The sequence below is a fragment of the Triturus cristatus genome, chromosome 10 (assembly GCF_964204655.1).
Source record: "Triturus cristatus chromosome 10, aTriCri1.1, whole genome shotgun sequence".
Classification (NCBI taxonomy): domain Eukaryota; kingdom Metazoa; phylum Chordata; class Amphibia; order Caudata; family Salamandridae; genus Triturus; species Triturus cristatus.
Genome location: NC_140593.1, coordinates 274138284 through 274210372, shown reverse-complemented (window position 1 = coordinate 274210372; position 72089 = coordinate 274138284). Strand labels below are relative to the sequence as shown.

The following is a 72089-nucleotide window of genomic DNA, read 5'->3' as shown; positions in this document are numbered from 1 at the left end:
CTGTCGCCCTTTTGCTGCCAGCGCTGCCGCCAGCAGGTCCTGCACTCCCCCCCCCCCTACTAGCTAATGGGGCCGGCCTGGGTGCGCATGCTCGGGCAAGTTGCTGCCCGAAGCATACATGCGGGGATAAACGTTTTTTTAAACAAAGACACCAGCCAGCCCGGCCCGCCCCCCCCCCCCCTGCACACTCCCGATAAAGTCGGGTGCTGCCCGGCGCTGTGGAATAAGTAATTAAGGTAATTATTTCGAGTTTCTGTTTAACATTTATTTTAATTCTTTAACGCGGGTCCAGGGCTGGTGGGGCTACGCCCCTACGCCCCAATGGACGCACCGCGGCTACAGGACCCTGGTAGGTCTTGGACTCTGCCCCACAGTGGCAGGGCTCTCTATTTTGGGAAAACTAAACAATGCAGGGGGTCACCATTAATCTCACTGTACAAGCATCTGGCCGCCCCCGCAGGACAGCACGATTGAGCCTCCGTCGGGCGTAGTGTCCTCGCACCTCTTATTCTCCCACAGGTGCGCCTTCGTGTCTGCAGGAGTGCCGGGCCCCAGCAGGAGGGGGAGGCTGCGCCCCGGTTCCCGAACGGGACCAGCAGACGACTCGCTCCCCGAGTTCGGCTCTATCGGCCAGGTTTCTCTTTCCCCCGTATACGGGCCACAGCTCTCCCAATAGGCCCAGCCAGAGGGATCGGCAGGATGTGGGTCATGACGCGGCTCCATCTACGTACGGTGCCGCAGCGGCGCTGCTTTAGGTAGGGAGCAGTCCATCCCCGGGCCCAGCAAGGGGCTCACCAGCGAGGTCCTTCTTGCGCGTGTTGAACTTCGCCGCTCCCCAGCCCCGCTACTCACAGAGGCTGCCGCTGCAGGAAGGCCGCCACTCGGCACTAGGCCTCAAGGTAGGCCACGTTGTTCATTCACTGGGCACCGGGTCCCACCGTCTTGCCGAGGCAGCACCCGTCGCTTCCCCACACACTCCCGGAGCTCCACCATCCAGGGCGGGGAAGGTTTGCCGACGTCGGGAGCTTCACCGCGTCCCCCAGCAGGGGCGCCCAGTCCATTGCGCTCTCCGCAGCTCGCCTGCCCGGTACAGGCCACACCTTCGCCTTGCTGGTCCTGCGCTTATCGGTGCACCACCGCGGTACAGAGCTCGGCAATTTGCACAGCAGGGGTCACTCCATGGGATGCCTGGGTATGTGCCCTTGGATCAGCAGCCAGATAGAGGATATTTGTTGGATGATGCACTCAGCCGGCAGAGCCACTCCACTAAGCGGCCATCTTGCTGCTCGGCTCGGCCATGCCCCCCCACAATTCCTCTAAATCTTGTTTTGATTTACAACAGGAACTATAAAATATAAAAAAAATAGGTATGGCATCTGCAAATGCTGCATTTTACTCACATCAGACTGCAGTCAGAAATCTTTACTAAAAAGGTTTTAAAAATTGTATGCTCACTTGCCTCCCCAAATTATGCAGCCTCGACCATTGTCATCTCTCAGGACCTTGCTGACGAGCTGTGCACTACTTTTAAGAGAAAATAAATCAGATTTGTGACTCGCTGCAACCTATGACCCATGAGATAGAGCCTAACTTTAACTGTTGGTCCAAACCCCCTAATTCCTCCATGAACCCTTTCAATCCTGAGCTAAATGACCCTGGCCATATTGTCACTCTGCCTGAATTTAACTCTGCACTTTGGGTAGGTCATTTTGAGAATTTGAGTACAGAGCAATTCACAGCTATTGCAGTCTTTATCTGCTCTCTTCTCCCTTTTATCCGATTTTGGAATATGAACAAGACTGCACTCTTGCAAACTCTGCTTGAGGTGTGCAACTGCTCCCTCACTAAAGCATGGGTCCCATTAGAGTGGAAACAGGCTTTAATGATCCCTTTGTTAAAGCAACTTAAGGCAGATCAGAATATTTTCTCAAACGTCTGCCCCATCTCTCTTCTTCCTTTTGCTGTTACAATTTTGAAGGGACATGCCAATCCCTACTTTCAGCCTTCCTGCAAAAACATCATATTCTTGAGCCAGAACACTCTGGATTTCGACCAGGGCACAGTATGGAAACAGCTCCCCTGTCAGTTTTAGATGATCTGAGATTGTCAGCAGACATGGCTCAAACTGTCACTTTGCTTCTTCTAGATATGTCTGCTGCCTTCAGTACTGTTTCCCACTTCATCTTTCTATCTAGACTAGCTGAGGCCGGAATTAGGGGAACAGATCATCCATAGTGTAAATCCTACTTGGAAAGTAGGCATCAAGCAGTCTATCTCCCTCCTTTTAAGACAGCTTTTAAGGCTTGGGGCCAGGGGGTGCCACAGGAGTCTTTATTTAGTCCTAACATGCTCAATATCTACATCCATCACCTGGCTACCTTAATCAGGTCTTTTGAGGCACCTGCATGAATTATACTGACAACTCCCAACTGATTATTGCTATGGACCGATCAGGATTGGCTCCTCTTGAGTAATTTCACAACTGCATGACTGCGGTCTCCTCTTGGCTGATACTCAATAACCTGAAATTTAATTCAGGTAAGACCGAGGTCCTGTGGATGTCTATCACCATACCGGCCAGACCTTTCCCATTGATGCTCTGACACCCTCCTGGTCTGTGTTTCTCAGCCCAGCTAAATCAGTAAAGAACCTTAGCTTCTTTCTGGATGAGAACTTGACTGTAGAAGAGAAGCTAACCGTTTTACATTCTCCTGTTTTCTCTGGCTGTGGACGGTAAGAAAGATTGCTCCTCTAGGGCCACCTTCAGTTCATGAGAGTATGGTCCAGGCTACTATTCTTAGTCACCTGGACTATTGTACCTCTTTTTCTAGGTGCACCGCTGGACGTGGTAAAGAAACCTAACTGTATCTAAAATGCTGCAGCCAAATTATCCCTTTGCTTTTAGGTCCCCTCATGTCTCTGGAGGTCTTGGAAATCTAAAAATTTTCTAAGTCCCAACTGTTCAAGGTGTCTGAAGCAAGTCCTCTGGGTCACTTCTAAGGTTCCTCTGACCTCAGGGAAAGCACTTAGGAGACAATGTACTCCAGGCCACCAGCAAGGTCCAGTCAAGGTCCAGTTGATACTAGTCAATTGGTCACTTCAGGAAAAAAGGTTCTTGCTGTGTTGGTGTAGCCACAGAGGATGTCAACCAACAGACCCTTGGAGTTCACTCTTTGTCTTGGGTACAAAAGGGAAGGAACAATCCTTCACGGCTTCCTTAATGTTACAGTAAGCAGCATCTTCTGATATTCCACAGGTCCAGAAAGTGTTCTGAGGAAGTTGCTTTGGGTGCTAAATTTATGGTTGGCAACAGCTAGTGGGCAGAGGTGATGCAATGAGATAAAAGTTGTCAGGGGCAATCCTACCCACTTCTTTAGCAGTTCCTGTTTGTCCTACTGCAAAACAATCTCAAACAGCACCTTACTTCACTATGGAGAAACATTTCCTCCCTTGTGCAGAGCCTATGTGCCCACCCAGATGTGTGACCAGTGAAATGAGCTGTCCCCGCCTCTGAGGTCACTCAAAACCAGTTCTGAGGGTAGTTCCCTCCCACTGGGTTTGGTGCCTACCTATCAATAACTCATCCACTGGCAGTTTGGGGTGGACTGTTCTCATGAGGAGCTGGGTCAAGACTGATTTGCATATGACTAGGTCCAAACTGGAGCGGTGTGGTGAGCCAAAAAAAGATGGATTAAACCCAATTTTTTTTTACTGGGGGTGAATGTTTGCATTGTTCAGCATTCCATCCATCATTTTTTCTTTTTGCCTTTGTCACCCTAAGTGAGAATGGTATGCCCAAACGTGGGTCCCATGCTCGCTGACCCACTGGATTCAAGCTAGCCTGGCTGATGAGGGGTGGTATCCTGAAACCGGTTCCAGGATGCTTGTTTCCAGTCCAGGGAGGACCTGGCTTGGCAGTTCAGGCTGGACTGTTACCACGAAGAGCAGGGTCATGACAGATTTGCATATGACTGGGTCTAAATAGAGGTGGTGTGGTGAGCAAAAAAAAAGATGGATTAAATCAGATCTTTGTGACTGGGGGTGAATGTATGTATTGTTCGGCATTCCGTCCATCATTTGTTCTTTTTGCTTTTGTCGCCCTAAGTGGGAAGGGTATGCTCAAACGCGGGTCTCATGCTTACTGCTCCACTGGATTTAAGCTAGTCTGGCTGATGAGGGGCGATACCCCAAAACTGGTCCAAGGATGCTTGTTTCCAGCCCAGAGAAGACCTGGCTTGGCAGTTTGGACTGGACTGTTCCTATGATGAGCCCAGCCAAGACTGATTTGCATACTGGTGGGTCCAAACTGGGATGGCATGGTGAGCAAAACAGCAATGGATTAAACCCAGATCTTTGTGACTGGGGGTGAATGTTTGCATTGTTCGGCATTCCGTCCATCATTGGATCTTTTTGCTAAAGGTGGAGTACAGGCACTTTCCTCCTCTTTAGATGGGATAACAGTGCACAGAGTCCAGCAAATAGGGTCCAGCACAAAGGCAAATAATTTGGGGTGACCATGCAGAAAAGATAGATTTCCTACAATTTGTCGTACTATCTATTACTTAATCAGAAAAACCTTGGATTGAACACATTTTGTAATGAACCATGGAATGGGCCACAAGAACCTAATTCACATGCTCCACACTTTCTCCATCGAGCCGTGCTACGCAAACTCAATATATATAAGCTTATATCAGACACAATGAATCCAGCACTTTAAATCAGGTTAATAACAATCCTCATCTGCCTTTACAGAAAGCCCTTATACTGCTCTAAGACTGACTTCAGTTTTAGGTTTCGGCCTACCAGATAGCAGAGCTGTCTGGCCATGCGAAAGACATCTTGGGGACTTTCAGAAAGTTGACCTGGAAAAGCATTCCCCCCTTGGCTTTGTGGTTAATAACTCACGTTTTCAGCCTTTCCATTTGCTGGCTTTATTTGATTTAGGCTGTGCAGCTTGAGTTTGTACCTCGGCATGCTAAAGCCATGTTTACAGCATTCTTCCACAAACTAATTTTCTGTAATAAACAGGCCATTAAATCTTATTCCTATCTCCTCACATTTGCTGGTCATTCAAAGACTGAGGTCAAATGTTGAGCTGTTTTTTGTGGGAGCCCGTGTTTATTTTGCTTTTGGCCGACTTAAAAGTGAGAAGGTTTATAGGAAAGAGGATTGCAGCGTACTTTCTCCATGGAGCCTGCTTGTGCCCTTTTTTAAAAAGTTTTATTTTAGACATAGCCATCTCAAAAGGTATCTTATACTTCAGCTTCACAAAACATTTTCACAAATTTCTCTTTTTGGTGAGTCTATTTAATTTGTGAAACTGTCTTTTTAGGAACAAAGTACAAAACCGCATTTCACTTCACTTTGATAGCTTTATTTCGGCCGATGACCATAAAAGCACAGATAAAATATATACATATTCATAAAATACATAAATAATTCAGCATTTAAGATAAAAAGTTATTAAACAGCAGTTATCAAAGTAGCAGCAATAAACAATTAAATTCCATTAATATTAAAAGTAATTAGTTGATTAGTTTATCAAGGCAGACCTTCTTCTCCACATGCCATATAAAAAACGGGAAACAGAGAACACAATTGGGAGGGAAGTGTCATAGCGTAAAATCCTGCAGGCTTGTGCACAATGCTTTAGTCCCAAATTTCTGCACAATGGCACAAGCCAGGCTCTGCGTATTTCATTATAGGCGGTGCAGAAAAATAAAACATGAGCAAGGTCTTCTTTGGTTTTATTACAGACAGGGCAAACCCCCGCACCTCTTCCCGTCCACTTGCAAGTCAATTCCCCAATTGGGAGACAACCATACCTTAGTTGGATATATAATTTCTTTGCTCTGGGAGGCTGAATCAGGTCTAGGAACTCCTCCCTGCTAGGGGTCAATTTTACTTGCAGGAATTCCGTGGTCAGCCTACCCATGGATGATAGGCGGTATAGTTGGTCCAGATTATACTGTCTAACTAGAGCTAGCAGCTCCGTTCTTTTTACTGCCATACAGCCTTCCTCTGGAGTCTCCCATAATTGAGGAAGACCAATCTGATATAATGTGGCCTTTATATGGGATAGCCAAGGTATGTTTCTACTCTTCAGCTGATCCCAGATTGCTAGGAACTCAGCTCTATAATCATCGAGCTCTGGTGCTGTCCACAACCTTCTCCAATACAGGAGAGGTCTGCTCGCCAGGAGTTCAGAAATAGGCTCTAGATCTAGATCTAATCTCAGGGGTATCAGCGGGGTGCTCTGGGGGAGCCCTATCAATTTTCTAATAAATGTGTGTTCGACCTTAGAAAGGGCCAATACACGGGTATAGCCCCAGAGTTCTGCACCGTACATTGCAGCGGGTCTAGCTTGAGCTTTATATATTTCAAGACCAGGGGAGACTGGTTTAAATAGCGTTTTCCTTTGAAATTTATTTATACCCCCCGCTATCTGTGCGAGCCTCAGGGCAGATTTAACCACCTGTGGGCCCCAGCCAAAATCTTCAGTCAGGGTAACACCCAGGTAGACAAAAGTACCAATACCTTTCTAATGAGATGCCATTTAGGACTGGGCAGGGGCGAGTGCGTTTCGGGGGGCCAAAGATCATAAACTTTGTCTTTTCTAAATTGATCTCAAGCCCCGCGATGCGCAGAATATTACAAAGCCATCCAATACCCTCTGGATGCCTGTAGAGGTTCGAGACAGCAGTAAGGTGTCATCTGCGAACATCAAAGCAGGCACCCGACCAGATGCCAACCGAGGAACATCGCTATTCTTAACCTTATCTAACTCACCCACCAAACCGTTAATGTAGAGGCTAAAGAGGGTGGGGGCCAGGGCGCAGCCCTGGCGTACTCCTCTAGTAACGGGAAAACGCTCTGAAAGCTCTCCATTTTTCCCACAGCGTACCTGGGCATAGTTCTCTTTGTGGAAATGCTTCAAAACTTCTAGTAGGTAGGGCGGGAGGTTTAGATCTTCCAGGACCTTCCATAGACTTTCTCTAGGCACGAGGTCAAAAGCAGCCCGTAAGTCTACGAAGACCAGGTAAAGGCTACCCCCTCCCAGAATTACGGTCTTCCAAAACAAGACCTGTAATCTAAAGAGCTGGTCCAAGGTCGAGATCCCTGCTCTAAACCCTGCCTGGTAGGTACTTAATATCTTGTTCTCCTCTGCCCACCCAAGTATTCTATCTAGTATAATCCGGCCCATAAGTTTCTGTGTAGTATCCAGGAGACTTATAGGCCTGTAATTCGAGGGAACTAAAGGGCAACCTTTTTTGTAAATAGGAACAATTTCAGCCCCTGCCCAGGTGTCTGGTAGATTAGCTCCTGCCAAAACTGCATTGAATAATACAGCTAAATAAGGTCCCCAGATTTTAGGTTGCGAACGAAAGAGATCGCCTGGCACTTTATCGAGCCCTGGAGCTTTATTGGGGGGCTGTCTGGCAATAGCGGATTCTACTTCTTTGATTGAGATATTCTCAATACTTTCAGAAGTCATCCGCTTCCTAGTTCTTAGGTGGCCAGGATGGTTTCCACAGTCTGACAACTCCTGCAGACGATGCTCATGTGTAGGATCTAAATCCGATGAAACACAGAGTTGATCATCTGGTTGCATTGTTAGAGCCCTATTCGGTGGCTCCAAGGTAACCGAGGGGGAAGAATACAGTGTGGCAAAGTGCGTTTCCCATACTGAGGGAGCAATGTTTGGCAGAAAAGATTCCCCACTGCCTCCTATAGAAGAATTCACTAGCGCCCAACAAAGTTTAGCGTCCTTTGTCACTAAGGCATCCCTCAGCGCTTCCCACCTCTCTTCTTCCCATTCCAACCTACTCCTAGACAGTTCCTTCTTATAAGCTTGTCTAGCATCTCGAATATTGGGTTTGTTTTTTAATTTGATTGCTGTAAGAAGGTTCTTTTTTAGTTCCCTACACCTAGTGTTAAACCAAGGAAAAGCTTTGGGCACATACCTCTTTGCTCTAGCTATTGGATAGAAGACATCCCCCAATTCCATCACTAGCTGTTTGTGTATTTCCACTGCCTGCATAAGCCCTGTTTCGGCAGCCATCCGGGTTATCAAGGGTATCGCAGTTTGATAAATTTTCGCGAGTTGTGAAGGTGACGTTGCCAGACGAGGCCACTTCACCCTTCTGCGATTGTTAGATAATACAAGGGGAGGAATTGCCACATTTAATGTAGTCTCAGGGTTTTTTAGCCCGAAGGACCCTGGCTTCAAAGTTAAAATCAGAGCGTTATGGTCACTATCCTGCCTTTTTTCAACTTTGAAGTCCTTTAACTTACTCCAGTTTTTAGCTTCTATCATTACATAGTCAATGATAGAGACCCTATCTGTCCGGTTGAACGTCCCTATTGCTGGGCGGTCAGAGTCCATTCTCCCATTGCACGCCCGCAGAGACGTTGTAAGGGAGAAGGATTTTACTTGTAGTACCAAAGGTGTCCAAGCTCTGACTGGGGAAATGTCAGGCTCTGGAATGTGCCATAGCGCATCTACCTCATCCTGCTCACCCTGGTCCACCCCACCCAGTGGTTCAAACTGGCAGTTGAAGTCCCCACCAAGGACTATAGAAATACAAGGATCTAGCCCTGAGATAAATGATGTCAGCTCATTCAGTGTGGTTGATTCTTTACCGTTTCTAGTTGGTCTCGAATAAACATTAATTAATGCTACTGGGGGGTTATCTGGCGGTTTTAATAAAACACATTGGAAATCCAGCGATTTTGTTGGTATTTGTACAGCCTGGGTTCCCAAATGTGTGGCTACCCATATCGATAATCCCCCAGAGGGGCGGCCTTTACCTAATGATGTTGCAAAAATATTGTAGGTAGCAAAAGTCGGGCTACTGCTATCCTCCAATGCCCAAGTCTCCTGCATTAGGCAGATATCGAATTTAGTCATAAATGCAGTCCAATCTGGGGTACCCAACTTGTTTTTTAGGCCAGCTATATTCCATGAAACCAATTTTATACAACCTTGGGTCAGATCATCAGAACTCTCAGCGGCCAAGCTATTTATATTGGTTTCCCTGCTCACGCTCATCTGATCAATTTGTGAGCTGTTTGTACAATCTACTAACGGTACTTCTTCCTCTGTGACCCTTGCCCGGCTAAGAGTTTTACTGGTGGCTTGCTGATCTAATTTTCCGCCTAAGCTAAGTCAATCTACCTCTTCCAGTACACTGAATCTATTCCAATGTGGTTGGATCGGGAAGAGGGGAGTACGGGTAGGCCAGCCTTCTCTATATGTTCCTCTACTTTCCGAATTACAGGGTAGGAGGTAATGCCCCCTGTTGAGGAGCCTGGCTCTAGAGCAGTGTGGTTCCCAGCTAGGGGTAGGATAAAAATAAGAGAGATGTAAAGCAGATATTTGGGTGTTTTGTCTATAGGTGTCACTACTACATATATATTGTACAGCAGTGGCATCCCTGAAATTTAGGATTATTACATCCCCTGCTACAGTCTTTGGATTCCTCCCGATCCAACCCACTCTTCTAGCCAACAAAATTTCTCCTGAAATATCTCTTGGTAGGGGTCTGTTTACTGTAAGCCACTGAATACACTTATTTTTTAGCTCACCCTCATTTTCTCTTTTACCCTCACTTAAGGGTGGGACACCCACCAGTGCAACGACATAAGTTTAGGCTTCGGGGGGTAAATTTATTGTTGGTAAGTGCTGGGCATTAGTTTCTAGTATCATATTAACTTTCATGGGGATGCTAGTATTATTACTCAGCTGGCCTGGCTTTGATTTAATCGGGACTTTATCAGGTTTACTTGCCAGAGTTTTTGTAGATTGGCTATTCCTTTGCTGAGAACCAACACTAAGAGTGTCTCGGGGTGAAGAGGATATAGGTTTTTGGGTGTCCAAAGTCACTCCCGTATTTACAATCTGCGCCGATTGACTAGTGGTTCCAGGTACTGGAATACAGGAAGCTTTATGTTGTTGGGCTTCCGTAACAAGAGGGACAAGAGATCTTTGGGGGTTAGTTGCCTCGGTTTTCCCCCCGCCTCTGGCATTCAACATGGAAATCAATTTATCAAGTTTTGATACCAATGGCTTAAGCTGGGTGAGAATTGTGCGTTCCAAGGAAGTTTGTAAGTCCGAGACCATATTAGCAACCCAACACGGAATTCCTGGCGTTAAATCGCGTAGATTTTCAGATGGAGTCACCAGGTCATGATTAGTATGGATATTTTTGTTTCGTTTAGTTGGGGCAATATTATTTTTATTCCTCGGACACGGCTTACATGTATCCACCCTTTTCTTTACAACAAGGGGAGAAGTCAGTATAATAGATCTGTCTCGAAGATCTTTAGAATTTTCTGTTGGCACCTGGCTGGAAGGTAGATCTATATAAGATGATGTCATATAGGAACTAGCCTCCAGCGCTTCAGTCATAGTGACTGAAGTGTCTCTTTCCTGACTTGGAATGTACAATGATGGTGTGATGGAAAGCCGTCTCTCAGTATTCTCGATAGCGTTAGCCACAACCCCAATGGTCTGCTGCAACATCTTATCAATAGCAGTCAGCGTTGGTAGTGGCTGGGAACCTGCAGCTAAAGACTTAGTATGTGACCGTGTTGCAGGGGTTTTGGCATTAGTTTTCCTTCCCCGTTTCATCATTTCCTTATTTTATCAGATAGAGCAAATAAATACAATATAGGGATAATTCTGCCACTAGTAAACAGTAAATGAGATTAACAATCCGAACTGTTGGTAGTCTCTAGTCCGTAAATGGAGGGTCTTGTACATCAATGGGTAATTAGCTTATCCATATGCCTGTGTCATAAACTATTCAACTAAGAATCAATACCATAAAACACCGTAGTGACTCACAGTCTCAGGCCGAAGGGGTTATGGCCCAGCCCGGCCTCTTCCGGCCCCTGACGGCCACAGACGGTCCCGCCCTTGTCCCGGGCTTCTCCCGGCGCTGCCCGCGCGCGTCCCGCGAGGCGGGAGACCAGTTTCAAATTTAAGCGCCACTGAGCGCGAGCTGGCGGTGTACGGCGTCCGGCCGCTAAGGCTCCTGGGTAGTGTAGTCTCCCCACACAGCGGCCGCGCCCTCAGGTGGAACGGGGCTGCAGGCGGCGGGGGAGACCGGCGATGTACCCAGGGATTCAGCAGGGACTCGGCCAGGGAACACAAGGACCAACAAGCAGATAATTTCCCCTCGCTTCGTACAGGACAGCCTCAGCGTCAGCCTAAAATATGGTGATCTTTGGCAATATACACGGTTTATGGCCCATTCACTGTCAAACACAGGATAAGATCTTTTCATATGAAAGAGGCTGCCACATTGTGAAACAATTTCAGAGTGCTTGGTTTTCACATTGATGTATAAAGCATATGCTTTATTTATGACATCTGTTGCAACTCGTTTTGGAGAATAGGATAAGTTTAAAGGCACTTTTTATGGAAGCTTTTGTGTTTCTGTTTCGCTACACCATAATGATGTATTCCGCCTGCAACTGTGTCTTTTTCGGCACACATGTATTACTATTACCTTGTGGCACTAGGTTCATGATTTGAATGGTGCAGCAGGAGCAGTAAAAACAAAGAAATCCCTCCTCAACTAGAATGATTGTAACCGTGATGGATATACGAGTAAATATTATAACCTTCTTCAGATGCGGATCATGTGGTATAGGTATTTAACATACATATAAGCAAGCAATAAAATGTATGGTTAATGCAAGGAATTGAGGGAAAATAATCAGTGTTGAGGTAGTTGAGATCCTATAACAGTGATTCCAAACAAACAATTCCTTAAAGGACAATAAAAAATAATGTGCTTCAATTCCAATTATTTTATTAAAAACACTATTGGTTGTGAACCAGACATTTAAAAACCCAATGATTAAAAACATTTATCACAGTGATTTCATTACCAATTACATATCTTAACCTTTATCTGTAATATTGTATCTAAAGGTAAATTGCAAATACAGAAAGATTTTTAGAAAACAACACAAAATCAAACATTATATAAACAGAAAAACTGTTGACGCAGCGTTTCGGCGAGATTTTAGTAGTTCCTCGCCTTCTTCAGGACAAACACATTTTATTTCAGTTTCTCAAATAAAGTTATATTGAGACCCTTCAACAAGTCGTCTCTTGGCTCAAAGTCCAACTGGAAGGCTCCTATTTCCCTCCGGTGGTATACTGCTGATAAAATTCTACGTGGTCATCCGTGAACTTTACATGACCCGCACTTCAACGTCTTTAAAACACTAATCCCAAATTCCAATTGGGTATTGTCATTCACAATATCTTTGGTAGAGCGTTTGAACAGGCTTTTTGTCTATGGTTGTAATGCCTGTCAGAGGACGACTGTGTAATCTTTCGACCTTGGTCTACCCTGGCAATCCACTCGGCATTGCCAAACTGCCACTATGCTTTTTCAATATTGCTGTGTGGCTTTGTTGCAGGTAACCAAATACACCGGTCATTAACTTCTTATCGTGTCCACGCTCTGTCAGTTGTGCGTTATGTGCCGGACAAAATGTGGGGTGTGGGGAAATACTGCAACAGAAACCCAGTTTCCTACAGCTGACCACTCAGAGAACTAGACTCTATTCCAGCACTGCAGGTTCCAATTAGCTATATTCTATGCATGCTGCTTTACATTCACAATTTCACTCAGATATAAAATGCTAGTAACAAAGTCCATCCGAGCAGATATTCCCGACCACTTCTCTCACCAAACATGCCTGCTCAGGACCATTAACTGTAAACAGAATATCAGACTAGACAACCCAATGCAGTAACCATAATCAAATTATGATAAAATGATATACCACAAAAAGACATGCCCAGTTGTTCAAAGCTACACGCATACCAAAAAGCTATGTAGTGCACAATTGTCTCAACCCAATAGAAATGTATTTTGAGTTGTACTTGTGTTGGTTGTCTATTTACTTATGTAATATTGCGTGACCTCCTGTGATCGGTCTGTAAAACTTACCTTTTGCCCTGAATTTTTGTCCTGAATTTTGACCTTCTGTCCTGAATTTTTGTACTGAATTTTGAATCTTTGTCCTGAAATTTTACACTCACCGTCCTGAATTTGCACCCATGCCAGTTGATCACCCTAAGTCACAAATGCAATCACATTGCAGGCACTAGGGACATGATGTGAATGGTGCATCAGATGCAGTGGCACAGGGGTCAAAAGCTCCTGGAAACCTACTGAATACTGATTATTGCTATATTTTACTACTAAACAAGCAATTACAAGTGCAGTTACCTTGCAGACACTAGCGTCATGATTTGAATGGTGCAGCAGGTGCAGTGGCACGGGGGCCAAAAGCTCTAGGAAACCCACTGAACATTGGTTTTTGCTATATTTTAATACTAAATAAGCAGTCACAAGTGTAGTTACCTTGCAGACACTCAGGCCAGGATTTGACTGGTGCAGCACAGCAGGTGCAGTGGCACAGGGGATAAAAGCTCTTGGAAACCCAATGAACACCGATTATTGCTATATTTTATCCCACTGAACACCGATTATTGCTATATTTTACTGCTAAATAAGCAGTCAGCAATGCTGTTTTGGTTCTTTTGTAACCAAAGCACCCAAAGTAACAAATAGCCTAAAGCATCACTGTAATAAAGGCTGTAACTTATTGGACTTTTCTGTCTACCTACATCTTATGTTACATTCAGCGCATTTTATGTGGCACATTTTAACAGTTTTTGCATGGTCCTAAAATGCTTCTGAATCTGGACACACTAACAAGGTCATTCTCCATTCTATACCATTAGCACTTTAGCCATTGTAAACTCTATATAAATATTCATAACTTACCATATGGCATTCCATACCAAACATTGGCAAAGCCAATAGGTCTCACCTGTGCAAGATCTATCGGCTTTGCCAATATTTTGTTTGCCATTTAATACAGCAGCACTAGCTTCAGTGCAGCATAACTGGAAAAAAAACCCTATAACACGTACAACGCTGGCTGTGTCATACAGCTTTTTTACGTTACTTTTAGCCATTTGCAACATAGTTAAAAACATTAGCAAGGCCAATAAACCTCACATAGGCAAGACCTATTGGCTTTGCCAATGCTTGGTATATGTTGCATTACTGAAGTTTAACATTTACAGTAGCAATCTGATTAGTCCTAATTTGTTAAATTCCAGCTTACCCTCAACAGTGTCTTTAATGTTCTTGTCTCTCAATCTTAAATCAGATTCTAAGTCATACTAATCTATAAAACTGGAACTGTTCCATTACTCATTAAAACTCCAAAGTTCATATTCTTACAAGCAGTATTAATAGTGCCACTCATTTCCTTTTTCTAAAATGCCACAGCTAGTACTGGCTGGCTTGTAACATACCTCTCAGCTCGATAGCTTCACAGGCCTGGAAATATTTAGCATGAGCAAGCTTCCTGGCAACTATAATTTAACCATGACGAATCACTATGCTGATAAGAGCTGAAACATAACAAGGTAGCCATCCATTAGCTGTGGTACCTATCAAATTAACTATTATGAACCTTGTAGCATAGATATTGACATTCATTATAGTTAATGGGCATACCGGCTCAGGCCTCTCATTTGCCTAGTTTCAGAAAGCAAAAATGCAGTTGTGGCTCATTCAGAGTCAAGATGCTTGCCCCCAAGCCCCCAAGACAGTAAAAAGAAAAGAAAACTAATGAAAACTCTTTCAGGCACATGCATCAAGCAAAATACCGGTCGCAAACGGGCAGATTCTCAGAATCTGACCCTTTGCTCCCGGTATTTTTGCATTTGGGATGCATCATCCCAAATGCAAAAATCGCTATTTAAGGAATCTCAAAATTGGGATTCCTTAAATAGCGATTGCATTTAAGGAATCCCTAATTGAGATTCCTTAAATGCAATGCATTACAGTTTAAAAAATAGCGATTTCGCTATTAGCGTGAGCAAATTACCATGAGGCTGGACCTCATGGTAATTTGCGAAAACTTAGAAAAATGCACTTATTTGCATTTTTCTAAGTTTCATGTTGCCCACACACATGCCCTTAGAGCATGTGTGTATGCAACATTTGTGCAGAGTGAACATACATGGGTGCAATAGGGTGTCATTTTGACACCCTTGCACCATCGAAATTGCGGGAGCAATTTGCGAGTACCTACTGGTACTCGCAAATTGCTCCCGCAATCTCTAATTCATTCCTATGGGCCTGGAGGCCCATAGGAATGAATGGGAAGACATTCCTTAATTGCGACTCGCAATGTGCTAGTCGCAATTAAGGAATTTGTGGGAATCGCTATTTCTTTAGCGATTCCTACATGCATAGGGTTTTGCTATTCCTTAATTGCGATTCCTTAATAATCGCTATTAAGGAATCGCAAAACCCTATGATGATGCATGTGCCTGATGGTAACCAGTTCTCTAATCTACGCAACACATCCTCTGTGTGAATGCTTGCTGATATGACAAAACATCAAAATTATAAAATTCAAGAGAGACCCAATATGTCACCCATAATTCATTTCCCCAAGATATTATTTAATTTAAACTATTAATCTGAGTACAAATTAAAAAAAATATTCTTTGTCACTATTTTTTTTGTTTACAGCTCCTCTTAAATTGATCCATATTTTCTTCAAAATGGCCAAACTCAGTTCCTTGTCTGTATGACAAATTTCCAAACAATGCATCACAAGTGGAGTTGTCATGTTTGTTCTTAATTGAGGTTTTATTTTCAGCAAATCTCGTCCTCATTTCTTTACCTGTTTCACTACTATATCCCTTCTTACAAAGACAAAATCAAATAGACAATATATTAAGTTCTATAATTTGTCATCTGTCTCAACAATGTTTTTTCTTCACATTCCATCACATCACATTCCAAAGCTGCTTCACAAGCATGGCAGACAACACAGCAATGATTTCCCATGACCTTAGGCAGTCCTCATGAAGTTGTCTGATTTAGACATTGTATGTACACATCTATCCCTAATGTTTTTATTTCTCCAGAAAGCAAATGTCTGCACATTCAACTTCTTAGTAGCATCTTTATTTAAGATATGCCGATTTTGTTCTTTACTCAATTTGTTTTGTTGCAAAAAATGGTTACACACTTAATCATATCTTGATTACTCTCCCATCTATCAAATCCAAACATTAACTCTCTTTTATCATAGTTTGCCTTCTTTAAGGAATGTATTGCAAGGGATTCCAAACAACTTTGAGCCAACAGTTTGCCTTTCAGAACTTCAGTATGTTTTAGCTTGTCTCCCACTGTTGAGAGGTTTGGAGATGAAGGAACTGTTTGGAAGGGAGAGTTTCATGCTAGGTCCTTGCATGGAAACTCAAGAAATGCAATACTGTATTGTGCACTGTCAGCTTCGTAAATCATTCCACTTTCAAACTATTCTCATCATTAAAGATCCATGCATACATACATTCTATCCTTGATTTACTATTTTTGGGTAAATCTAGGGTTTGTATAACAAAGATTGAGCCATTGAGGAAATTCAAAATACGGCCCATCTTTGCTTGTAACACCATTACGCTGTTGCCCTCACTCAGGCCCATTCAACCTTCATAGCGTTTCTTTCACGTTCTATACTGTTGCACATATTACACGACCTTTCCTGTTTCCCCGAGCTAAGTCCATTCTGAGACCCGTCTCGAAGCAACTAATCCCCCAGATAACCATCTATTGACCCTTGGTGACCGTTCTCGGCCTCTCCAGTTGTTTTACGAATCACGATCTTCAACACGCAAACACGTCCTGTCGTAAATTAATTTAAGCAAGGAATGGCTATGCCACCTGACCTATAGGGTCGGGTAGAGAACACGACCTTAGGGAAGGAATTTCTATTACCCATTATCCTGTATCTTGTACAAAGAATGTTTTCTTGTGGATGATTTGTATTTTTATTGCACATTGTGGGGGTTGTTGCTTTAGGGGATTCAAGCGCTACAAAAGACTGTGAGCCACGGATTTAAGTGGCAGTCTCCTGAGAACCTACCACTGATGTACTTCTAGGACAACTGTACCTAGCTGCAGCTAATAAATTGAAGTTCCTATGCCAGACAGAGTGTTCCGTGTCTCTGTAATTTGGAAGGCGAACTCAGAAGATTTCAGGCGTACCCTGCGCCGCCAGGCTTAATGAGCCCGGTTCTTCAATTGGTGCCCTCTGTGAGGCCGCTTCAGAGGTCGTGGGTCCAGCCCGAGGATCGTGAGGAGCCCCGCAAGGAAATTCCGGAGGACGCGCACCACGTGATCGACCCCTGCATGTCGTAAGTGGACCGAAGGTTTTTTACCGTGTGGCTTCTCCCTTCCAACGGCTGCAAAGACCCGCTGCCCTGACTGCGGCCACGCTTTGGCTCCCTTGGTAATTTGTATCGCGAGACATCAGACGGACCTCTGTTGGCGTACGGAAACATCTGGTTAAGTTAAGTATAGTGGCCACCCCTTTGTCTTTGTTTTGTCTTTGTTCGACTTTTGCAAAAGCTGAAACCGAGGGGTGAGTGTAGTTTTTGTACTATAAAGTGACTAATTAACCCCTTGAAGTTTGTAAAGAAACTATTGTGGTAGCGATGCCTGGTTTCAGTAAGTTTGGAAGATGGTTTTGTTGTAATCGCGATAGGGCTTCCCGACTGGAGGACTCTTGTCCAATTCCTCCGGCCGGAACTCCCACTTATGAAGTATATTCTAAACATGGTATTGGCCCCATAGCTTTTAATGAGGCATGGGTTCGCTATACTAGGAAAGATGGTGTTTTACGATGGCCACAGAACGGCAGTTTTGAGCTCAATATTTTAGATAATTTGGAGAACACTTTGTTTAAGCTAAAAGCCCGGCCGGCTATGTTTGACTCTTTTCGCTTATGGCGTAAGGAGGCCAAACAGAAAGAAATAAAACAAGCTAAAAGAGATAGGAGGGATATGTCTATCTTACAAGCTGCGCAACAGTTTAAAAATAATGAAACCGATTATGCGATTGAGGTCTCAGATCGGCAACATCGTATGGCGGTAGATAAATGTTATCCAGTATTGCCAACTTCCCTACGGAGAAAAATGTGGACCCTGAGAAGGATCCTTTAATGTCCCACCTGTTGAGATTACCCGCGCCCTATGCGCAGGGAGCTACTGTACCTTTTGGATTACCGCCTGCCCCCGGAGCGAATGCACCTTTACTATTAGCACCTGACCCGCCTGTTCCGCCTGTTGTCCCGCCTGTCGCTCCTCAATCGGTTCCTGCACCCCCACCACAGCTTTCTTCGGTATTACCGAGCTCTCCCTTACCTTCGGCTCCCTTCGTAAATGTTACTCCCTCTTCTGTCCCGCCTAATATTCTGTCTCCTGTCCTAATGACGAATTCTCCCTCCGCTCGGAGGCAAATGATTGATACAGTTTCTGGCCTTTTGTCCCCTCTGTTTGGGACATATCAAATGACCCCTGTTCCTCCTCGTAGACAAACTCGTAGTCAGCTGCCAAGTCCGGAGGAACGGGAAGTGCTAGACCTTCAAGCCCGAAGGTGGATCACGAATGGCCCCCAGTATAGTGTGCAAGATATTATGGTCACCTTTCAGCAGTGGGAGGCGCCAACGCAGAGATATGTTTTTGATACTATGTATAACATTTTAAGTCAAGAGTGGGAGGATATGGGATTGGGACGAGCCCCTCAGGGCCTGCTCGATGTACAGGCCGAGTTTGATAAAGGGCTGATTGTGGGCGCAGAGGTTGAGGACGCGGTAGGAACGCTTGTCACTTTTAGAATGATGCTTGTCTGCCGGTCCTTGCCAAAACGCGATTCGTCCGTCAGGCGAAAATTAAAACACTATCCCATGAGAGAGGTTCCCCCAGTGTCGAGAGAGGAGGTTGCAGCTCAGGGTGCTAATCCTATTATACCTGCTCACTTTCAACGTGTGTGGGTACATGTTCCTTGGAAACGATCTGAGGTATTGGCCCTTAAGCAGTCCTTACCGGACCCCCGTAAAAATCCTGCTGGGTACTACAAAGAGTTGTCCCAAACTGTCTATGCATGTATTATGAATTTGGCCGATATAGACATGCTAATGGGTAATGTGGTCCCACAACCGTTATGGGCTAGGATTCGGAAGGAGGACCATGTGGGGGAACTGGGGGGTGATTGGGCTGCCATACTCGCCGTGGACAGACTCCAAGTGGGTGGTGCCAAACCTGAGGCTCTAATTACAGAACTCCCAGCTAGGATCATTACCTTACTGAAAACTATGATGCCACCTCTGCGAGTTAATTGGGATAAGTTAGCAGCTTGTAAGCAGAAAGCGGATGAAAACGTCTCTGATTTCTTCACTCGTTTCGAGGAGACGTTCATCGATCATAGTGGTCAGGATATGAGCACGGAAGGTGGCCAATGGTTGTTTGTAGACAAATTTGTGTCAAATTTGGTTCCGGAAATATCTAATAAATTGAAGAATTCTGAAAGTGCATGGGCGGTTTCCTCTTCGGCCCAGATATTGGCTACTGCCCAGTACTATGAAAATAGGGATAAAGAGGAAAGAGAGAAACTTGATAAAAAGACCAAAGAGTTGAAAACAAAAGTTCTTTTGCAACAAGCTTATCCTCCTCGCCCTGCCCAACGTGAATATCAGCCGTCTCCACAATTCCAGAGAAAGTTGCAGAGGTCTGGGCCTTTCGTTCCCCGACCCCCACTGGGCCAAAATCAATGTGCTTATTGTAAAGAAGAAGGCCATTTAAAGTATAATTGCCCGGTTTTGTTACAGCGCACGAGCGGTATTCCCGCGTCACGAGGCCAGGGTGGTTATCAGTCAGCACCAAGAGGTAGAGGACGAGGTACGCCACCTAATAACCAACGTTCCATGCCCCCTGGAAACTCCACAAATTATTTTGATCAGCAAAATGTTCAGTCTACCAACTATTACAACAGTGATTACTATACTGAGGATGAGAGTCAGAATTCCCAACCTAGCTAGGACAGCCATGGACAAAGTAAGGGAGTAGCATCAGTTCCAGTGGACCAAAGCGGGCCTTATGTTGATGTGGAAGCATTAGGTGTTACAGAGCCATTCCTATTAGACACTGGTGCAACAAAGAGCGCTATGATTCACTCTAAACTCCCCGGGGCACCTTTGTCTGGCTGTACAAATGTTTCTGTAGGTTTTTCTGGCGCCCCAGTTCAAAACCCAGTTTCATGCCCTTTGCCCATTTCAATAGGTCCTTACAAATTGGAGGCCCCGCTCCTTTTAACAACTGGTTGTGGTGAAAATTTGTTGGGCTTGGATTTATTGAAGAGATTGTTTGTGACATTACATTGTTCCCCTTCTGGTGTACGTCTTACCTTAGGTAAGAAATTTACCTCACCGATGTACTTGTCTAAAGATCAGCTTCCCCCTGAATTACAATCTCTTCCAGCAACCCTCTGGGCCACCGGCCAAAATGATGTGGGCCTCCTGCGGATTCCTCCCTATATTGTAACCCTCAAGCCAAATACTAAATTTCCTCGCATTACACAATATAAAATTTCCAGCGACGGCGAAAAAGCTCTTTTGACTATAGTTCATGATTTGGTACAAAACGATGTGGTCGACGAGACTAGGGGAAATGTATGCAATAGCCCTGTTCTGCCTGTTTTTAAACGAACCAACCCTTCTCAGCCACCTGTCTATCGTTTTGTGATTGATCTCAGAGAAGTCAACAAGATTGTGGTACCTCAATTCCCTGTTGTCCCGGATATTAATGCCCTGCTGACAATGATACCAGCCTCAGCTTCCTGGTTTTCCGTCATTGACCTCAAAAATGCTTTCTTCAGCATTCCCATTGCTGAGGAAAGTAGGGATATTTTTGGCTTCTCCTTAGCAAGCCGAAGCTTCCGGTTCAAGCAAGCTCCTCAAGGCTATTGCGAGAGCCCCTCCATTTATAGTCAAGCATTGAAATCACAGCTCGATACTTTGTGTTTACCACCAGGGGCCACTCTCATTCAATATGTGGATGACCTGTTGGTTGCAGCAGATTCTGAAGACACTTGTAAAAAGGCTACCATTTCACTGTTACGCCACTTATCTGACCACAACCACAAGGTTTCACCATCAAAATTGCAATATTGCTGCCAAGAGGTTACCTACCTAGGTCATCTCTTGTCAAAGGAGGGACGGCGATTGACCCCAGAACGTATCCAAGCAATTGCCCAAATGCCTATTCCATGTACGCAAAAAGAGGTGCGTGCCTTTTTAGGTATTACCTCTTATTGTAGACAATGGATCCCCAATTTGTCCCTTCTGGCAAAACCCTTGTTGGCACTCACTCTTAAAGATACACCAAACCCGCTTCCATGGACTGCGGAATGTCAGAAAAGTTTCACTGATTTACGCACCGCCTTGTGCTCTGCCCCTGTGTTAGGTACTCCTGATTACAGTAAGCCTTTCACACTCTATGTTCATGAGAAAGAAGGTTGCGCGTTATCAGTTTTAACGCAACGATTTGGGGGCAAGCAACGCCCCTGTGCCTATTTTTCGGCCACGTTAGATCCAGTGGCCAAGGCATTACCTAGCTGATTGAGGGCTACAGCAGCAGCGGCAGTTTCCATTCGCCAGTCTGCTGGATTGGTATTAGATAATACCTTTATGGTCATGGTACCGCATGCTGTAGACACCCTCCTAAATAGAACAAAGACCCAACACCTCACGAGTGCACGCCTTTCGGGGTACGAATTGACGCTCTTGGCTAGCCACATACACATTAAGCGATGTAATACCTTGAACCCGGCAACATTGCTGCCAATTCCAGTAGAAAATGACACTCAGGAGCAACACGACTGCTTCCTCCGCACGGAGGAAGAGACAAAAGGCAGAGTTGATTTAAAGGATACTCCACTCCCGGACCCGGAGGGGACCTTATGGGTGGACGGTTCTTGTTTTAAGCTTCCCAATGGTGAAACAACCTCAGCCAATGCAGTCACTACCTTATACACTGTTGTAGAAACAGCGCGTATTATACATAACTCAACCCAGGCAGCTGAATTGATAGGACCCGTAGGTACCCCAAACGGTTTATTAGTGAGTCCTTCGGGTCTGGTTAAAATCTAACGGGGAGTGGTGCCTAAATGGCACTCTAAAAAGTAGGGGAAAGGTAGATTGTTCTGCTACTCTCGACCCGTGTGTGATAAATTAGAGTGAGAGTAAGAACGTGAGGTGGGTGGTCAACATGTTTCGCGCTTCCCTGCGGTCCCTAACGGATCCGTAGCGCTTCGTCAGGACCAAAAGTAAAAGAGTAAAAAAATGAGATATAGGCGAGAGTGTATCCTATATGCCCATATTAGAGGGAACACGTTTTGTTCGTGTCCCAGAGAGCGAACCTAAAAGGAGAGGGGGGAGAAAAAAGGGAACAAGGAGACAAAAAGAGGCAAAATAAAGTGGTCAGCAACGTATCCAGAGTGCGTAATACATGTCCCCGGTGTACAGACGAACCGGGGCGGAGATATACTTGCATAATAGTTGTGCCACATGCCAGGGGAAGGGGGGAGAGGATGCGTCAAAAAAGTCCGCAATAGGGCAGGTGCAAGAGAGACTTGTGACTCTATCAACTCTGTGGATATCTTGGTCATGCAAGACTGATTAGTGCGAAACACATGCATGGTTGACAGCTCCACAGTGCTAAGGGCATGCAGGGTTTCTAAGGGAGTAATGACCACAGCTGTTGAGCTGGTGTCTGAAAGCCGACTAATGTCGAGTAAAACTGAGTGTTATCGACTTGCCTGAAGGTCTACCGTAGTAAAAAGTGAGTAAGGACGAGTGAGCCAGTAAAATTACTCAACAGTATCCCGTGCTCAAGACTGTACTACATTATAGTGATGGAGAAATATGATGCTTGTGGAAAACTGGTAAACCTACCCAATATTAAATGGGTCCAGGCTATACCGGATAGAGATCAGCTGGGGCGGGGGCGCCAGCTAAAAAAGAGACAGCCAGCGTTTGTATAAACCTCAAACTACGAGGGGAGGAAAATACACAACAGTAGGTCTGCCGTGAGCAGAGTTAAGATAATTCATACAGTACTAAGTACGAAGACGTAGACATGTACTTACTTAAGCCCCGGGTATTCTATTCTGAACACCTACGTGCCTCCAGGATCGCCGGTAGTTGAATCGGTGTGGAGGTACAATATATGTCAGGAGTTGATTGGGACTTCCATATGGGTCCTTACTATACGTACCACCCCCACTACACCCCTCCATGTGTCTCCCCAAACCCGTGACACGGAGACACCCACACCACAATACCCTTTATTAAGTTACGGACCACTCCAACATGGCCGCCATCTACAGTACCTTGGAAATTCAGTCCCGCCTTTATTTCCACTACACACACAGCTGCCCCATATCCGGGATGAACATCCAATCAACTCCTGACATATATTGTACCTCCACACCGATTCAACTACCGGCGATCCTGGAGGCACGTAGGTGTTCAGAATAGAATACCCGGGGCTTAAGTAAGTACATGTCTACGTCTTCGTACTTAGTACTGTATGAATTATCTTAACTCTGCTCACGGCAGACCTACTGTTGTGTATTTTCCTCCCCTCGTAGTTTGAGGTTTATACAAACGCTGGCTGTCTCTTTTTTAGCTGGCGCCCCCGCCCCAGCTGATCTTTATCCGGTATAGCCTGGACCCATTTAATATTGGGTAGGTTTACCAGTTTTCCACAAGCATCATATTTCTCCATCACTATAATGTAGTACAGTCTTGAGCACGGGATACTGTTGAGTAATTTTACTGGCTCACTCGTCCTTACTCACTTTTTACTACGGTAGACCTTCAGGCATGTCGATAACACTCAGTTTTACTCGACATTAGTCGGCTTTCAGACACCAGCTCAACAGCTGTGGTCATTACTCCCTTAGAAACCCTGCATGCCCTTAGCACTGTGGAGCTGTCAACCATGCATGTGTTTCGCACTAATCAGTCTTGCATGACCAAGATATCCACAGAGTTGATAGAGTCACAAGTCTCTCTTGCACCTGCCCTATTGCGGACTTTTTTGATGCATCCTCTCCCCCCTTCCCCTGGCATGTGGCACAACTATTATGCGAGTATATCTCCGCCCCGGTTCGTCTGTACACCGGGGACATGTATTACGCACTCTGGATACGTTGCTGACCACTTTATTTTGCCTCTTTTTGTCTCCTTGTTCCCTTTTTTCTCCCCCCTCTCCTTTTAGGTTCGCTCTCTGGGACACGAACAAAACGCGTTCCCTCTAATATGGGCATATAGGATACACTCTCGCCTATATCTCATTTTTTTACTCTTTTACTTTTGGTCCTGACGAAGCACTACGGATCCGTTAGGGACCGCAGGGAAGCGCGAAACATGTTGACCACCCACCTCACGTTCTTACTCTCACTCTAATTTATCACACACGGGTCGAGAGTAGCAGAACAATCTACCTTTCCCCCACTTTTTAGAGTGCCATTTAGGCACCAGTCCCCGTTAGATTTTAACCAGACCCGAAGGACTCACTAATAAACCGTTTGGGGTACCTACGGGTCTTTTTAGTCTCACCACATCACCCACTATCCCCACACACCCGCACGCACAACTACGGCTACTCCAACAAAAAGATCTCCGACAGAGAGCCCTCTTGAAGGGCCCGTGAGGGACTGCAGCGCCACCCCCACGAGGAGCAACGCCCGATGATGATGCTTTGCACCCGCAAGGGTGTGTGAGGGCACTTGGAAAACCACCCAGGAGTATCTAGCCTACATCTCAGTCATCTCCACGAACCTCTCCAACCACATTGTCTTTCCCAACCCCTCAGGCAGTACACCTTACTGGGACTGCTCACTATAGGAACTGGTACCTTGTTGTTTGAATAGCTAATCTTAGGAGCGCTGGTACAGGACCTTCTCTTTAACTCTTGCTCCTGGTCCCCCTCTCAGTGTGTTTAAGCTGAATTGATAGCACTGACTAGAGCTTGTGTGTTGGCCGAAGGAAAAAGGGTGAATGTGTACACTGATAGTCAGTATGCGTTTGGAGTGGCCCATAGTTTTGGCCGCCTGTGGAAGGAAAGAGGGTTTCTCACATCCCATGGCACTAAGATACAGCATGGCCAATTGGTAAATGACCTCCTTGAATCACTCACCTTGCCCACTCAGATAGCGATTGTGAAGTGTAGTGCACATAAGAAGATCACTGATGATGTAGGTCAAGGAAATGCTTTCGCAGACCACATAGCGAAAGAAACAGCTAGAGACACTACAGGCCGCATGTATGTTGCGGGCTCTGCTAGATGGTTTGCACAAGGAGGGATGTGTGAGAATACTGTGGACAGTGTGAAAATGATCCAGGCAGAGGCCACAGAGAAAGAATTGAGTACGTGGAAAGAAAGTATAGGAAGATTGGATGTGACAGGGTGCCGGGGCAGACTTGTCAGAACATCAACGCTGGTTGTTACCAGATGCTTATGTACTCCCAGTAGTTACCATGGCACATGGTCCAGCCCATATTAGCGCTAAAGGTATATGCAAGCTTCTGGCTCCGGTATGGAAGAATGTGGGGATCCCTAAATGTGCAGACAATCTGGTTAAGCATTGTATTGTATGCTTGATGCATAACCCGGGGAAGGGAACACCAACACCAGCAGGACACTTTGCTCCCCCAACTTACCCTTTTTGAGGTTTTACAAATAGATTACATCCACATGGAACGATGTAACAATCTGAAGTACGTTCTTGTTGTGGTATGTGCCTTCTCCCGATGGGTAGAGGCCTATCCCCTGAAAGATAATACTGCTCTATCCACGGCAAGAGTCCTTCTGAAGGAGTTTCTGCCAAGATTTGGGTTACTGAGAATTATTTGGAGTGACAACGGAAGTAAATTTGTGGGTCAGATCATGCAGAAAGTATGTACGGGCCTTGGCATTCAGCAAAAATTCCACGCAGCAAACCATCCTCAGTCAGCAGGTTTGGTGGAATGCTATAATGCACCCTTAAGCTTAAACTGGCGAAAATACAAGCCAGCACGGGTCTTGCCTGGCCTGATGCCTTGCCCTTGGCTCTCTTATCCACCAGAACAACCACCCATTCCTGTATGGGACTTAGTCCTTATGAGGTTGTCTTTGTATGCCCTGCAAACGTTTGGGGAGTCCCAAGGCCAAAGAAATACTCAGAGATAGAGCATCCATTGTTGATTGACTATTTACATGATCTAACCACTAAGTTATGTGTCCTTCACCAACAGGTACAAGATACTTTGCCCCAGGCTTCAACGGATCCTGGTCACACCATACGGCCGGGAGACTGGGTCTGCGTCAAAAACTTCCAGAGGTCGAAGAACTTGGAACCTCGCTGGAGAGAACCTCATCAGGTACTACTGACGACTCGTACTGCAGTAAAGGTGGTCGGCAAAAAGAACTGGGTACATGGGGTACATTGCAAGAAAGTGCCCCTACCATTGCCTTATGATCAATGGGTTCATAAACGAATTAGTGACTCTGAAACTGGAAGAGTACCAAGATTTGGACTATTCAGCGATGCGCGTCTAGACTTTGCCGGAGCAGGACAAGACAACAACGAGGTCCTCCAGACAGCTATACCACCGGCAGTGAAATTGGACACTACTAAACCACATCTCCTTTTCCAAGAACAAACTGTACCTGGTTCCCAGAGGTACGATTTGAGGCCCAGACTGAACAAAATACCTCAATAGTGCTTCATTGACTTTGTCTTTATCCCGATTTCCACATGATTGCAGGGCCGTAATCGTAAGTCTCAGAATTGTGACCCAAATGTGGCTCTAGGCCTGTGGGACTTGTAGGAAAGTATAAAGAACTACAGACAATCACAGCTGAGTGAAGCAACCTCAGGTCACGGGCAATATTTAGAGCTGGAAATGACTGTTAACAAGGGAATGGACAAAATACAAACAATGAGCACAAAGCATTGTAAATTACTGCATAATCGTTTTATAGTGGTTTTAATAATATTGATTTTGATATGTATTATATTGTCTTGTATAGGATGGGGACTACACGTAGTTTTTACACAGCCTACTCCCAAAGTTACGGTTGAAATGCATACACATGGCACTCTACCACCTCATGTTGAGTCAAGAAGGAGTGAATTCCGCAACAACACATTTGTTTCCATGCTACACCAACATCAATTGGCCACTAATGCGACGAACTGTTGGGTTTGCGGTCTTCTGCCAAGTTCGGGGAATACTGGAATGCCATACATTATCCTTCCTTTTTCATTTAATGGCTCTTGTAGTGCATGGTGGGAATTGAGCGCCAGTTGGGTATTTTCTGGAGATGGGGATACTCGAGAAGTAAGGAGCTTGGGAGTACATCTATACCATTTATGTTGGCGGGACAGAAAAAGGATATATGGGACGGATAGTGAGAAGTCAGTATATGCTGATCACCAAACCAAATCTACGGATTTGTATTTTCTGCCCTCTAATAGAACCTCTCGAAAAAAGGACAAACTTTTCTAGTGGTACCTGGACAAGCACCATTCTGTATTAGGAAAGGAGGGTTAGAATATAAAGGTACAAGCAATTGCCAACATATTGTGACATTGAATGGGACAGATTGGCCTTGCATGGTTCCCTCACGTAATACATACTTTGTGTGTGGAAATAAGGCTTACACTTCTCTACCTGGTAATTGGAGAGGCACTTGTTATATCGCTTGGTTGTTGCCCCCTACATATATAGCAGATGCCAAGCATCATTTACAGAAAAGAGGGGTGGCGTCTGGCCAGGATACGTCAGGACAAGAAGTCGGGGATGTCTTGAAAGGACTCCTTCCATTCTGGGGCTCAATAGCCAACAGTAGAGACATAAGACAACTAATTCGAGTTGTAGAAGCCACTGTCAATGAAACAGCTGGAGCTTTGAGTAACATCACTGCAGAACTCGCTGCTGACCGCCTCGTCACGCTTCAGAACAGGATGGTATTAGATATCATCCTTGCTGACCGTGGGGGCGTATGCAGATTGATCGGATCTAGCTGTTGCATTTTTATTCCAGACAACGCCCCTACAGTATACCAAGCCATCTCTAAGCTACATAAGATCGCTGAGTCCGTTCACCAGGATGAAGGGAATTGGTCTCTGATGGGATGGTTTGGGGGACTACTGTCTACATGGGGATGGAAGATTCTCACCTTTTTCGGAGCGACTTTGGCCATTCTCTTCTCATGTTGCCTTTGCCTACAATGTGGTCCAGCTATATGCGGGCTCTGCGCCACCCTGTGTGTTCCAAATCCGGTATCACAGAAAGCAGCAAACACAAAGATAATGCTGCAACAACAGCTTGTAGAGTTCATGGCTATTGAAGTCGATTCAGATTAACACCAGCCTCTGGATTCTTTGCCTGAGTAATGGCAAAAGGAGGGTCTGAGGAAATTCAAAGTACGGCCCATCTTTGCTTGTAACACCATTACGCTGTTGCCCTCACTCAGGCCCCTTCAACCTTCATAGCGTTTCTTTCACGTTCTATACTGTTGCACATATTACACGACCTTTCCTGTTTCCCCGAGCTAAGTCCATTTTGAGACCCGGCTCGAAGCAACTAATCCCCCAGATAACCATCTATTGACCCTTGGTGACCGTTCTCGGCCTCTCCAGTTGTTTTACGAATCACGATCTTCAACACGCAAACACGTCCTGTCGTAAATGAATTTAACCAAGGAATGGCTATGCCACCTGACCTATAGGGTCGGGTAGAGAACACGACCTTAGGGAAGGAATTTCTATTACCCATTATCCTGTATCTTGTACAAAGAATGTTTTCTTGTGGATGATTTGTATTTTTATTGCACATTGTGGGGGTTGTTGCTTTAGGGGATTCAAGCGCTACAAAAGACTGTGAGCCACGGATTGAAGTGTCAGTCTCCTGAGAACCTACCACTGATGTACTTCTAGGACAACTGTACCTAGCTGCAGCTAATAAATTGAAGTTCCTATGCCAGACAGAGTGTTCCGTGTCTCTGTAATTTGGAAGGTGAACTCAGAAGATTTCAGGCGTACCCTGCGCCGCCAGGCTTAATGAGCCCGGTTCTTCAATATGATAGTAGGTCTTCCAGCAGTTCTTCTTTTTTCCATTTAAACAAAATGCTATCTATATATCCAGACCAAACATTAACATTTTCAGGGAAAGCAGGGAGATGAATCTCCTTCCCAGTAAAGAAGATCCATGAGCCACTCTGATCAGCAAAAGGTAGTGTTTATTCCTTGGCAGAAAGAGTAAGCCTTTCGACCACAGCAGTGGTCTGGATCACATGACCCTAGCATAGGGACATGGAGTTCTTAAAGGCACAAGTAACAGCGTCAGGCACGACGCGATAAACAAACAACATAAACAAAATATGCATACAAAGAAGGTGATAAAATAACTTCTCGTACTCAATAAATTAGTCATTTAACATCATATATCAAATCATACCATACAGTACATATTTCATCCAGAATAATATACGTTTAAAAAAATAATCAGATGTACTGTTTTCAATAAAGTTTTGTTCAAAAGGAGACAAAATAATAATAACACATTTTCTGAATAAACACACAAATGATGGTAAGAACGGTGTTATTTAAACAGGATTTCATTGTTGCCTACTGAACTACAGAATGATCTCTCAGTGTATGAATGCATACAATTATGTCAATACATTCATTGTATTACATTGTAACATATCGGTGATAAGAGTATCCAAATTGTGCATAACTCCACAATTAAGGTATAGTACCTGAGTGCAATTACTGTCAGCATGTGTCAATATGTTAAAAGAGATTACGGTATAGTACCAGAAGTCAAAAGTAAACCTCATTGTCTGTGAACAAATAACCATAAAGAATAATGTTTCATGCAAATAAACTAAAAATAAAGTTCTCAGATCTATCGATCTGAACACATATTCGTATACCCATGATTGGGGCGACGGAGGCTACAGCTAGTAGATTCAGGATTACTAGGGGTGGTGGTTGTTCGCTGGAACATCTGTCCACTCAGGAGCACGTTAGTTCTATTGGGGTGAATAAATAGCAGATCCTTAATCTCATCTACCTAGATTCCTACAAAACAATAATGAGAGACAAATTAGTTCAGCGGTGAAAGTATACGACATCACCATCCTGTATTTATAGTAAGTATTAATTCTCCATCTTGTAACTTCTCACAAAAAACAACTAAACATCCCGGGGGTAAAAAAAAGATGGAAAGAAAAACTTGTAAATGAGAAGAAAAGAGTTAAAGCTAAAAAAGTACATCAAAAAGTGAAGATGGAAGTGGTATTTAGAAAATAAATAGATTAAAGTTGGGGGGAGGAAAAGGTCTGCCCAAGCTCAGTTAAGAATTCATTGATAGAAATTATAAAGGTGAGTAAAGCTCTTCGTCATAGATCATGCCATCAGGAAACTTGGTACCAGCTTGCAAGATAAATCGGGATTCTAGCTTACGCAGAGAGGCTACTCGGTTACCGCCTCTTAGGTGAACGGGGATGGTGTCCAAACCAAAAAACTTAGCTTGGTTCCAATCTCCTGCATGCTTGTCATTGAAGTGTGTTGCTGTGATGTAACTGAAGTCCCTATGTGTTATGGCTCTCCAATGTTCCTGTATCCATTTTTTTACTGGAAAGGTTGTTGAGCCAAAATACTACATGCTGCAAAGACATATTATGGCGTAGACCACATGATCTGTACCACATGTAATGAATCTTGGCATCTTCCACCTAGTGTGTGTCCTTTCAAGTGTGACTTCGGTAATGCTACCGCTATATCTGCAGACTTTACAGTTGCCACACTCATGGAAACCCTTGGCTTGTGTTACTGGTCAGATGGCTTTGGACTAGTAGGTCTCTTAGTGAGAGGTTCTTTTGGTATGTCAAAGAGGGTCCAGTGCCCACTTTATTCCTTAAAATTGGATCATGTCTTAGTATGCCCCACCTAGATTTAAGTATTCTTCGTAGCTGTCCCACTTGGCTGCTAAATCTAGTGATGAACTTTATGGGTTCCTGTGTCTTCACTTTGGAGATGCTGGGATCAGGTGACTTCCACTCTGGTATCTGCTTGTTTAAGAGCTTTGAGGGGGTAACCTATTGCCTTAAGCCTTTGTGTCAACTCTTGCCTGGTGCAGTGGTAGCTTTCTGTAGAACTGCAGTTATTTATAGCCCTGAGAAACTCACTGTATGGAATACCCCATCTAAAACTCGGTGGATGGCAACTCGTAGCATGCAAAATCGAGTTGCCGGCTGTCCCTTTTCTATAGAGTTCAGTGTTGATTGTACCTTTTGTAAACCACAAGTTTCAAATCTAGGAAATCAACACATTCTTGGCTATGGTGTATGGTGAATTTGAGATTCATAGCATTGTGGTTTAATGCCTTAACAAATAATATGAGGTCGGGTTCCCTGCCCTCTCACACAAAGAAAAGAAAATGTCGTCTATGTATTTAAGCCACATATTCACATTGTTAATACAATGTTCAGTGTTATCACTCCAAAGCACCTGCTTCTCCCACCAGCCCACCACCAAATTAGCATAGCTGGGAGCGAAGCAGATGCCCATCGAGGTCCCTTGTAGCTGTTTGAAATACTCATTTTTAAACATGAAGACATTTTCCTTGAGGCACATCTCAATCATGGCTAAAATCATGTGTGTATGCTAGAGTAGATGTATACTTTGAGACTTCAAGAAGTATTGACATGCTTTCAATCCATCAGAATGTCTAGTGGATGTATAAAGGCTCTCGACTCCAAGACAAACAAACCAATGGTTATCATATAAAGACATATTCTGTATTTTTTGTAAAAAATCTTTGGTGTCTCTTATGTATGAGTTTAGGTCCTTAACAAAAGGGAACAGAAAATTATCAACAAAAATAGAAGTATTCTCTAGTAGACTATTCTTGAACGAGACTATGGGTCTCCTGGGATGGTTCTAGGGCATTTTTGTGTAGCTTAGGCAATAGGTACAGTGTGGGTGTGGTGGGGGTACTATTCAGAAGAAATTGTCTCTCATCCCAGTTAAGAAGCTGCCTGTAATACCATCCTTTTATCAATGTGGAGTGTCTTTCATGTAAATCCACCAAATAGGCTTTGTCAACCTTACAATAGCATGCCCTGTCACTGAATTGACGGTATGCTTCTTTCTCATGCATTTTCCTCGTCATCAAATCGACATTAATATCTTTAGTTTGAAATCTTTTTATTGAGTTGTCAACAAACAAGATGCAATGAGTAAAGAGGCCTAGGTAAAAGGCCAGCAGATATTTTAGTGCTGCGCAGAGCATCAGCAACAAAAACACCAAAATGAACCAACCCGCCCCCCTCCCTATCCCTACCCGCCCCTCCCCCCTCCCATCTCCTCCTCCGTGTAACGTGTTCCGGCAACAGATAAAAATATAGGCCTTGCATCAGAATGCACCAGATTGTGATGTTTAGTTTGTACTTTGTCTCAGTTCAGGAAGGCAGAGCAGTCGCAAGTATCGAGGGCAGTACAACTCCCGGAACTCAGTGCACAACAAAGCAAGAAAGGGCTGCCACACCTCAGCAAAAGAGGTCCCGTCACCCTGAAGTGAGAACGAGTTGCGCTCCATTCCTAGAACATACCATAGTCGATGTAGCCACCACAGCACCATTGGTGTTCTATCTGTGCCCCAATGTGACAGTATGTTCTGTAGTGCCGCCTCTAGGGCTATACCCAGTTGCTTACCCCTACGAGACTTGAGGGGAAAGGTAAGCCTATATGATACTCCCAGAACCACGTATGCGGGGACGTGTAGGAGCGTGGTGTCAAAGTGGCCATCTATCTTGTCTAGCACTTGCGTCCAGTATGTGGTGAGGATAGGGCAATCCCTCCAGCAAGTAGGGGAGCAATCAGGGTCGCGCTTATTGAGTCGGGAGGGTGTAAGACACCAGTATGTCATGAGTTTAGTGGCCATTTCAATGCTAGATGTAGTACGCGCCGAATGTCAGGCTCTATAATAAACGTCCGACCATTCTTTAGGTGTCAGGGCCCGACCGAGTTCGGTTTCCCACCGTCTTTGTCCTGCAGACTTAGCCGGTGGTTCTGGGGGACGTAGGATGTGGTAGAGTTCTGTGATCAGTCATTTGGAGGAGTGCTTTGAGAGTAACCAGAGCCCATATCGGGTGAGGAGCCTCTCCGCTCTCGGGTGGATTTGAGGTTGCAGGACCAAATGTCTGATTTGCATGTAATGGTAGCGTTCGGCTTCAGGTATGGGGTAGTCAGACTTAAAGTCTTCAAAGGATCGAGGGCCGTTGAGATAAAAAACGAATACCCGATAGACCTACGTCTAGCTGCGTCCCACTGACAGAATGCCTCCCAGTTAAGGCCTGGGGAGAAATCCGGATTTTCCGTGATGGGAGTAAGGGGTGAAGGGAAAGATGTCAAGCCATTGCGGAGAGCAGTGTCATCCCATGCTTTCAGTGTGGCACGAGCTGTAGGGGAGCCATATAGCCTTTGAGGTCTAGAAGCCTTGCGAAGAAACAGGACCTTCCATAGGGCTTTTTTTGCTAGCGCGCGTTCCATAAATAGCCAGCTCTTCTCAGACTCTGGTTGAGCCCATTCTAATAGAGTCAGCAGCTGTGTCGCTTTGTAATAACGGTCAATATCAGGAATCCCCAGCCCCCCCTCATCATGGGGTCTAAAACCGAGGTCCCTATGTATTCACGGCCTCCTATCCGCCTAAACTAAGGTGTTAAATTCAGATTGTAGCTGCTTTAGAACACCCGCGGGGGACTCCACCGGAAGGGTCTGGAAGAGATATAGCATTTTGGGGAGTATGTTCATCTTGACGGCTGCTAGACATTACCACCTTTGTCCGATGGTTTAATGATCAGATCGGGATCACTTTGCAATATCTTGACCGCCTCCCACTGTTCTCTAGTTCAATTTCTACACGGTGGTGCCTTTCCAATGAGATTTAATAGGTCCTGTGCTACAACATCGCAGAATACATCGATGTTGTCCCTGGCAGTGGAAGGTGTATATTTTGAGACTGCTCTGAATTTGGTTACATCTGAGCTATCAGTCTGTAACCTAAATAGCTGTATAATCTCTGTCACATATGTGGGATCAAAAGGATCCATACTATCGCCCATAGTGGTCAGTTGACTCTGGTTGATGAGTTCACTCATCACCCATAGGGTGGGGATATCTTCGATAGCTGGAGTATGTTCATATGTGGATGCCCTGGTTCCATGTGGTGATATGTGTGTTCTCTCATTATGTAGTGCATGTACCTTGAACAACTTTAACTTCCGTTCAAATTTGTATAGGTCAACTCTGGTTTGTGCATAGTCGAGTCCTGTTTCTGGGCAAAAGTATAAACCAAGGTTCAAAACATTCTCTTCATCTTTGGTTATTGGTCTGTTTGAAATGTTAATTACCGTAAGATGTTGTGCTGTCCCAGCCACCATGTCTCCTTTGCCATTTGGCCGCGTGTTCCCATGCCAGTTGTCTTGCTGTTTCTTTCAACGGTCTTGTTTTTGTTTTTTGTTTTCCTTTTCCTCCTCGCCCTTTTCCTTTGGGCCTCCCTCTGTTGGACTGTTCGATGTTTCTTGGAAAAAGACAAATATATATATATATGTGTGTGTTTTTCCTCAAAGGAGGCCATATAAAGATTAGCAATAATGGGAGCGCTGGGAGCCCCCACACAGATCCCCTTAGTTGTTTATAACTAGAACTATTAAAGATGAATAAAGTATCTCCCAGCACTAACTGAACACACTGAAGTTTAAAACTAATAAGGACAACATCAGTGTAGACGTGATGAGAAGAGATCCTTTTAAGGCATGTAGGTAAGTTGATCCACATTCAAAGGCCAAGAGAACACAAGAACCAGCCACTTAAATGGCATAATTTTAACAGAGAAACAACAAAAAGAAGTTGTAAACTAGAGCGCAAATGATCTAGTAGGATGATGGTGTGTGAACCGGCAAGTAAGAGTTGATTTCTAGGTCTGATGGAAATTCTATTCATGACACAGAATTCTAAACATCACACCCTGTTTAAGTGGAAGACAGTGAAGCCTAATCTTAGAATCAGTGAAATGATCAAATTTACAGAGCCCACAGAGTAGCTATATTGCCAGATTCTGAATTCTTTGAAGTTTCACCAAAGTAGATTCTGGCAGGTCTTGACATAAGGTGTTACATTAATCCAGTCTAGATAGGATGCATGGAAACACCATTTGCACATACAGCTGTATAGCCAACAAAGAGAGGATCTTTTCACGGCTTCAGCAAGTAGAGACAACAAAATTAATTTGGGCTGACAGAGATATTCTCTGCTCAACTGAGATCCCCAAATTTTAATTTGGGTGCAATAGAAGGAGAGGAGGAGTGCCTAGGGACTAGAGTCAATTGAACAGATGCAAAAGATCTAAATGATTACCACATAGCAGGATCTATTTATTCGCCTTGATCCTTGAGCTCTGAACACTTTGAAGGCAAACTGTAAGAGAGGCTGCTGAGGACGGAGCAGGGCAGTCCAGTCTATTGGTAGGTTATGCACCATCGACAAGCATGAAATTGCTGCACAATGAGAAAGACCTTATCAAGGAGCTAAGAGTTAAAAGGACAGATATAAATATTAAAAGGTATAGAATTTAAAGACTAGATTGAGTAAGGTGGGGACTGAAATAAAAAAAGGGCAACTGATTCGGTCCCGTCCTTTAGAAAAGAAGAGAACCGGGAGAAGCACGAGCGCGTGATGCAAAATGACCGCCCCCCGGTGAGCTCCTCGTCAAATCGGACTGTTTTTGATGATTTAACGGCGATTTAGGGTCAGAATGCTCATTCTTTTGACTGTAAAACACACGAGATGATGGACGGAATGTTGCACATTGGCAAAGCATTCACCCCCAGTCACAGATCTGGGTTTAATCCATTGTTATTTTGCTCACCACGCCACCCCAGTTCAGACATGGCCATATGCAAATCAGTCTTGACCCTGTGCCTCATGGGAACAGTCCAGTCCGAACTGCCAAGCCATGTCTTCCCTGGACCGGAATCAAGCATCCTAGGACCGGTTTCACCCCTCTTCAGCCAGGATAGCTTGACTCCAGTGGCGTAGTGAGCACGGGACCCACGTCTGGGCATACCCTTCCCACATAGGGCGAACAGCAAAACACACAAGATGATGGACGGAATGTTGCACATTGGCAAAGCATTCACCCCCAGTCACAGATCTGGGTTTAATCCATCGTTATTTTGCTCACCACGCCACCCCAGTTCAGACATGGCCACATGGCCATATGCAAATCAGTCTTGACCCTGTGCTTCATGGGAACAGTCCAGCCCGAACTGCTCAAACGCTCCGTCCATCATCCCCTTTGGTATCACTTCATTCTTTTGACTGTGCCAGTTTTATAAAAGTCCTACCTGGGGCTGTGGTGGTTTTGCTGTGCAGAACAGCGTCGGGAGTGGTGTTTTCTTCTTCCTTGCTCCAGCCTCGGTTTCTGCTTGCAGGTACTGCCTAGCTTTTCTGTCAGGGGGCGGAGCCTTGTTCAGGAAAGGGCCTGGCTTCGGCCTAGTCACTCCCATAGTCAGTTTAAGCTGCTGCACCAGCCTTTTTGAAGCATTTTTCTTTTCATCAAGTTCTCTCCTTTTCTTTTACTTTGCAATTATTTATAATTGCTATTTTTATAATAGAAAATGGAGAATAAAAATGCTCAAACACCCCCACAATAAAAGGAAACAACAGGTTTCACCTTCCCCAACTAAATCTAAAGTGGTGGAACCTACTGAACCTTCCTTGGCTTTAATTTTGGACGAAATACAAGCGCTTTGTTCCAACACTTACACAATAGCATCTGAGATTAAAACCTGCACAAAGATATGGCGAGTATGTCAATGAAAATTTCTGATAATTCAATTAAAATTCAAGACAATAAAAATAAACTTGATGCTTTTCATCTATGTCTGCTCTCCTTCTGGATTTGGAAAATCGCAACCGGCAATATAATCTACGCATTTTCAATTTACCAGAGGATGTGGAAGGTTCTAATTGCAGGCTATATTTGGAGAATTTGATACCTGGTCTTTTGAAAATCAAATTTCCGGAAAAGTTTGAAATAGATGAGGCACATAGGATTCCATCTCACCATAATCCTCGCCATACAAAACCACGACAAATGATTTTCAAGGTTCTGTGTCATCATCATTTGGTTTTGATCAGGAAAGGAGCACGGGAAATTCCTTCTTTGATGGCCAATGGGAATACATTTTTTATTCACCAAGACTTTGCTAAGGATACTGTCAAGATTCGCAAGGAATTCTCAGACATGCGCCCACAGTTAAGAAGTCTTGTATTCAAATATGGTCTTTTTGATCCTTCCACAATGCGAATCTGGAAAGATAACTTTTCAAAGTCCTTCCAACACCTCAGGATTTAAAATTATTCCTGGATTAGCAGTCACAGCACTCTATGGATACACATGATTCTGCTGATTGACAGTTTTTGGGTCAGCATTCACAGCATTCAATGGATACTCATGACTCTGCTACATGAATATTGCTAGTTACGTATAGTCTGACAAATTGAAGATTTATTCTCTCATTGGGCTCCAACGGTTCCGGTCATGCTTGTAGAGCGTGTGTGCGTTTCATTTCTGCTAATAATGTTTCATGTTTGTCGTTTTCCCTTTTTTCTTTCCTCTTTCCTTTTTTTGCTTGTTCTAGAGCTACTATTTTTTCATATTCTTTCTTATTTCTGCATCTCCTCCTCTTGTCCTTTTTTCTCTTTTTCTTCGATTATGGCTCATGTTCATAATATTAAAGTTGTCTCATTAAATGTTAAAGGTTTACGTCATCCAGTTGAGCGTACAAACTTTTCAGATTATTTAGGTAGTTGTAAAGCAGATATTTGTTTTATACAAGAAACTCATGTAGATGACAAAATCTTAGATTGTATGAAAGAAAAGTGGGTTGATAATATTGTCTCTTCTCCTGCGAATGGTAAATAAAATGGTGTGGCTATTCTTTTTGCAAAAAAATTACATTGGCAAATTTTGAGTAAAACTTCGGATACTGACGGTAGATTTGTAATAGTTAAAATTAAAGGGCCCGATTCACAGAACTAACTTAAGACAAAATCCTAAACTTACTACCATTTTGGTATTCACAGAAGGCACTTACTCATTTTGGTATTCACAGAAGGCACTTACTCCTTTCGGTATTCACAGAAGTTAGGAGTCCTAACTTTAGGACTCCTAAATGCCTTCTGTGAATACCGAAAGTCTTAAAATTAGGATTTTTCTCAGTTTAGTAGTAGTATAGTTAGGACTCCTAACTTTAGGACTCCTAAATGCCTTCTGTGAATACCGAAATTCTTAAAATTAGGATTTTTCTCAATTTAGTAGTCCTAAATTTAGGACTCCTAACTTTAGGACTCCTATATGCCTTCTGTGACTACCGAAAGTCTTAAAATTAGGATTTTTCTCAGTTTAGTAGTACAGAAGGCACTTACTCATTTTGGTATTCACAGAAGGCACTTACTCCTTTCGGTATTCACAGAAGTTAGGAGTCCTAACTTTAGGACTCCTAAATGCCTTCTGTGAATACCGAAAGTCTTAAAATTAGGATTTTTCGCAGTTTAGTAGTAGTATAGTTAGGACTCCTAACTTTAGGACTCCTAAATGCCTTCTGTGAATACCGAAATTCTTAAAATTAGGATTTTTCTCAATTTAGTAGTCCTAAGTCTAAACTTAGGACTACTAAATTGAGAAAAATCCTAATTTTAAGACTTTCGGTATTCACAGAAGGCATTTAGGAGTCCTAAAGTTAGGAGTCCTAACTATACTACTACTAAACTGCGAAAAATCCTAATTTTAAGACTTTCGGTATTCACAGAAGGCATTTAGGAGTCCTAAAGTTAGGACTCCTAACTTCTGTGAATACCGAAAGGAGTAAGTGCCTTCTGTGAATACCAAAATGAGTAAGTGCCTTCTGTGAATACCAAAATGGTAGTAAGTTTAGGATTTTGTCTTAAGTTAGTTCTGTGAATCGGGCCCAAAGTTTTTGACTCAGTCATTTTTTTACTAAATGTTTATGGCCCTGCTGCAGATGACCCTGCTTTCTGGTCTACTCTTACAACTGAGGTTCTAAAGTTGGGTAAAGTTCCTCTAATTGATGGAGGTGATTTTAATGTTATTTCTGATACTTTATTAGATAGGTTGTCTCTCACCAAATTTCATCATCCTAACGTTTTTTATGCTTTTAAAACATTTATTCAAACCACTAAGTTAGTTGATATTTGGCAATTACACTTCCCTACAGACAAAAGTTTTACATTTTTTTCAAACCCACATAATTCTCATTCTAGGACTGATTATTTATTAGTCTCCAAACAATTAATTAATTCCGTGAACTCTCCTATGATTGGTAACATTGACATTTCAGATCATACTTTGATTTCTTTTGTTTTGAATTTAAATTCAACTTTTACAAAGCAATCTTGATGGTGAATGAATACTGGCATTGTTCTTAATGAACATAATAAACCTAAACTCTTAAATGCCATTCAAGATTATTCCCTTCTTAACCCTGAAGGTTCTACTTCTATGATTAATAGATGGGATGCTTTTTATGCTTATATTAGAAGTGTAACTATTTTTTAGTGGCCCACGAAAACAAAATCTTTAATGCAAATATTAAAAAATTCGAAAAATAAATTGCAAAAATGTAGAGACTTTTTATTACGTCTAATGATCCTCAATATAGAATCAAATTACAAAAACTTTGTTATGAGTTTAACTCCATCCTTAGCAAGAGAGCGGGCATTCAGATTTCTAATTCTAAAGCTACATTTAGTTTTAATGCCAACAGATCTGGAAAACTTTTAGCTAATTATCTACGTATAAAAAAGGATAAAATTCAAATAAATTCAATTCATGGCCCTGATGGTAAAATTGCTTTATCTCACAATGATATCGTTATTGAATTTTTGGATTTTTACTCTAATTTATATAACAAACCCAATTTTAGTGATGCTTCCTTAATTGATTCTTTTTTAACACAATGTAGATTACCCAAAATTTCACAATCAGATAAAATGGGGCTTGACTCACCTATTACTAAAGATGAAATTCTATCAGCCATAAAATCTCTTAAAAAAAATAAGTCCCCTGGTCCCGACGGTATTCCTGCTGAGTTTTACAAAGAATTTCAATTACAGCTTTTTCCTTTTTTATTTCAACTTTTTACCCTTTTTGGTTCTTCAGGAATTACCTCAGGTTCTTTTACCGAGGCTTTAATTATTGTACTTCTCAAACCTGATAAAGACCCCACACTTGTGTCAAATTATCGTCCTATATCTTTAATTAATCAAGATTGTAAACTATATGCTAAAATACTTGCTTCTAGATTATCCCCTGTGTTAGATTCTATTATACATCCAGATCAATCTGGTTTTATGAGGAATAGATATTCTGCAAATAATACAAGAACTTTGCTACATGTTATTGAACAAGGCTCCACTTTAACTCTACCATCAGGAATTCTCGCATTAGATGCTGAGAAAGCTTTTGATAAAATTCATTGGCAATTCTTATTTCATCCCTTATTATCATTTAATTTTGGTAGCACTTTTATCTGCATGATTTCTGCTTTGTATTCTGCTCCTACTGCTGGTCTATTTATTAATGACCAAGTTTCTAACCAATTCTCCCTTTTTAGAGGTACAAGACAAGGTTGCCCCCTTTCCCCGCTTTTGTTTCTTATTGGTATTGAACCTTTACTTACTTCTATAAGAAAATGTGACAATATTAAAGGAATTAATATTAAGGACGTTATTATTAAAACCTTAGCTTATGCTGATGATGTACTTTTATTTATTAGTGATCCTATATCCTCTTTCCCTTCCCTATTAGAGATTATTTCGAAGTATTCCAAGGTTTCTGGATATAAATTAAATACTAACAAACCTGAATTTTTTCCCTTAAACATTTATTGTACTCCTGATATGCTACCTATGAATGAAATTATTTGGCAAAAAGATAAATTGAAGTATTTTGGTATTCTTTTCTCTTCATCCATAAAATCAACAATAGAATTGAACTGTGATTGTATCTTAAATTATATTAAAGATAAAAGAGCCAAATGGTCTTCACTTCATCTCCCACGGTGGGGAAGATTGGACTCTATTAAAATGACTATAGCTCACAAAATCTTCTACACCCATGCCATGATTCCTACTCAATTTTCTTTAAAGTTTTACAAGGATGTTGACAAACTTCTCTCTAAATGTCTTTGGAATTACAAGTCACCTCGTATTAGTTATAAAAACTAAAAATACCCAAATGTACTGCTGGTTTTGGATTGCCTGACTTTTTTCTTTATCATAAAGCTTTTATTTTAAAAAAAAGTTCCATATGGTTTAACCATTCCTTTTTAAATAATCCTCCTATTTGGCTTCTTATTGATCTTTTTTTCATAAATCTGTTATTCTTAAATCCACTAAAATGATTTTTAATGATTTAGATTCATTTTTTCAATCCCCCATGTTTAATACAGAAGACTTGTCATTATGGCATAGCTCTGTCATTAAATTAAATAGAAATATCAGTTTCTGGTATTCATGGATTAAGGCAGGTATTTTTTATCTATTCCAACAATGCTTTAATTTCATTTAAGGCGTTACAAATTTTTTTTAGTTTACCTCAGTCTGACCTTATCAAATATGAACATTTGTGTAGCTCGATTTTAGATTCATTTTCTCATGGTATTCCTCCTAATGTTAAAGCTGATTTATCAATTTATATTCAAACTGTTACCACATCATCTCATGGTGTTTCTATTTTATATAAAAAAATTATCTAATTCTCTAGGAAATAACATTAATAAGATTTTAATATTTTGGAATAATGAACTTTCAATCTCCTTATCTATTGATACATGGAAAGATATTTGGCTTTACAGTATTTCTGGTTGGTTACCTGTCTCGCTTTATCAAACTAATTCTTATATTTTATTAAACTGTTTATGGACTCCATTACGTTTATTTCAAGCTAAACTTCTTCAATCTTCAACTTGTTGGCACTGTCAATTACATCCTGGTACATTACAACATATGCTTTTTGAATGTCCTTTAATTTTTAAATTCTGGACTGAAGTTTGTGATATTATAAAAAAGATTTTAAATGTTCATGATGATGTGTCCTTCAAATTAGTAATATGCAAATCTGCTGTTGTCTCGCAACACTTAAATGACTTAGAAGGTAAACTTTTTAATTTTCTAATATCAGCTGCTTTAAAATCCATTACATTCTGTTGGAAAGATGTTTCGCTATTATCATTTCATGCTTGGTGGTCATGGGTTATTTTTACAAGAAGAGGAGCTCAGTTTTTCCTTGACTGGTATTAATCATAATTCTAATACTTATCACTCTTTTTGGAACCCTATTGATATATATATTCATCTTCTTAATTATATATTTATATCTAATTTTCTTTATTATTGACTAACTTTTACGGTATAGTTGCTCTATTTATAGTTAATGCAATGATGTTATAGTTGTTTCCTTTCCCTCCCCCTTTTTAGTTTTTCAGTGAATATTTGCAATTTCGTTACCTATTGTAATTCAATTGATGTTCCTGTATCTCTTTATTGTGTTTAGGTATTTTCGCTTAATAATATTTTTTCTGTATTGTCATTGTTTATTGATTAATATGATAACTCAATAAAATATTTTGAACTCAAAAAAAAAAAAAGAAAAGAAGAGAACCAATTTGCTATTGAACCTTCGATACCGATCAGACCAAGATGATCTAGATGAATAGAATAAAAGGCTGCAGATATCTCCAGCAAGATGAGCGTAGCAGAATCTCCCTGATGATAGATCGTCCTCAAGCAGGGCGGAAGCCAAACTGCCAAGAATCAAGAAGGTTGTTAGCTTCGAAAACGTTTGAAAGTTGTTTTGGTGACAAAAGATTCTACAGGCTTCTGGAGAAGCAATATAATAGGTCTGTAATTCTCTGGAATGGTGCTGTCCATATTTTATTTTTTTAACAAAGGAGTGAGAACTCCCATCTTCCATTGTGAGAGAACTTTTCCGTATGGAAGAATGAGTTTGATAATTACAACAATTAGAGGACCAAACCAAAAGAGGATGTGGCGTTAGGGCCTGAGCTGCCGACTTTGGAACTGGGAACCAGGTTCGAGTCCCAGCCTTCGTTCAACATCCTGTGATTCTGGGCAAATCACTTAATCTACCTGTGCCTAATAAAAAAAATTAAAAACGCAGAATGTTACTTTGTGTAATGCAACTGGTGCTCATGTAAAGCACTCCAATACCTTTCGGTCAAGTTCACGTTGCATAAAACTGCAAAGAAAATAGTAAACTACATGAAAAAAGCTGGACACAGACCAGGAGAACCTGATTTCTCCAGCTTAGTAGGTATAAAAATCCCACTTACATAAATAAGCTGTGGACGGAAGAGTGACCCGATTATCAAAAGGATCCAAGCGAGCGTTCTTGGTGTTGGAATAAATTAATTGGACTTTTTTTCAGAAAATAAAGACCAAAGATTTTCGCAAAATGTTTTTAAAGGTTGGATGTCTGAGGCTGGTCAAGAAGGCCTAGAAAACATGTTTAAGATATTGAAAACTGGTTTAGTAGGATTATTCGAGTAAAGAATGTGCTTATGAAGAAATTAGGATTTTCCCTTTCTGAGTTCATTTTTGTAAGAGTGTCAAATTTAACAAATAAATTAGCCTCCGAGTAGGAGTTCATCCTCCTGTATTCACATTGTCAGAGAAGAAGAGAACGATTCCTCAAGGAGCCAGAAAAACACTTATTGCAAGCCTTGTTTCTGTAATGTTTCCCGACCTCAAGAGGATTTTCTTTATTCAGAATCTCTTGAAGAGAGAAATTAAATAGTGTTAAAGCCTCCGAAAAAGAGTTAAAATGCAAATAAGTTTAAATAAGAGGTTATACAGCCTTCTTCCAATCTCAAAACCAAGTTGAAGTAAATAGTCCTGCCTAAGACACTGACATCTATCAATCAAAGAGGGGGGGGCTAGGAGCTAGTTGAGGTCCAGTACCCATGCTCCATGTAGCAATATAAACCCAAAGAAAGGGTTACTGTTCCTAATGGACACAACTAGTGTCCAGAGAGAGGCAAATTAAAGTGGGGAAAGGGAGATTCAAGGTTCTGTTCTCTCAAAAAGAGACAATCACAGATTTTGTCTCTTGTTGCCCTTACACATCCCAAGGGATGTCATGCTTCATCATTGGGCATTGCTCCTTGTAGGGCCGGCACAGCAATGCCCTACAGGTCCCCCGAAGGGTCTCTTTAGCAGAGATCTTTTTATTACTCTGTATGAGGAGTGGGGGGGGTGAGATTTATTTATAGAGGGGTTGTGAAAGGTGGGTGAGTGAGTGGGTATTTAAAAACTGGCTAGGGGATACCTTAAAACGTTTTTTTATATGTAGGCTCCCCTGTCAGAGTAAAAAACCTGTAGGTTACTGTTACTGATGGGGTAATGATGTACCCTAGTAACTAAAAGGTCGGCATGTTTCACGCCCTATAGTGGTCAAAATGATCCTTGGTGCTTCATCAGGACCAAAAAAGGTTAAATATAGTAATGAGATTCAAAAATAGGTAACCCCTGTATTTAAAGTGGTCCCCCTTGTGTGATGTGTAGGATGGTGCCAGCTCGTGGTTCATAGCGAGTCAGCTGCCCCTAGGCATGCATGTGAGGGTAGGTGCAGCAGACTTGCGCACCCGGCACAAATCTCCGTTACGGTGCGGGCGGACATGCGATAGCCTATGGAGCCTATTGAGCATTATTAATAGGTCGGAAAACTAGATATTGATAAGTTTATCTATGTTTTGAAATTGACTGGTTCGAGACCCACTCTGACACTAAGCTGACTGCTGTCCAATACCAGAATTGACTGGTGCATTGCAGCATCATTGTTGCTCCATTCAAAGCTTCTATTCAACGCCAGGATAAACCTTCTGCCCCTTGGTTCTCTGAGCGACTTAAATTTTTGAGACAAAAGTGTCCTAGGCAAGAGCGCAAATGGTGCTTAGAATACAACCCTCTGGAAGAAATTACCTATAGGTCTCTAATTCATGAGTCTAAAGAGGCCACTTGGGTGGAAAAGTCTGAATTCTGGACATCCAAAATTATGAATGCAAAATTAGTTAATCTGCTCTCTGATTCAAAAGCACCAGTAGCTACAAAATTATCTCAGTATTCTTGCGATGATCTGGCATGATTCCACACCAAAATCTGCAATATCCTTTTGGGGATTTCTAACTGCTCGAATTGCACTTCATCAGCTGTTACTCATACTTACACTGACATGATTAATGAGAATTATTCCGCTTATCCCCTATCTTTGCCTATTTCTGAATCATAAGCTAGTTTAACCGATGATGCTACCTGTGAATCTAGTGACACAGTTTTGCAATCCTCCTTCTCTCTGCTCTCAGTCTCTTATGTTAAAAATTAGACCAGGATCCCCTCTGGACCCATGTTCACTGAAGATCTTAAACTCAGTGGTGGAGGAAGTTGCTTCCCAGCTTACTCCTCTTCTCAATGCCACAATTACTTTGTGTTGCTTCTCCAAAGTGTGGAAGGAAACATTAGTCATTCCTCTGCTAAAAAACCCAATCTGAATGTGAAAGAGGTCAGGGCTATGCGTAGTAAGAGTGAACCCTCGTGTAATGCTGAGGACTCTGGACACAGCAGTCTATGTAACCTTCCCTGCCGTATGTGTGTGGTTGTGCATCCAATTTCAAACAAGTTATATCCTGCCAACCGGATCAGGGGCCCCCATTCCTCGCCTGGCCGCCGGCAGCAGCAATTTAAACAGGCTAACTCTACGATACCCTTACCCCATATGAGGTCAATCAACATGGTGCTCACAAGTTTAAATACCCAGGTCGGGACTATCATCAAAAGGTTTATGAAATGATACAGTAAAAGTAGTACTTAAAAAGAGGAGGAACAGGGGCTGTTTATGACAGGTCCAGCATACATAGCCCAGATGTACTCGAATAAGTAAGAAAGTATGCTGTTCCTAAAGAGAATTACTGGTGAAAAAAGAGATAAATGAGTCCCTGAGATCAGGAGGAAAATCCTCCTTTAGGAAAAAGACCCTCACACACCCGGCAGACTAGCTGTCATATGTCGTCAGCATGTGGCCCAGATGTAAAGTGTCATCATCGGGTCTGCTCCGAATCGGGGCGGCGCTGCAATCCCCGATCGGCGACCCCAATGGCGCCTTTTAATGGAGATCTTTATTCCATAGTTGCCGGTGGGTGAATGCAGGTGAGGGCCTTCAAGTGAGAAGTGTGTGGTGAGGGGAGTGTATTAAAAATAAGTAGTGGGGAACCTGAATGGTGTTTATTAAATGACTGTGGTCCCACTCTTACAATAAAAACAATAGAGTGCGTAATAGTACAGTTAGATTGACTGTATTACGCTGTGGTCATAGATGGTCAACATGTTTCTTGCTTAAGTAAAGTAACCGCAATTCTTCAGGACCAGGTGATTCACACACTCATTGGTAGTGGTAGTGGCTTAATTTTGACACTTACCACACATACAGCACCCTAATAAGTGGTGACTAGTGCAGGTTAGGAAAAAATGCCTGAAAGAGAAAAATATATACAGGGACACAAACATATAAATAACAATCACATTGCGACAAGCATTATAGATCTTATCTCTTAACAACTACGATAATCAGTTGTCATGCAAATTCAATACTGCCAAGTGTTCAGCTATAAGGTGGTACTAGTGGTGAACACCCTATAGAAGTGGACTAAAAACGGGAGAATTCTAAAAAAATATGTATTTTTGACCACTTCCCACTGTGACTGGTGCTAGGGCAGAAAATTAAGAACGCCGGATGCGCGAGGTGTTTGGTGGCATCGGGGCAGAGATAACAGTTTATTTTAGTTCAACCACTCACCCTTCACTGCAGGGCTGTAAAATCCAACGAGCTGGCGCTGGAGGTAGACACCGGATAGTACAGTGTCCTAATGATACACAGAGCGGCGACCAGCGGGCAGAAGTTGCAGCCACAAGAAAATGGAATAGAGAGCTGATCATTTAGTAGCATGATCATATAGTAAGGAAATCCGCAGAAAATGAGGACCCAGATGCCACGAGGGGATACTTACAGAAGTCCGTAGTACAGGACGCCTATCCACCTACCCTTGATCCACGCCGACTCGGGGGACGAATCTCAGAACTCCCGAAGGGATTATCTAGCGCAGACCAGCCAATCCGAGCCGTGCACTAATTGCTACGTCAGAGAGATGCTGGCGGAGAGACTAGTGCGCGATGTTTACATCCGGTAGAGGAAAAGAGAGGGATATGGGCGTGTAGCAGGACGCGCCGTGTAAACCACAGGAAATGATGACGCGGGGTCACGTGTGACAACAGTGTTACGTGAGGAGCCCTTATTGGTTGTTAGAGCTGTGGTTGCTGTGGTAACCAATTGAAATCGTGTCAGTCTAGAATGTTTGGACTTGACGTAATTCCACAGATCGAGCCGCGAAAAGGTATCTATATAAGTGACAAATGCGTGTTGTTGGCACATGATGTAATGTCATCATTGTGTTGCCAACTCGCATATTTTACGTTGCCAGTTCGAATGTTAGGGAAACTGGCATGCATATATCATAGGATATCTATAGGTATCTAATGTGAAGTGATCATTTTGTTGACAACTTGCATGTTAGGGAAACTAAGCGTATCAGAGGATGCCCGTAGGTACATATATTAATATGCTCTGGTGTCTAAGCGTCACATGCTTAAACGAGGGGGGCACACAGGTACAGAACGTCTATTGGAGACAGCTAGTTCTGTCACGTCAGATGTTTGTAAGGCTGCTCCACGGGATGTCCTCGTTCAATCCATCGGTATTCGAAGACAGTCTCATCACCCACCTCTGCTCCAGGGTGAACAGTTTGGTTTTGGTGACATTTTTAGGGGACTGGAGAACTACCCACTTAAAAGAGTCAGGGGAGTGGTTATTTTCACAAAAGTGCTTGGTCATCCTAGTGTTCATTTTTTTGCATCGGAAATTACTCCGATGCTCAATGATTCTCGTCTTCACTGATCTAGTCGTCATCCCTATGTAAGGTAAGTTACACGGGCAGGTTATCAGATAAACGCAATAGGCAGTATTGCAGTTAGTGTGCGTTCTGCATTCCCACGTGATCCCATTAGGAAAGACAATGTCTTTGGTTATTTTAGTTTGAGGACACACCACACAGTTACCGCAAGGGTAGTGGCCCCTGACGGGAGGAAGGTTCCATAAAGTCGATTGATTGGTGTTCACTGGTGGTTTGGGTTTGGGTCTGGTATGTATTAATCTCTCCTTCAAATTGGTGGTGCGTTTGAAGGCAAAACGGGGGTTCGGTATTATAAGTTCCCCGGTGTGGAGGATACCCCAATGTCTGTTAATGATTTTCTTGAGTTGTGAAGAGTTAGGGGTGTAGGTGATCACACAGGTGAGGCAGTCGTCAGTTTTTTTCTCTCTTGGTTCAAGTAACCCTTCCCTGTTATTGTTGCGGGCACGTTTGTAGGATCTCTGGATGTCCCGGTTCTGGTACCCCCTCTGGAGAAGATTGGTCATGAGGGTTTGTGACTCCTTTTTGAAGTCAGTAACAGCGCTACAATTCCTCCTAATACGGAGGAATTGACCAAAGGGTAAATTTTGTTTGAGCGCCCCAGGGTGGTAGCTGTTGAAATGTAGTAGACTATTTCTGTCAGTCGGTTTACGATGTAGTGTGGTGCTCATTTGATGATCGTCTAATATGATCAGGAGGTCCAGAAAGGGAAGCTGGTGGTCAGAGATGGTACTCGTGAATTTTAAATATGGATTTAAAGTATTTATCCATTGGCAAAATTCGTTGCAGTGTGCTTGATCACCCTTCCAAAGGATCAAAATATCGTCAATGAACCTCTTCCACAAAAGGATATTAGCTCTGTAAGGGTTCGATTCATTATGGATGGCTCGTTCCTCAAATGCTGCCATGTAGAGGCAGGCCACACTAGGGGCAAAGGTACTCCCCATCGACGTGCCCTGTGTCTGATGGAATAATTGGCCTTCAAACTCAAAAAAGTTCTCTGTAAGAGCTAGAGTGGCACATTCAATAATGAAAGGGCGGGGGGTAGGTGATACCCATTCCAGACTACTCAGTGCATCCTCTATAACATCAAGGGTAGCCCTCTGGGGGATATTCGTATAGAGGGCCTCAACATCGAGGGTGATGAGAAAGTCAACCTCTCCCTGATGTTGGGTGTCCTCTAGAAGCCTGAGTACATCGGTAGTGTCTGGAATGGGTATGGGTATCACCTACCCCCCGCCCTTTCATTATTGAATGTGCCACTCTAGCTCTTACAGAGAACTTTTTTGAGTTTGAAGGCCAATTATTCCATCAGACACAGGGCACGTCGATGGGGAGTACCTTTGCCCCTAGTGTGGCCTGCCTCTACATGGCAGCATTTGAGGAACGAGCCATCCATAATGAATCGAACCCTTACAGAGCTAATATCCTTTTGTGGAAGAGGTTCATTGACGATATTTTGATCCTTTGGAAGGGTGATCAAGCACACTGCAACGAATTTTGCCAATGGATAAATACTTTAAATCCATATTTAAAATTCACGAGTACCATCTCTGACCACCAGCTTCCCTTTCTGGACCTCCTGATCATATTAGACGATCATCAAATGAGCACCACACTACATCGTAAACCGACTGACAGAAATAGTCTACTACATTTCAACAGCTACCACCCTGGGGCGCTCAAACAAAATTTACCCTTTGGTCAATTCCTCCGTATTAGGAGGAATTGTAGCGCTGTTACTGACTTCAAAAAGGAGTCACAAACCCTCATGACCAATCTTCTCCAGAGGGGGTACCAGAACCGGGACATCCAGAGATCCTACAAACGTGCCCGCAACAATAACAGGGAAGGGTTACTTGAACCAAGAGAGAAAAAAACTGACGACTGCCTCACCTGTGTGATCACCTACACCCCTAACTCTTCACAACTCAAGAAAATCATTAACAGACATTGGGGTATCCTCCACACCGGGGAACTTATAATACCGAACCCCCGTTTTGCCTTCAAACGCACCACCAATTTGAAGGAGAGATTAATACATACCAGACCCAAACCCAAACCACCAGTGAACACCAATCAATCGACTTTATGGAACCTTCCTCCCGTCAGGGGCCACTACCCTTGCGGTAACTGTGTGGTGTGTCCTCAAACTAAAATAACCAAAGACATTGTCTTTCCTAATGGGATCACGTGGGAATGCAGAACGCACACTAACTGCAATACTGCCTATTGCGTTTATCTGATAACCTGCCCGTGTAACTTACCTTACATAGGGATGACGACTAGATCAGTGAAGACGAGAATCATTGAGCATCGGAGTAATTTCCGATGCAAAAAAATGAACACTAGGATGACCAAGCACTTTTGTGAAAATAACCACTCCCCTGACTCTTTTAAGTGGGTAGTTCTCCAGTCCCCTAAAAATGTCACCAAAACCAAACTGTTCACCCTGGAGCAGAGGTGGGTGATGAGACTGTCTTCGAATACCGATGGATTGAACGAGGACATCCCGTGGAGCAGCCTTACAAACATCTGACGTGACAGAACTAGCTGTCTCCAATAGACGTTCTGTACCTGTGTGCCCCCCTCGTTTAAGCATGTGACGCTTAGACACCAGAGCATATTAATATATGTACCTACGGGCATCCTCTGATACGCTTAGTTTCCCTAACATGCAAGTTGTCAACAAAATGATCACTTCACATTAGATACCTATAGATATCCTATGATATATGCATGCCAGTTTCCCTAACATTCGAACTGGCAACGTAAAATATGCGAGTTGGCAACACAATGATGACATTACATCATGTGCCAACAACACGCATTTGTCACTTATATAGATACCTTTTCGCGGCTCGATCTGTGGAATTACGTCAAGTCCAAACATTCTAGACTGACACGATTTCAATTGGTTACCACAGCAACCACAGCTCTAACAACCAATAAGGGCTCCTCACGTAACACTGTTGTCACACGTGACCCCGCGTCATCATTTCCTGTGGTTTACACGGCGCGTCCTGCTACACGCCCATATCCCTCTCTTTTCCTCTACCGGATGTAAACATCGCGCACTAGTCTCTCCGCCAGCATCTCTCTGACGTAGCAATTAGTGCACGGCTCGGATTGGCTGGTCTGCGCTAGATAATCCCTTCGGGAGTTCTGAGATTCGTCCCCCGAGTCGGCGTGGATCAAGGGTAGGTGGATAGGCGTCCTGTACTACGGACTTCTGTAAGTATCCCCTCGTGGCATCTGGGTCCTCATTTTCTGCGGATTTCCTTACTATATGATCATGCTACTAAATGATCAGCTCTCTATTCCATTTTCTTGTGGCTGCACCTTCTGCCCGCTGGTCGCCGCTCTGTGTATCATTAGGACACTGTACTATCCGGTGTCTACCTCCAGCGCCAGCTCGTTGGATTTTACAGCCCTGCAGTGAAGGGTGAGTGGTTGAACTAAAATAAACTGTTATCTCTGCCCCGATGCCACCAAACACCTCGCGCATCCGGCGTTCTTAATTTTCTGCCCTAGCACCAGTCACAGTGGGAAGTGGTCAAAAATACATATTTTTTTAGAATTCTCCCGTTTTTAGTCCACTTCTATAGGGTGTTCACCACTAGTACCACCTTATAGCTGAACACTTGGCAGTATTGAATTTGCATGACAACTGATTATCGTAGTTGTTAAGAGATAAGATCTATAATGCTTGTCGCAATGTGATTGTTATTTATATGTTTGTGTCCCTGTATATATTTTTCTCTTTCAGGCATTTTTTCCTAACCTGCACTAGTCACCACTTATTAGGGTGCTGTATGTGTGGTAAGTGTCAAAATTAAGCCACTACCACTACCAATGAGTGTGTGAATCACCTGGTCCTGAAGAATTGCGGTTACTTTACTTAAGCAAGAAACATGTTGACCATCTATGACCACAGCGTAATACAGTCAATCTAACTGTACTATTACGCACTCTATTGTTTTGATTGTAAGAGTGGGACCACAGTCATTTAATAAACACCATTCAGGTTCCTCACTACTTATTTTTAATACACTCCCCTCACCACACACTTCTCACTTGAAGGCCCTCACCTGCATTCACCCACCGGCAACTATGGAATAAAGATCTCCATTAAAAGGCGCCATTGGGGTCGCCGATCGGGGATTGCAGCGCCGCCCCGATTCGGAGCAGACCCGATGATGACACTTTACATCTGGGCCACATGCTGACGACATATGACAGCTAGTCTGCCGGGTGTGTGAGGGTCTTTTTCCTAAAGGAGGATTTTCCTCCTGATCTCAGGGACTCATTTATCTCTTTTTTCACCAGTAATTCTCTTTAGGAACAGCATACTTTCTTACTTATTCGAGTACATCTGGGCTATGTATGCTGGACCTGTCATAAACAGCCCCTGTTCCTCCTCTTTTTAAGTACCATGTTTTGCACGGGGTCATCCCGTAGGAACCACATAGGATACCAGAGACATTCATTATTTTGAAGCCTTGGTCCATTCACACTACATAAGGCATTAGATTATCTGTTGGCCTTATATATATATATATATTTTCTGTTGTGTTACACATTACCTTCCCCTGATTTTGGGTACATTGGCTGCCCCTCTATCTTAGACTAACCTTACACTCAACCATGGATGATTGCCAAGGTTTGAATTTTGGCGATGACATAGCTGCAGAAATTCTACGAACTCCGTCTCTTCTGGGGCCTGATAACAGTTCCACCTCTGGAGCCCAATCAGACGACCTCATGACCCTTACCACATTGAAACGGGAATGGCTTAAAATCACATTGCATGGAGCGATGATGACAGAATACCTGAGGGCCAATATCGCCCCGAATGGGTTAATTGTAAAAAATGTTCCTCGCCTCTTTCTCGACGATATGATTTTCAAAAAGGAATGGTCCCTGGTGTCATGGAAATGCACCAGGGACTGGTTGATTCTAATAATTAATACGTCCAAGAGACTAGCTGATGCTCTTCTGATCAAAATTCAGAATGCGGAGGGGGCTGTTAAAGTCACCTTAACCACGGCAATTTTCAAAACTAAATTGTCTGAAATCAACAATGAAATAGCGGAGAACAAAGAGTTTTTAATGAAACAAAAGATTACCAAACTACAAAAAGATATAAAAAAGTTTGATAAGGAAAAGGTTTATCCCTACCTTAAGGCGGATTATACATCAACGCTTAACAGCTACTCTTCTGAAGAGGAGTCTAGTGGTTCCAGACGCAACTCCAATACGAGTAGCGATTCCAGTGGGGGCAGCTTCTCCAACAATCGGAATAGACAGAGACAACAGAACTACTCCCACTATCCTATAATCCCGTTCCAGGGACAATACCAGCCAACCCCACCATTCTGGCACTTTCCCAACTTCCAACCGGGTCCCCCTCCGCCCCCTCCCTTCTACCAACAAGGCCCCCCTTTTTTAGGCAGAGGCTGGGGCAGAGGAAGAGGGCGGAGAAGAGGAGACGACAAGAAAGTGCACTGGCAGGACCAACCCTCAACATCCATGGAGACCAGGAGCCAAGCCCAAAACAAGAGACGCTAGTTGTTAACCTCTCTTCCCGCACTCTAGATGACACAGAAAGGCGTGTACTTGAGAAGGGTCTGGGCTTCGTACCTACTCCTAAGGTCGATCACTTTAAAGAAATGTGTGAAATTCAGGCCTTTTTTCGCAAAGTACGCCTTAGAGCTTACTTTCAGGATGGACCGGAGGGTCAATGTGAAGACTCTGGCCTCCATAAACCTTCTACCTTTACACCACACAGCGGGATGGTCCCTAACGAGGTGCTAACTTATGAACAGGCCGTTCTTAAAGATTGGAAGCAAGCTAAACCTACTGCGACCTTCCACAATATCACCAACGAGGAAGAAGCAGCACTACGCTCACTTAATGACGACCCCCTTATCACCATAAAACAAGCAGATAAGGGTGGCGCAACGGTAATCATGTCAACCTGTGATTACCGCACTGAGTGTGAACGCCAGTTACGGGATAGGAAATACTATACTCCCATCCATGAGGACCCCACCAACAGGCTCAAAACCCTGATCGCGAGCATGGTCTTCCATGCCGAAACTCAGGGCTGGATCACAAAAAAAGAGGCTAACTTTCTAGTCATCGGCGAACCAAGAACTCCTTACTTCTATTGTCTCCCCAAAATACATAAGGGCACTAATCCGACCCCAAGGAGACCGATTGTTTCGGGGATTGGTTCCCTGTTGGAACCCCTCTCCCAGTTTGCAGACTACTTTCTTAAACCTCTAGTCCAAAGCACCCCTTCATTCTTAAGAGACACTACCGATGTACTCAGGCTTCTAGAGGACACCCAACATCAGGGAGAGGTTGACTTTCTCATCACCCTCGATGTTGAGGCCCTCTATACGAATATCCCCCAGAGGGCTACCCTTGATGTTATAGAGGATGCACTGAGTAGTCTGGAATGGGTATCACCTACCCCCCGCCCTTTCATTATTGAATGTGCCACTCTAGCTCTTACAGAGAACTTTTTTGAGTTTGAAGGCCAATTATTCCATCAGACACAGGGCACGTCGATGGGGAGTACCTTTGCCCCTAGTGTGGCCTGCCTCTACATGGCAGCATTTGAGGAACGAGCCATCCATAATGAATCGAACCCTTACAGAGCTAATATCCTTTTGTGGAAGAGGTTCATTGACGATATTTTGATCCTTTGGAAGGGTGATCAAGCACACTGCAACGAATTTTGCCAATGGATAAATACTTTAAATCCATATTTAAAATTCACGAGTACCATCTCTGACCACCAGCTTCCCTTTCTGGACCTCCTGATCATATTAGACGATCATCAAATGAGCACCACACTACATCGTAAACCGACTGACAGAAATAGTCTACTACATTTCAACAGCTACCACCCTGGGGCGCTCAAACAAAATTTACCCTTTGGTCAATTCCTCCGTATTAGGAGGAATTGTAGCGCTGTTACTGACTTCAAAAAGGAGTCACAAACCCTCATGACCAATCTTCTCCAGAGGGGGTACCAGAACCGGGACATCCAGAGATCCTACAAACGTGCCCGCAACAATAACAGGGAAGGGTTACTTGAACCAAGAGAGAAAAAAACTGACGACTGCCTCACCTGTGTGATCACCTACACCCCTAACTCTTCACAACTCAAGAAAATCATTAACAGACATTGGGGTATCCTCCACACCGGGGAACTTATAATACCGAACCCCCGTTTTGCCTTCAAACGCACCACCAATTTGAAGGAGAGATTAATACATACCAGACCCAAACCCAAACCACCAGTGAACACCAATCAATCGACTTTATGGAACCTTCCTCCCGTCAGGGGCCACTACCCTTGCGGTAACTGTGTGGTGTGTCCTCAAACTAAAATAACCAAAGACATTGTCTTTCCTAATGGGATCACGTGGGAATGCAGAACGCACACTAACTGCAATACTGCCTATTGCGTTTATCTGATAACCTGCCCGTGTAACTTACCTTACATAGGGATGACGACTAGATCAGTGAAGACGAGAATCATTGAGCATCGGAGTAATTTCCGATGCAAAAAAATGAACACTAGGATGACCAAGCACTTTTGTGAAAATAACCACTCCCCTGACTCTTTTAAGTGGGTAGTTCTCCAGTCCCCTAAAAATGTCACCAAAACCAAACTGTTCACCCTGGAGCAGAGGTGGGTGATGAGACTGTCTTCGAATACCGATGGATTGAACGAGGACATCCCGTGGAGCAGCCTTACAAACATCTGACGTGACAGAACTAGCTGTCTCCAATAGACGTTCTGTACCTGTGTGCCCCCCTCGTTTAAGCATGTGACGCTTAGACACCAGAGCATATTAATATATGTACCTACGGGCATCCTCTGATACGCTTAGTTTCCCTAACATGCAAGTTGTCAACAAAATGATCACTTCACATTAGATACCTATAGATATCCTATGATATATGCATGCCAGTTTCCCTAACATTCGAACTGGCAACGTAAAATATGCGAGTTGGCAACACAATGATGACATTACATCATGTGCCAACAACACGCATTTGTCACTTATATAGATACCTTTTCGCGGCTCGATCTGTGGAATTACGTCAAGTCCAAACATTCTAGACTGACACGATTTCAATTGGTTACCACAGCAACCACAGCTCTAACAACCAATAAGGGCTCCTCACGTAACACTGTTGTCACACGTGACCCCGCGTCATCATTTCCTGTGGTTTACACGGCGCGTCCTGCTACACGCCCATATCCCTCTCTTTTCCTCTACCGGATGTAAACATCGCGCACTAGTCTCTCCGCCAGCATCTCTCTGACGTAGCAATTAGTGCACGGCTCGGATTGGCTGGTCTGCGCTAGATAATCCCTTCGGGAGTTCTGAGATTCGTCCCCCGAGTCGGCGTGGATCAAGGGTAGGTGGATAGGCGTCCTGTACTACGGACTTCTGTAAGTATCCCCTCGTGGCATCTGGGTCCTCATTTTCTGCGGATTTCCTTACTATATGATCATGCTACTAAATGATCAGCTCTCTATTCCATTTTCTTGTGGCTGCACCTTCTGCCCGCTGGTCGCCGCTCTGTGTATCATTAGGACACTGTACTATCCGGTGTCTACCTCCAGCGCCAGCTCGTTGGATTTTACAGCCCTGCAGTGAAGGGTGAGTGGTTGAACTAAAATAAACTGTTATCTCTGCCCCGATGCCACCAAACACCTCGCGCATCCGGCGTTCTTAATTTTCTGCCCTAGCACCAGTCACAGTGGGAAGTGGTCAAAAATACATATTTTTTTAGAATTCTCCCGTTTTTAGTCCACTTCTATAGGGTGTTCACCACTAGTACCACCTTATAGCTGAACACTTGGCAGTATTGAATTTGCATGACAACTGATTATCGTAGTTGTTAAGAGATAAGATCTATAATGCTTGTCGCAATGTGATTGTTATTTATATGTTTGTGTCCCTGTATATATTTTTCTCTTTCAGGCATTTTTTCCTAACCTGCACTAGTCACCACTTATTAGGGTGCTGTATGTGTGGTAAGTGTCAAAATTAAGCCACTACCACTACCAATGAGTGTGTGAATCACCTGGTCCTGAAGAATTGCGGTTACTTTACTTAAGCAAGAAACATGTTGACCATCTATGACCACAGCGTAATACAGTCAATCTAACTGTACTATTACGCACTCTATTGTTTTTATTGTAAGAGTGGGACCACAGTCATTTAATAAACACCATTCAGGTTCCCCACTACTTATTTTTAATACACTCCCCTCACCACACACTTCTCACTTGAAGGCCCTCACCTGCATTCACCCACCGGCAACTATGGAATAAAGATCTCCATTAAAAGGCGCCATTGGGGTCGCCGATCGGGGATTGCAGCGCCGCCCCGATTCGGAGCAGACCCGATGATGACACTTTACATCTGGGCCACATGCTGACGACATATGACAGCTAGTCTGCCGGGTGTGTGAGGGTCTTTTTCCTAAAGGAGGATTTTCCTCCTGATCTCAGGGACTCATTTATCTCTTTTTTCACCAGTAATTCTCTTTAGGAACAGCATACAGTAAAAGTAGTAACATCACCATTTTTGCCAATGCCAGCCTGCCTGCAATCGATATAGGTAACGTGACCAAGAAGGACACTTAAGATCTTAGTGAATTCATTGTATGTACAAGGTTACCTTCCAATAGATCATGTGTTTCCCGATATATCTAAATCTCTAAATAACGAAAGGTGTCAGGCTCTATTTTTAGTTGTAACCCACCAAATTGGAAAGTGGGCGCAATGTAAGTATGAAAATAGGAGTATCCGCAGGACTTAGTGGCGATAATTTGCATTTGACCAAACTGAAACTCACCCGGAGATCTCTGAGATACAGGAGCATATCATCAGTGTATAGGGACACAGAATGCACAACCCGACCCAGCGGGATCCCATCATGAACCATTATGTGGCGGATGTGTTGTGCAAGTGGCTCCACCGCCAACACAAAAAGGAGCGGGGGCAGCCCTTTTGTGTACCACAGAATATCTGCTAGGATTGGGAAATATGTTGACCAGTTTTGGCTCTGGCTGTTGGTAAGGGATATATCGATTGTACCCATTTGATATATGCTGGGGGAATCCCATACCACGCTAAGGTCGCAAGCATATAATCCCTTTGCAGAGTGTCAAAGGCCTGCTGGATATCTAAAGAGAGGTAGTCGGCATATGGGTGAAGATTACAGGCTGCATCCATTATCCCAAACAGACACCGTATATTCAGGGAATTGTTGCGGTGAGGCACAAAACCACTTTTATCTGTGTGTATCAGTCGTGGGAGGAGTTGAAGTAATCGGCGGGCCAGAATTTTACTGAGAAATTTATATTTGGTGTTAAGGATCGATAGTTGTCTATACGAGGTCAATTCAGTAGGTGGTTTATCAGGCTTTAAAAGGGACAACACTAGTACCTTCCTGGTGGTAGGAGGTAAGGCTCCCTCCACAAGGGATGCATTATAAAGTTTTTCAAGTTTTGACACCAATTGTGTGGCAAAGATGGAATAAAATTCTATCTGGAGGACGTCTGAGCCCGGCATTTTGTTACAAGCCAAGTCATTGACGGCCCCCGAATCTCGTTAATCTCAATGGGGGCCACCAGTTCCTCTCTGTCAGTTCATGGCACCTTAGGCAGTGTTGCACAATGCAAAAAGTCTGAGAGCTCCTCTGGGTCAGGGGATCGTGGCGCCTAGTATAATTCCGAGTAATAGTAGTGGAACGATGTATTAATTTCAACTTGCGTTGTCCCCAATTCCCGTGTGGATGTAGCAAGTGACAAGATGGGTGTAGGGGATGAGTCTGGTCTAATTAAGTGAGCCAGTATAGTGCCTGACCTGTCTGCTTCCATGTGTGTCCTTTGTGTATAGGCCCTCTGGTCAATCAGACATAGGTGCTCTGAATGCCCAGTGTGTGAGATTCTGGCCTCGTGCAACTCAACAGCCTGTTTCTCGTTCTAAGTGCTATTACTTCCAGGGGGCCCAGCCTACCCTTGAGGATCACAAGGTCCCTACTGATCTTGTGTCTAGCACCCACCACTACGCCAAAAAAGGCACCACATACTACCACTTTAAAAGCTTCCCACTCCAGTAAAGGTGAGGAAACCGTGTCCGCGTTCTCGGAAAAATATGTAGTCATGGTTGCAGCCAGCGTTTCTCGAACCACACTGTCATCCAATGGTCGTAGCTGCAAGTGCCAAGTTGGTATGGAAGCGGTGGCCCGACCCCCAAGAGAGTGTAAGTTCCAGAGGGTTATGATCTGATAATGTTTTGCTGAGATACGTAGCGTATGCGATGGAGGGGTGTAGGCGTTGTGTACAGAGGCCACACCCATCAACCCAGCAGCACAACTCTTTAGTCTGCTGTACTGTACTTGTACCAGGGAGTGATGGGTGTGAGCAATCCAGGTCTGTGCCCAGTACAGCATTGAAGTCCCCTCCTAGAAGCCAGGGATAGTGAGACCATTCAACTTGTGTGGCCAACAAGTGGGCCAGGAATTTGGCATGGTCCGTGTTGGGTGCGTATATGAATCCTAGGACTATCTGCTCCCTGTCTAGCGTACCCCTGAGTAAGACATAGCGACCCTGGGTGTCGATCTTTGATTCAAGTACTCCGAATGGGACCCCGGCCCGCAAACAAACAGCTGCACCTCGAGTTGAATGCGGAATAGGAGGTGTGGTATAATTACCCTCTCTATCTTTTACTAAGTTTGTGAGCTTTAGAGGACACCCAATGAGTTTCTTGCAGAAACACTATCTGTGCGCGGCATCTGTGCAAATGAGTGAGTATTCTGTGCCTCTTATGGATTGACCGCATATCCGCACATTTCCAAGTAATAAGGTTATAATCTTTGGTCACTGTTGACATGAGGGACACTACCCGGTTCCAGCAAACCCAGATGAAATGTTTTTTTGATCTCTACTTAACATGTCTCGAGATGTACAGCATGTAATTGTTTATTGCATTCACCATAATGCAAAGGAGTGAACTGTGCTGGGATGTGAAGCAGTGTGCTCCCAACCCCCTTCTAATATTAGAAATAAAGCAAGCTCTCAGCAGAACACAATAAAGAGCAGCGAATAGCAACATTTGAAAGACAGTGACAGACAGGAGAAAGAAACCAACAAATAAAATGGTTAAAACAAGCCATGATACTTAAAAATACTCAGAAATGTAACTACCAAAAACACATAAAAGAGGATAGTACCAGCAATTGGTTCCACTCAGCAGAAGTAACAAGTAAAATAGAAATGCTCACTAGGATCATGTGAGTTAATTCCTAGCATGTCTGCACAGCATCCTTCAAAACATAACATTGCAGTGTGTCAGAAACAAAATGGGCGCACTTTATGTCAAAAGAGTTCTTCCAAGATGGCAGGTGAAGTAACATGAGTAATAAAACAAGCCCTCTCCGCAGAACCCAATGTAGGGGAACGAAGACAGATGAAGAACAGATGATAGTAAACTCTTGAGCAAAGCAAGAGTTGAGAAATCTTGCAAGAGTTCCAGAAATCTCATCGGCCACTTTGGCAGGCGTTTGTATAAAAAAGACCACACCCTCTGTAGAACTTCTCATCGCACAATAAATCATGTCCCACTACTTCTTTATTTTGCATAAAAAGCCACTTTATTAAGACAGGTGCATAGTATAACTTTAAGTAACACAGCATTAACACTTTTTAACTAATAAATCAATCCCCAAATTAGCTTAACATAGCTTCACAAAACATAACCCCCATGGTGATCGAGCATCCTCAGAAAGAACTGTACTCATGTTAAAGAAAGCCCCATCATTTTCCTTCCCCTTCCCCGTGTCCTGTACTCCCCGCTACCCGCCTGAGGGATGGATAAGCCCGCTCGAGACTGTCTACCCCCCAAAAACCCCACCTACAGAATCTACTTGAAAAAACCTATACCTGTATTATAGTGGCGGAAATTCTAACTGTAGTTCAAGAACATCTAAGGCCTGTGAATAAAAATACTTTGCCAGGAAAAACAAAAGAAAAAAGGGGGTGGGTGAGACAACCAATAGATTTTTACCTTCCCGACGACCTCCGTCACGAGTGTCTTCCAGCCCAAAATAAACCCTCTATTTATAGGCTCACTCTAAAGCCCGCCCTTACCTCTAACCACACCTATCCGCACCTGTGGCCCGTTCCATTGTCCGAAAACACCCAGGGGGAGACCGGCTCGCTCCAAGCTCCCTCTGGGTCCCCCCTTACCCTGGCAGTTTCTTGAACCAAGTCACGATTGTTTCTGGCGGTTGCATTTTTCTACAGAGAATCCTCTACTTGCACAGAAGAGAGTGGCTGAACTTAAGCGTATAAAGTAAAATATCTATTATTACCTCAGAGACCGGTGAGATTAAGCTATAATAGCAGTCAGATGTAATCAAAGGAAATCCAAGAAGCAGTGTTAAATCCTGGGAAAAGGCCCCCAACAAATTGTGGTTGTGGAAAATAATGCAAGTTCGAACTTTGGAAATATGTTTGTGATTTGGTGAATCAGAGAACACCGCGTTATTGACCATTATTTGGGGAGAGCTTTGCTGTGACAATTTTTCTGAAATATTAGCAGTGAAAGGTACAAGATTGAAGGTGTGAAACATTCGCCTGGAATCCAACTTGTTATTTTACTAACAAGTGCAGAACATATTTCTGAACAGAGAAAAGGAAGTTCAAAGATTTGGGCATACTTGTGAAAGATAAGGATTACCAGTGCACTGCAACAGTGGTTCCTAACCTTTTAACTTCTGTGGACCCCCACTTATCATTACTAGAATCTGGAGACGCCCACACAGTCATTACTGAAAGCCAGGGATTCCAGCCTAAGAATGTTCGATGTTTTGAACCCCAAAACAATATAACAAAAAATCCAGAAACAAGCATTCATCAAACAAATACACAAATAATAAAATATTTAACTTATTCACAAACATAAAAAAATAAAATTTTAACTTTAAACATAAGGTTGGAGCTCGTCTAAATTCAATTGAGGCCACTGATTTTCCATACTGTACTCTATTAGATTCACTTACACTGCTAACAGAAATCAATCTGATGATTCTAAATTCATCTTTAGCCACCAATTCCATATTCCTTCACATTTACAGAACAGTTAAAATGTTTACAATTGACTTCTTTATTTATATACACTTTATTAATCTGCTAATATTATTTAATTTTCTAAGCATTCGCGGATGCTCAAGAAGCTTTACGGACCCCCCAGTGGTCCCCGGACAACAGGTTAAGAACACCACTGCACTGGAACATTAACGGTCTCGGAACTGAAAATTTGATAGTTGAACAAGATCAAGACTGAGGTTGAGAAGCAATTGGGATTTGTGTTAATTTATTTTTAAGCGTATTAAGCATATTGTGTAGAAGTATTGTTTTCTAACTAATGGCCATTGGTGGTGTACCATCAATCCCTCCCCTCCTCGAGCCACTCTGAGCTTCTATTTATTCAAAATTCAGAATTGGTACTGCTTGAAAGTGGGCCTTGTGACTCCGGAGAATGTGAGCTCTCTGTCAATACAATCCCAGGAGAAAGAGATCACCTAACTCAGACAAGTTTATGAGGATTGCCTTAATTCATGAGAAACCATTGCTGTGGTTCTTGCCATGTTTATGAAGCAGCTCCGGAATCTGATGTGATTGAAATTGGGTGAAAAAATAAAATGTTGAGAAAAAAGATAACTTCTTGAACCAAAAATATTGTTTATTTTATTATACGTCTTTGTTGTTTAAAGAGTATATTGACAAAACAGGTAGGGAAAGGAGGCAATATTTGGGGAACATAAATCCTCAATAAAGACTAATGTATGACAGCCACACCTGTGATGCATTACCTGGAACATTGTCATACAGATGAGGGGGACCATTTTGGAGAACATCTGGATCAGTATAAGAGGAGGTGATGTAAATAGACCAAGAGCAAAGAGAAAACAATTTTGCGCTTTTGAGTTTGCCACCCACTTGAATGATTAAAATTAAAATGTATCTTGGGAAATGTCTTATAAGGGGTGAAATCTTGGTTCTCCTGAATTTGATAATTTGGGTGCCTTGCCATACCAGCAAGAATCTATAGAGATTAGGTACAAGTGGAATTATAGATATGGACTGACTCCTATATGGTGGCCCCTCAATAGAGATATTTCTTTCTAAAATGTTCTCCCTCTTTTTATCTTGAGTTTTGTCTGTGTAGGATGATATTGTGTCAGCAAAGTCTTAAGAATGTGTTAGATAAATAAAGGTATTGTTAAGTTCCTCAATGGTTGGTCAAGCAGTAGATTGTTATTCTTATTCTTTGTATGTACTATTAAGATGGTCACCCTGGTTTCTCAAACAGGATTAAGAGACTGATGTTGCAGTTCTGTTGCAAATGATGACGTAACTTTCAGTATCTTGCAGTAAACATTATATGAAGTAAATATATCAGTAGGGGAACCATAATGGTGATATGTGATTTTGAGAGAGAACTAGTTACAATTTTTAAAATAGTTTTTTCTCTTTTTTTGCTGTGTTGTAGTTTTGTAGATATTTTAGGTGCAAGTATCTTGACTTTTATTGTGCCACAATGGCATGTTGGCCGTCTGAAATCAGGGACATGAGAGGCTTTGGACCTGCGTATCCATTAGCCATAATGGGGGGTGAATATCTATAACACACCTTTCAACATAGCTCAAAAGATCAGCCCTGCAGAGTTGATGGTACCAGGTTTTTATGTTGTGTTGCAACTATATGCTGTAATCACAGCTAATGGAATGTCTGCCTTATTTTGTTTCAGTTCTCATCGGTGTAGTGATTTCTCATTGTTAAATATCGGTTGCCAGGCAACTTGTGTGCATACTAAATAGAACTAGCCCTATAGAGCCATCAAGTTGAGAGGTATGTCACAAGTCAGCAGTTCACTAGGGTATTAGCTGTGGTTTTAGAATAGGACAGTGGTGGCACCATCAGTACTGCTCATAAGAGTATGGATTTATAATGTATATTGCTTTATTTCCTGTTTTATAGACCAAGACAACCTAATGTCTGCTTAGACCTTGAGAGACAAGAAAAGTAGAGACACAATAGAGGCTGATCTGGAATAGATCCTAGTAGAAGTGATCAGAAAGGTGCTGAGAATTTAAACTTCAAAACTTTAATATATATAAAGGACACTTGATAAGGTCTGACTAGTATTATGAACCTGACCAATTGTTGATTTCAATGATTGAATATATACATATTTTAACTGGAAAAAACTACAGGTTTCAGGGACGTTATAGTTAGGAATTGGCATTTAAAAACCTTAGAAATTCACAGAAAAAACAAAGGTTACTGAGAAGTTATAATTAGGCTGACATTTCACTCGTACAAAACCTGAGAAATTCTGCCGTTATAGTTAGCTGAGCTAACTATAACTCACGCCGCCGCAATGCACTGCTGATGATGTCATATATTACATCACTTATGACATGGTCAGTGACATCACTGATGACATCTCAAATGACATCACTGATGGCATCATCCAGTGAGTGTGAGTGTTAAAATGATTAAGAATGTTATGTGTATATATATATATATATATATATATATATATATATATATATATATATATATATATATATATATATATATATATATATATATATATATATATATATATATATATATATACACACATATATATATATATATCAAGGTGTATTGAAGAATGAATGGATGTATGAGTGTCTGAATGCATGATTCAGTGGGTTGTGACTGACTGTGTAAGTAAGTGATTATATGTGTCTCAGTGAATGCATGGGTGAGTGACTAATATGTGTGAATGTCTGTCTCAGTCTGTCAGTTGGTGTATAAGTGGCTGCATGGGTTGGTGAGTAGCTACATGAGTGTCTAAATGGGTTATTGATTAGTTGTCTGAGTACCTGTATTGGTGCCAGGGTGGCTGTGTGGGAGTGTGGTAGGGTATGTGACTACCTGCATGGATGTATGAGTGGGTGATTCACTGAGTGTATGTGTTCATGACTGCATCTGCAAGGGGCTGTGTGGGTGAGTGAGTGCATATGGCTCTGTTGTTGAGTGAATGGATGTCTCAGTGGTATATAGGTGAATAACTGCAAATATGTAAGGCAGTATATATGAGTTTTGGAGTATATAAGTGACTGTATGTGAGAGTGAGTGATGTGAGAGTGCCTTTATGGATGAGTGTGTGCTTGTGTCAGTGATTATATAGGAGAGTAAGTATGCGTTAGTATCTGTATGAATAAGTGAGGTGATGTGTGTGTAACTGTATAGGTGAGTAAATAGTGTGATTGACTCTTTGGGTGAGTGATTAGGTGTGTGAGTAACTCTATGAGTGAGTGGCGCTGTGTGAGTGTCTATATGGGTGTATGAATGCATATATCAGTGACTGTATTGATGACTGACTGCATGTATGAGTGGCTATATGAATGAAAGAGTGGATGTGTGTAGACCTAGGAATCAGTGAGTGGGTATGTACTAACTGGTATTGATGGGTCTATGGTTTTGAGAATGGTAGTCTGTATTTTAGAGTGGGTGTGAGTAGGTGCATCAGCGATTATGTGGATGATGTCATCAGTGATGTCATTTGAGATGTCATCAGTGATGTCACTGACCATGTCATGAGTGATGTAATATGTGATGTCCTCAGCAGTGCATTGCACGGGCACGAGTTATAGTTAGCTCAGCTAATTATAACAGCTGAATTTCTCCGGTTATGTATGAGTGAAATGTTAGCCTAACCATAACGTCCGTGTAACTTTTGGTTTTTTCTGTGAATTTCTAAGGTTTTTAAAATGTTAATTCCTAACTATAACGTCTCTGAAACCTGTGGGTTTTCAGTGAATTTCTAAGATATTTTAAACGCGAATTCCTAACTATAACGTCCCTCAAACTTGTGGATTTTCAGAGAATTTCAAAGGTTTTTTAACTAGTAGTCACGTTTGCAGAGTGGTAGAGAAAGGGGTCTGGGCCTTCGACCATCACTCAGGAATTCTCATGTGTAGGACTTACAGGATGTATCAGTAGGGCTTCTTGGCCCCCAAGGTCCCTCTGGAGTAAAGTAGACTTTATCCCCTAACCAGTAGTGCGCCAGGAGGCACCTTTGCAGTGTGGTGGACAAAGGGGGCGTGGCCTCCGAATACCGCTTAGCAATCCTGCTGTGTAGGACTTGCTGGAGGTAACAGGAGGGGTAGTTTGCCCCAAGAACGTTGTTGGGGTCAGACTACCCCTTCTATTATCCTCAGTAAATCTCACACAGCTGAGTTCTGATAGCAGGCAACGCCCCCTTTCTCCACCAGTCTGCAAACGCACCTTCTGGCGCTCTCTTGGTTGGGGGATGAAGTCCCCTTCACTGTTGGGGGTGCTTAGGAGCCAACTAGACTACCTGTTACCTCCAGTAAGCCCCACACAGTGGGTTTGCTGAGAGTTGGTCACAGGCCACGCCCCCTTTCTCCACCAATCTGCAAACACGCTCCTGGCGCCCCTGCCCACGTGTCGTTTGTCAATTGCAGGCCTCGCCGGCGCACAGTCTGACTAAGTAAGCCGAGTGACCTGACGCTTTTAGTCCGCACCATAAAGGTATAAGCCCAAGGCCTGCCCTGTAGCCACCTGCACCATCCTTACTGCTGTAAGCACACCAGCCCCTTGTAAGGTAGGTGACAGGCCAAATTACAGAGGTCTTCTTGTGAAGCAGCGCGTCCGCCATGTATGACACGGCTAGAGGTGAAATATTTGGTTTACTGGGATCATAAACAGAACCACTGCTTGAAGGTTTCGTTTCGTACCACCTTTCAGAAATGTTATTTTAAAGATAAACGAAGGGGGGTCACAATTCGAATATCACATAGCAAATTAAAAGCGGACGATGACATGCCAGGGCCTGAGCCAGTGTCTCCGCGCCTGCTGAGCTGGGCCTTTCCCGCCCGGCCTCCTCCTGCAGGTGGCTCCCGGTAGCAAGCACTGCAAATTATGTTAGTCCGACAGCAAACAGCGGCAGTGTGCGCAGAATTGCAATTGTTTTGTGTGTGCCTGTGAGTGCTGCTGATCGAGCCACGGAGGGAGGGGGTGATAGTGGCTTGATCAGCAGCACTCACATGCACATACCAGGCCTCAGCCTGACATACTCTTCCCCCGCAGCAGTGTAATATGTGGAAGTGTATTATTTATTTATTTATAGTCATTAATACATAGTATGAGTGACTTGCATGTAACTTTAAGGAACGTAGGTTTAGAATGTAATTGTTGGAATGTTAGTGTTTGACTAGGCGAGGACAGACTGGGGAACCGGAGAGGAAGGTCGTGGGTCTTAACTTGAATAAACTTCAAATTTACTTCAAGAAGATATTCTCTTTATTTTACCTCGTTTGCTCATCTACTACATTTAATGGCGACGATCTTATGCCTAGACCCACCGACAATGAAGAAATGAAACCTCGTCACGGTTAAAAGTTTAATTTAAATTTGAAGAAGATTTCAAGAACGGAATTTATACCTTTCAGCGCGTTGGATCGAAGAGACTGAGGCACTTGGTAATGTACTATTTGAATTACTGCTGAGCACACGAGTTAACCTAGCGCATTATATTTTTGGGGGGAAAAGCAAAAAGAAAAACATATGTGCTGACGGTTTTATACTCGCCGCAAAGTGCTCTTTGCTTTCTTGCGCTGTTGCCTTAACGGACTGCCGTGTTTTAAATGCCTTTGGAGCCACTTACTATTATTTGCACAGTGTGGGATCGTTCATTTAACTTCTTCTAACGTCTGCGCTGTCGAAACGGAGTTGGGTGGTGGCATTTTCTGAAACGACCACAAGGTTCGAGTGAGCAGCTTTCTCATCGCGAGCGTGAGAGCGGAGTAAACAGCGCATGAATTCTCTTTCTATGATGTACTGCACGACATAACATCATCGCGCTACTTGACGCTGCATGCCTCCATTTTAAAAGTGTTGAGATCGGTTGTCTAGCAACCAGTTGAAGCGTGTTTAAACGCGAAGCACACACATTAAGGCAGCGTTTATCTTCTTTTTCAACGCAGATGCAACTGGGAGCGATGGCATTCATCTAAAGTGAGGTTGTGGATTAAATATTAATAATTTCATTTTTTTTTTCTTTCTTTAATAAAGTATTAGAGAATGGCTTCTAACAGTAACTCAAATGTGATGTAACCACCTCCTTTTCTTGAACTACCAGGAAAACCTGTCAAACCATGGCATAAATGGTTACGAATTTTGGAAAACTATCTTGAAGCCATAGATGGTATTAAATATTCAGCAGCTCGGAAAAAAGCCATTTTGTTTAATCTTTTGGGCAACTCTGGGCAGGAAGTCTTCGATAATTTACCTGTGGTTCCTGCACCTTCGCGAGATGACTCGTGGGATGTTTACAAAGAAGCACTGGCACGTATTGGAAAACAGTATGTTGATGAACCTTCAGTAATGGTGGAAAGACACACATTTTTTAAACGTAAACAATCTGCAGACGAATCTATTGAGGACTATTTGGCTGTATTACGTGTTTTAGCATCTAAATGTGTTTTTGATAATTATTTAGACACTGCCCTACGTGATTAATTCGTTTTTAATTGCTTTAACAAAAAGATTCTAGAACGCATTTTAACATGTAAGAATCCGTCTTTAGATGAGGTCATGGATATAGCTAGAAGTATAGAACGTTCGGTTGTTTCGTCGAAAATTGTATCTGAATCTAGTATCAATGCGTCTTCAGACATTTCTAAGGCTTCTGCTGTGGAAGTCACACCAGTCAATAATGAGACTAACATACATTTGGTTTCACATAAAGGTAGTGTAAAAAAGAATATTGACAGAAGAGTGAGTGGAGCATGTTACAGGTGTGGTTCGAGATTCCATTTAGGGAATTTTCAAAATTGCCCAGCTCAAGGCAAGAGATGTAACAATTGTAAAAAGATTGGACACTTTTATAATGTGTGTCATGCTAATAAAACAAGAGTCAGGGTCAGTCAGCTTGAGGTGGAAAATGATAAATTGGCAGAAGCCATTAGCAATGTATCTGTATCATCACTGGAAATTAGTGCATTGGGTGATTGTGAAAAACAATGTAAGGGCCCCATATGTGATGTTAAAATTGGAGTAATTGCGCGCTACTTTCGCGAGGTGGAGAGTTTGCAGCGCCGCCTGTTCTGGGAGGGTAGACCGCGTATCGCCCTGGCGAAGCTGACGCTCCCGTGGTACGACGGGGGGGTTGCCCTCCCAGACATCAAGCGATATTACTGGGCCTCCCAGCTGGCTGCGATAAATCACGGCCTTTACGGGCCCGCTCTAAACCCGGCCTTTGAGATGGATAAAATGTTACTGCCGGGCGGCGACTATAATCGGGCGCTTTATTCTAGCTCGCTCGACGCACGTCTGACGGGCCCCACGCGGGTCATGGTGCGAGTGTGGCACGCGGCTAACTTGGCGATGGGGTGGAAGGATCGTTTGACCCGGGCGACGCCACTATACGCATCTGAGCGGCTGGGCTCCCTGTGGACCTCGAAGGGCTTTGAGAAGTGGGACATGATAGGCATCAGCAGGGTGGGCGATCTCTGGACGAGGGGGGGATTCAAAACGTTCGATGTGCTGCAGACGGAATTCCAGTTGCAGGACAGGGAGTACTTTCGATATATGCAGATCCGTCATGCGTTGTGCTCCGTATTCCCGGCCGTTGCCTCCATCCCGGAGTACTCCCCTCTGGAAGATAGAGTGCTAGATGGGCATGTACCGGACGGCACGATTTCATTAATTTACAAAAAACTCATCAATGATCGCTCGGGACTGCTGACTGGCCTTCGTGAGGCGTGGGGGGCTGATGGATTGGAGCTGGATGACGAGGACTGGGTGTCTGCGGTGGCCTCCCCGAAAGAGGTGGCCATACCGGCTCGCCTTCGCTTCGTCCAGCTCAAGATACTCCATAGGGTCTATGTTACGGGGCCGAGTCTGATGCGTATGGGCTATGCTGTGGACGGGTTGTGTAAGCGTGGGTGTGGTTCTTTGGGGACCTTTCTCCATATATTGTGGGAATGCCCGGAGGTGGCGCGATTCTGGCGTGGTGTGCACGAGGTTTTGCAGGCAGTTACGCATGTGCCGCTGCTGCCCGAGGCGAGGAGATGTCTCCTGAATGTGTGGGAGCCAACCGACTACTCAGTGCCGCAGACGTGGTGGGTGACTCTGGGATATATGGTGGCCAAGCGTGATATTGCGCAATTGTGGGGTTCCCAGAGGTCACCGACTGTCTCGGCGTGGAAGGACAACATGGATTGGTGTATGTTTCGGGAAAAGGTGGTGTATGTCGCGAGAGGTAAGCCTGGGAAATGGGTGAAAGTGTGGGGCCCCTGGAACGCCTACCGTGGGGGAATCTGTACCCCGCCGCTGATGCCTGATCCGTCACCGGCCCCGTCTCCTTAGCCTGCTTGTCTTCCTGGTTCTGGGCATTGAGTTCACTTTGTCTCCGTCCCGACCTATCCCCCCCCTTGATATTCCTGTGGATCGGTAGGGTCCCCCCCAGGGGAGCACATGCTATTGTTTCCGATTGTGGGTTGCCTTGTGGACTTGTTTCTTCGTTATTTATATAAAAATGAAACCGTTGTGTGGGGTCCGGGTGGTGTGGCTGCCAACGCTTCTTTCAACTCCTGTGATCTCTCTTCTGCCGCAGCGTGTGTTCTACTGTTTGTATTATATGCTCTTTCTGTTTGCTAGTGGCCGGCCTGAAGGTTGTAGGCCCATCTTTGTATATCTTTTGGATTCTGTAATAAACGGTTTAAAAAAAAAAAAATTGGAGTAATTGATTTAGACGTTATGGCAGATTCAGGATCGCCAATTACAATTTTAGCGGAGAACACATTTTACAAGCTTTGGTCAGGGAAAATGTTGAAATCAACAACTATTCATCTCAAAGCTTTCGGTGAGTATGACATCATCATGAGAGGATACTTTGAGGATAGTATCTTGTTTAAAGGGAGAAACATTTTTACAAAAATTTATGTAGCTGTTAACGCACGTGATATTTTGGGTTGGCAGGACCAAGCCAAGCTGGGTATTATTTTACGACCTGGTCATGAGGAACCAGTCACACTAGGTGACATGTCCATTTTAGCAATTCAGGAAACGAACATCTGTGATAATTTTACTAAGATGTTACAAGTCAAATTTCCTCAAGTATTTTCTAATAAGATTGGAGTAATCAAGAATTTTGAACATGATATTGTACTCAAGAGCAATGCTATTCCTTTGATTCAAAAAGTAAGACCCATTCCTTTGTCAGCCAGAAATGATCTTAAGAAATTACTTGATGATATGTGTTCTCAGGGTATCATCAAACAAGTGGAGTCATCTGAATGGGTTTCTGCGGCAGTCGTCGCACGAAAAAGTAATGGGGATATACGCCTTTGTGCTGACCTTAGAGCTCTTAATAGGAATATTCTGGTTGATTGTCATCCCCTCCCACGTATTCATGAAATGCTAGCCAGATTAGGGGGTAGTAAATATTTTTCAACAATTGATTTACGCTCGGCGTACCATCAGATACCGTTATCTAAAAATTCACAACATTTGACCACTTTTGTGACACCTTTTGGTGTATATATGTATAAGCGCATGCCATTTGGTTTGGCATCCGCTGCCAGCGTTTTTCAACGTCTTATGGATCAAATTTTTGGAGGTCTAGTGGGGGTACAAGCCTTTCAAGATGATATTTTAGTTCACACCGAAAGTCTAGATGAACACATTGCACTTTTAGAAGATGTCATTAGCAAATTGGGTGCTTGGGGTATGACAGTTAATTTTGAGAAATGCACATTTTTATCACAACAGGTCAACTATTTAGGACATAACATTTCAGGAGATGGCATTAGACACAACAAATCCTTACTAAAAGGTATAAATGAAGCAGCAATGCCAAGTGACA

At 43.3% G+C, this 72089-nt stretch overlaps 1 long non-coding RNA gene across 1 annotated transcript; it reads right to left on the bottom strand.

Annotated features, from left to right (window-relative positions):
* Window positions 1–29215: 29215 nt before the first annotated feature.
* On the bottom strand, window positions 29216–61244 carry LOC146789313 (uncharacterized). The gene is made up of 3 exons (XR_014969782.1): window positions 61203–61244; window positions 34382–34551; window positions 29216–30047 (listed from the first exon to the last, which is right to left on the bottom strand). It is a non-coding gene; the product is annotated as an uncharacterized LOC146789313 (long non-coding RNA).
* Window positions 61245–72089: the final 10845 nt, after the last annotated feature.